Raw genomic sequence first — 69839 nt, 5'->3', positions numbered from 1 at the left:
CCTGCTGCCCTGCCCCTCACGCCCAGATCCCACTCTTAAAGATCTACGTGGAGTTGCAGGATAGAGGGGTGCAGAGAGGGACTGGGCTGCTCTGCAGGCCTGCGGAGCCCGCCACTCACCTCCAGGATCAGCTCCTCCATTTCAAACTGTCTTTGTGAGGCCTTGTCGTCCTCGGGGGGTTCGTGGTAGAGCAGTGCCAGCACCTCGTACTTCTTGAACACATTCTTGTAGTTCTTTGCGTTGACATTGACCACACGGTCCACACCATCATACTCGGGGAAGTCCAGCCCGTCTTGCCTCTGCACCCCTGACTCGAGTGTCCCTAGCACCAGCAGTAACAGCAGTGCCAGCCGCAGGCCGGGCACAGCTCTGGCCCCCATCCTGTCTGCAGCACTCATGGAGGTAGTGGGATCTGGGTCGGCTCTCCTGGTCCAGAAGAGGTTAGCTGGGGTAGGGAGGGGCCCCTGGGTCCCAAATCCTGAGTTAGGGGCTCACGGTGGGGGTGGGGTGGGGAAAGGCCCAGAGCAGTGGACGGAGGACACTGCTATAGGTCCTGGAGAAACTGCCGACAGAGCCAAGAGAAACAGGGTCAGGGGGAGGGCGAGGAGCAGGGGGCGGGGAGGGAACCGGAGCTGCCCTTGAGGTTGGCACCCCTCGGCCCCCACCTGGTCCCCGTCTAAATATGTCTCCAGGATTGGCAGGAGAGACGGATAACCTCCTGAGGCCAGGACGGCCCCGTGAGGGCCGGGATCCTCCTACTTCCAACACCTCTCACCCAGGCTCCCAGAGCCTCCTCCCCTGCCCCTCCCCCCCAACGTCCAGGGCTCCTCGGCCCCTGTCCCCACACCGGCCTAGGAGCTCATCGCCATATTAAGAAAGGAAAAAGCTGGAGCTAAAAATAAGACCAGATGAGTCGGAGGTAAATGAAGCTGGGGCTGGGGGAGGGGAGGCTTGGGGGTAATCAGGGGGAGTGGAGTGAGGGCAAGGGTACTCAGAGAGAGGGAAATGGGGCCCGCAGAGGCGGAGGTATTCTGGGTCAGAGGTTAAATTTGTCGTCCATTTGTAAAAAGGGGGGCAAATGTGGTATTGCCTCTAAGTCCTAAAACCTGGGACTCTCCTCTAGGTCAAGTCTGTTTCTTTGATCCCGTGGAGGAAGCCGGGTGGAGGGGGGGGGGAGTACAAATGCAATCCAGGCTGCAGGAAAGAGACCCCCTGCACTTCCCTTTAAAGAACCAAGACCAAGGATGAGGTCATTCTCTGAATAAAAGATGGAGCCGAGTCCAGGACTGGCGCCCTGGCTCAGCTCCAGCCAGTTTCCTTTGCTTCGCTCAACACTCCTGACTGGAGTATGCAGAGGAAGGACGGGGCGTGGGGCGTGAAGTGCTGGCCCTTGGAGTCCTTGGAGATGTGGATCTGGGGCTTCTCTGCCCACAGACACGAGAGGAGAAGGAGAAAGTCGTTCGGCTGCTGCCTCCTGCTTGTACTCTCTACTCTGATCCTACGGGACTGGTTTTCTAGGGCACAGTGGGAAGGAGGATTCCCCTGGCTGAATGATTCCAAGGAGAGCGAACTGTGACTATTCATTCCTACGTCTTTGACAAGACAAAAAGGATCAGGTATCAACGGTAGGGAAAAAAAATAACACTGGGAAACGTGAAGAGGTGGGGCCCTGTGCCCTGAACCAAGGATGCTGCTTAATTCTGTGCAAAGCAGAGCTGGTGCAGAGGGGCTCTAAATTCCCGGATCCCAGCTTGGGGGTGAGGGCGGAGTGGATGGGCTCAGCTCTGGGTACCTTCAAGGACCCTCTTCACGGCCCTCCAGGGCTCATGCACAGGTAAGCAGGGGCACGAGGGAGACCAGAGAGAGGCTAGATCAAAGCCCCCACGCCCACCCTGAGGTGTCTCCGATGTTGGAGGCACAGCGGGTGTTTTGCTCCATGAAGTTACGTTAGAGGAGTGACCTTTCCGCACTCCCACAGGGCAGACCTTACACGGCTAAGCAAGGAAGGCCAGGGAAAATCTCAAGAACGTGGCGGGAGTGGGTCCAAGAGAGACAGCTGTCGTTGGCACAGGAGAGGCCAGAGGTAGCTAGGCGGGGCATGGTGGAGCTGGAGAGACCTCAGAACCCATCTCAAGAGAGCGACCGACGTGCCCACAGCCCCGTGACCAGAGCAAAGACAGCAGGAGAGACAGGTGGACCCGCCCGGACGTATGTGACCTAGATGACGTCCAGCCCCAACTTCTCCTTCTGCTGCGCTCTGGAGGAGGGGGGACCACTGGGACAGAGACATTGGGACCTTAGACTCGTTCCATCCTGAATCTGACCTCTCGTACCCCCAGGGTGTGAGATGGGACGAAATGGTGACCCAGGCCTGCCCCATTCCCTCTCTGCTTCTGCAGCTACCAGGCTGTTTCATCCCATCCTCCTTCCTCTCCTTGGCCCTGGCTCTCCAGAGCCACCCGGATCCCTTCCAGCAGCTGCACCCCTCCCCTCCTCCCTGTCCTCCTCTCCCATACTTTGCTCTATACTTTCTATTCAAATCCTTCCCTCTAGGCCCCTGCCTTGAGGCTCAGCCACCGATATCAAATGACCCTAATTTGGGGCCTCTGTATTTTTAACCCACCAGACACCCAAAGCTCCTGCTACTGAAACTTGAGGAGCTGGCCCCTCCATGCTCCCCCACCCCACCTCACTCACACACAGCCTGGCCCCTCCGTCTTCTGGGCTCTGGTTCAGCCCTGTCAGCATCGGGGAAGGACCCCAGACTGATACAGCCCTGTCCCTAGGAGACCTTGTGTTGGAGGAGGGAGGGGAGCAGGTGGGAGTGAGACCTCTGAGGAGGGCCCGATGTAGGGGGAGAGGGGCTGGTGTACCTTACGACAGCCTTCCCTTTGCTAGTCCATGGCCTCTCATCCTCCAGACTCGTCCACGGCCCTTCCTCTATCACTATCCTGTTTTTCTTTTGCATTGGTATATTTTTGGCCCCGCCTTCATCATAAGACTAGCCTGAAAAGTGGTTGAGGGCACAAGCTCTGCAATCAGACAGACCTTGGTGTCCTCATCTATAAAACCGGGCGGGGTGGTAAGAATGTATTTGTTGTATGGACTAATGGATGGTGTGAGTAAGGCCTTTGTCTACCGCCAGACAGAATGTGCGGTCACTTAACACATGTGCTTTGTTTTTGGTGACAGTCTACGACTGCCACCAGCTTTTCTCAGCATTTCTGTCTCTCTGTATGCTGTTCGGCACAGCCAACCCTCTCCTCTAAAAGAAGCCTGAGAGTGAACCGATCCACAGGGTAAAGTGGACCAGCTCACAGAGCAAAAGCCAGCGAGTGGGTGAAGAGGAAGGAAGAGCTGCCGCCAAGGGTGGGCAGGAGAGAAAGGCTCGCGGGGACTCCTCACGTGCCTGAGACACAGCGAGTGCTGGGCCCAGGCTTGGAGGCCAGGCTTTGGGGAACGTCTCTCACCTGTGTGGAGCTGGGGCATGAGGGGGCAGGTGCTTTGCCTAGAGTAAAGGCTACAGGGATCCATTCAGCGTTGTTCCAGCCTCTATTTCAAGGTTAGGCCAGAGAAAACAGCTGAGGGCTGGGATGGGGTCGAGATGCCCTAATGACTGGGGCTACGGGAACACCAGTCCCTTCCTCAGAGGCAGGGCAGCGGCCCCACATTCACCACTCACCACGTGGCCCCTTCCAAGTCATTTAACCTCTCTGGAGCTCAGGTTCTTCATGATAAAATAAGGTCTAGCACGAAAAGTCTATGAGTCTGTGAGTTGATCTGAGGAACTGAGTGGGCACTGTGGTCCCTCTGTAACGTGTGGCTCCCCCGCTCCTCTCTCACCTCCTCTGTTTCTCTGATCCCAGGACTTGTCCTGTCCTTGCTCTCTGTCGGGTTGGAGAGTGACTTTGAGGGGGTAGCCCTCAAGGGGCAAGGACGCTTGATTCTGATCCCTTCCCAGCCTCGACTCCGGTCCCTGAAAGACCTCCCCTGCCTGGCTCCCATGAAGATCTAGGGAGAGAGCATCACAGTAACCCCCAATCTCCAAAAATCAGATGCGACACATCCAGGAGCTAAGGGCTGTTGCAAACATTTACTCTTTTGTGTGTGTGTGTGTGTGTGTTACGCGGGCGTCTCACTGTTGTGGCCTCTCCCGTTGTGGAGCACAGGCTCCAGACGCGCAGGCTCAGCGGCCATGGCTCACGGACCCAGCCGCTCCGCGGCATGTGGGATCTTCCCGGACCGGGGCACGAACCCGTGTCCCCTGCATCGGCAGGCGGACTCTCAACCACTGCGCCACCAGGGAAGCCCAACATTTACTCTCTTGACTGGCTACTGAGCCCCCTGCTGGACTCCAGTCAGATGCAGGCTGGGCTCCCCTCAAGCCACCTCGTCTCCTATCCATGGTGCCCTCAACCCAGCCCTAGGATCACCTGTCTCTCTCATCCAAAGTTCTTCCTCCTGGCATCTCCCTGCCCCAACTGATGTGCACTCTCAGTTTTCCCAAACTCATTACCGCAACCCTCCCCCACCTGGCGCTCAGGACACCCTGATGTCATGTGAAGATCTTCCTCTGTTGAGTTTAGTAGTAGGTCTCCTTCTCCAGCCAGCCTGTGGAAGAGAAGAGACCAGAGTGAACTGGGGAAGGCCTCAAGGGGAGACAAACAGAAGGGTGAGCCAGGACAAGGTGGGAGGCTTGACGGTGGAAGGCAGGGCCCTGAGGGTTGGAAGGAGCCGCGTGCTGGGGTCAAGGACTAGAGGGCAGGGTCCAGGCACAGCACAGGCTGGGCAGTGAGCTGGGGAGAAGGGCAGTGGGCCTGGAGGAACCAGGGGGAGTGGGGCAGCTGCTCAGGACGCTGGCAGACTCTCAGGCCAGGGTGCAGGGGAGCCTCACCGCCAGGGTGACGATAGATGATGAGTTTTCTGATTTCATCATAGACAAAGATGAGGACGCTGTAGGGAGTGGCACAGAGCCACCAGGTTATCCTGAAGAGAGCAAAAGCTGGTCAGCGGGGGCGGAGATAGAGGGGCCAGTGAAAGGCAGGTGCAGAGAACAGTGCCTGGGAATCGAGTATTTCATTTGTTGTGTGGGAGGTTGATCCCTACCTTTGAGGAGGTCAGAGCCTGGGGAGTGAGGGCGGAGGGGCCCAAGACGGCAGCATAAAAAGCCAGTGAGAACAGAAAGGGATAAATGCCATATTAGAGGTACATGCAGTGTTCACAGAGATTGTCTACCAGCTTTTGTGGAGTCGCTGAGGGAGACTTCCTTTGCTTTCTGGGTTCTCTAGACCTTGCAGACACAAACTCCAAGCAGGATGGGTCTGAGACTAGATGTGGGGTAGATCTTGCCAGGGAATATATACACTCTTCCATATTGCAAAGATGGTGAAATCTTTTTCTTCCTGAATCTCTTCTATAGACCAGGAAGATGGACTCTGGGGAGGGGTTGAATCAGGACCACATTTGTCCCTTGGATGATAGAGAGATGGCTTAGAGCAGCATTGTCCGACAGAAATATACTGTGAGGGCTTCCCTGGTGGCTCAGTGGTTAAGAATCCACCTGCCAATGCAGGGGACACGGGTTCGAGCCCTGGTCCGGGAGGGTCCCACATGCCGCGGAGCAACTAAGCCCGTGCGCCACAACTACTGAGCCTGCGCTCTAGAGCCCGCGTGCCACAACTACTGAGCCCACGTGCCACAACTGCTGAAGCCCGCGTGCCTAGAGCCTGTGCTCTGCAACAAGAGAAGCCACCGCAATGAGAAGCCCATGCACCGCAACGGAGAGTAGCCCCCGCTCACTGCAACTAGAGAATGCCCGCGCCCAGCAACGAAGACCCAACACAGCCAAAAATAAATAAATAAAATAAATACATTTCTAAAAAAAAAAAGAAATATACTGTGAGCCACATATGATAGTTAATATTTTCTATTAGCTACATGAAAATAAGTAAAAAGAAACAAGTGCAATTAATTTTAATGTTTTATTTAACCCCAAATATTATTGCTTCAACATGTAATCAATATAAACATAATTAATGAGTTATTTTACATTCTTCTATTTATCCCGAGTCCTCGAAATCCAGTGAGCATTTTACACTGACAGTGTATCTCAAGTCAGACACTAAATTTTCAGTGGTTAAAGGAAAATGTAGTCTAACCAAAACCATAAAGTTGTATTTAATTGAAAAATATTTGACATTGGCTTAGTTTTTAACATTCAGTTAACTAAAATGATAAATTCAGTGTCTCAGTCTCACTAGCCATATTTCAAGAGCTCAGTAGTTGCGTAAGGATGGTGGCTACCATATTGGACAGGGCAGGCCTAGGCCATGGCTCATTACACACACACACAGACACCCCTCAACCAATATAAACAGTTACACACATACAGTCATGCATTCATTCAACAACAATTATCATGTCTACTCTGTGTATGTGCTAGGTCCTGGGGAAATAAAAATGATGACGTGATGGTCTTTGATCTCAAGAAGCTCAAGCAATCAGGGAAAAGAGGTTGGATAAACACACAAATAATCACAGTATTAGGTGATGAGTTTTATGGTCAAGGTATGTACAAGAGTGTTTGGGAGCACAGTTAATGCTCAGCCATGTTTACTCTCATATGTTGACATTAATAGCGGCAACAACTGAGCTGCTATTAACAAAGTGCCCGCCGGGACCCAAATGCCAGGCTTCATGTATTATATGCATTTCTACCTGTAATTATCAGAACAGTCTGCCAGGTGTGTGTTATCGAGATTTTGCAGTTGAAGCTGAGGCTCAGAGAGGTTACCAGCTTGTCCAAGGTCATAGAATAATACACAGTACAGCCAAAATTCAAACCTGGAATTGTCAGTATCTAAGGGCAGTGCCAATGTCTTTTATTAAACATTAATTGAGCAGCTACAGAATACAAAGCATTGTGTAAAACACTCCAAGGGACAGAAAGGTGAGCAAAGTGTGTAAACACATAGAAAATCAGTTGGAAGACTACACACTAAATTATTAATAGAGGTTACCAATGCAGGGTTGGGGAGGAGTGGGAATGAAATGGGAGTTTTGCTTTCTTCTTTATAAAAATGTTAAATGGAAAAGTTTCACAAGCATATACTAATGTAAAAAACAAAGAAACAAAAACTTGGGACTTGAACCAAACAAGGTACCAGACAGTAAGAATTTCAGTATGCCCACCCACCTATATGCACATTAAAACGGATTTACAGAAGTACAGCAGAGTTAGCCATGCATAGATGAGGCTGTTTTATGATTACACCAGCTCCAAGCAGTGTGTAGCCTGGGACAGCTATACCACACATTATCATAGAAAAGGTACCACTCTGTTAAGCACTGGCAAATCTGCTAAGTTTGCATGTCTAGCGGGTTGCGATCACTTGGTACAGTCCCTAATTCCTCCCCAGATAGGATGCGCTGTGGGAGCACAGGCAGTTCTCTCTACATCACTGAGTGGAGCCTGCTCCCCTCTTGACTTCCCCGCTCAAACACGCCTCCTCGCATGTGCTCTCCCTGTGCCCAGAGACGCCCCGCCTTGCACCCCTCCCCTTACTCACTTGAGTGGGTACATTCGCAGGGCCACGTCCATGCCTGGAGTGTAGGACAGAAAAGCAGCCAGGAACGTCTCCTCCAGGATCCCAAATATTAGGATCTTGTTTCTGAGAGGAAATGTTTAAGGGTGTGTTGGAGGTCGGGAGGGAGAGTTAGGGGTGCAGTTCGGGGGAGTGTTGGGGCCGGTGGACGGTGCTCACATCATGCCCTGCGGGAAGACAGAGTTTCTGCAGGTCTTGCAGCTGAGGTCAGCCCACTGCACGACCACGGTGCTGGCAAAGAAGGCCGTGTGGCACGTGAACTCCAACACCTTGCGCTGTTCATAGGTCTGGGGGAGGGTGGGCAGAGGGGAGCCGTCAGTGTCAGGAGGGATTCAAATATGCCTCAAAGGCCTCTTCCTTTTCCTGCCTCCCCGGACCCCAAGGCTGACATAGGTCCCCTATTTAGATTCCTGCAGCCCTTCACGTGTATCTCTGTCTTAGCACTTTCCATGTTGTAATTGTGAGTTGTTTATATGTTTGTCTTCCCTGTCTGAGAGCCCCTCAAGGGCAAGCACCTTGTCTTACTTATCTCTGTGTCTCCTCTCCCCATGCTTCGTTCAGTGAGTGGCAGGTACTATGGCTCAATAAATATTTACTAAGAAGAAGGGTGGTGTAAGAGAAGAAGCTGGACTTCAAGAGGAAAACAGGGTCAGAGGAAAAAGGTAAGGAAGATGGGGCCAGAGGGGAATCTGCATGCAGAGGGGAACGGGATACCGGAAGAGTGGTACCGGATGGGGAGGCATTCACTCATCCATTTGTTCATTCTTTCATTCACATTTTACACAGAAGGAACTTAGAGTCCAGTGGGGAAGATAAATATGCTATGTCAGCACAGTAGGTAGGTTACAAGAGGGAGATCACAGAAGGCTATGGAAACACAGGAGAGGAGCATCTAAATTCGACTGGAGAAAAAGCCCATTTAAAAAGAAATAAAACAGCATGTTTATAAATAACTTGTAGGTCGAATAAAGAATTTGAAAATATGTAGGACTAAACAATAATGAGATACTACAGATAGAACCTCATGGGATGTGGTCAATGTTGTACTTGGAGGGAAATATAGAGCCCTAAACAATTAGAAAACAAAGGCTGGAAATCGATGAGCCAAGCATTGAAGTTAGAATGAGACCTGTCAGCACATTTCTGTGCATCAGATCATACCACCACTATCCCCTGCAGCCAGCTACCAAAACTGAGCCACTCCCATCATCACTTGAAAATTTTAGCTCCTGACTCACCATCACTCTAACTGCTGTGTCCTCGGATTTGGAGATTTAAATATCCATGTTGATGATCCTTCCCATACCATGGTCTCACAGTCTTAATCTTCTCCTCCAACTGTATCCTCTACTCCCCACCCGGCTGCTTACTTCCATGGTTAAACTCCAGACATTGTCTTTTCCAATAGCCACAATTTTTCTGTGATTTTAATTTCAAGCACCTCTTTTCTCTCTGATCACTGTCTTTATCTTTCCATCTCACCTACTCTAGTATCCCAATTCCAACACTTCTTGGACTTGGACTTAAAATCCATGGACCCAGTATGTTATATATTTGGCTATTATCTTTCTCCCCTCCCACGCTGTGCCCCTAACTAGAATATAAGCTCCATGAGAGCAGTAACTTGGCCATTTTTGTTCACTACTATATTCCAGGGACAAAATAGTACCTGGTGCATAGAAGATGCTCAACAAATACTTGCTGAATGAATGAATGAAAGAATGGTGATCAATGGAATTACTGCTAGAGGTATTTAGAAGATAAGGAGCTATCTAGCAGTATGTAGGGTACTCCCTGGGTGGGCAGCTCTATACTCGATTATCTGAAGATTACAGCAATGGAAGAGGCAGAGACCTTGCCTTTATGGAATTTATTCCGCAGGTCAATTGTTCTCAACCCGTTTTGCAATATCTCAAGACGTCACTGATGTAATTTGACGTTAATTCAAATTAATTATCTTTAACTTATTGTAAATAAACATGTGTCAAGCTTCATCTTGGTAGCAGGGAGATGGTATCAAGATATAAAACTAACAAGGGGCTTGATCTGAGGACTGAGGAGATGTTGACAAGGTACATAGCAATGAGGACTCTAGGCATCTTTGGACCCTGGAGCAGTGTTGGTAGCTGGGAACATCGACATCTGTTGGTCTCATGAGGCTCAGATAGTGGAAGCCTACTGTGTATGAGGGGCAATGTTCCAACAGGCCCGATTTTAACATACCTTTGAGAGACCTGCAGTTAGCTTGGTTTGGAGACATCATGGTGAAGTGGGAAAGTGCCGGCCAGGAATCAGTCCAGATTTCTAGTCCAACTGTTATAGGGATTCATTGTGGGACTTTAAGCAAGTCACTAAATCTTTCCAGTAGACCATAATGTCCTCTGTAGACTGTGTGAACTCTGTGGTCCTATGATTCTAGCAAAAATTGGTGTCACATCTCCCACTGTCTTAGAAATTGGGATGGGAGTGTTCACAGATGCAAACAGGCATACTCACTAAAATTCTTAAGCAAATATTGTTGGTTGGAGGGCTTCAGTTTGGACCTTATTCATTTTGGGTGTTAGGAATGACTAATACAGAGACGCATCCTCTAAGTTTAAAAAGTTTAGAAGAACAAGGAAGAGATATACAAAGAAAATACATTTTCAGATTTAAAATCATACCCTTTGACTACCCTTGGAAAAGGAGCATAACAGGAGGAAGTGGAAGCACTCATTTCTGGGACAATGATGATTAGAACCTGGAAAACCAGAAATCAGCCCCCAAAAGTTGATTGACAAAGTAGACTTCCAGGTCCGAGGAAGCCAAAAAGACCCAGGAAGATAAGGACAGACAACAGACAGTAGGAATTAATGGAAATGAAGTCATCGTAAACAAAGAGAAGAATATTTGCTGATGCGATTGGAGATTGAGGACAAATGTTAGAAAGCTCCTGTAGGACTGGAGATGAGGACCATCTCTGTCTGCCTGGTGCCTCCATTCTCCTACTCTGCAAAAACTTGCTACACTCGCTCTTTCTCATTACTTCTTCACTCTTACCGGTCACAATCTACTACCCTACCTTTTACTCACCCACTGTTGTCCGTAGCTGTCCTCCAGGTCATTGAGGTATCGATTTTCCCAGCTGATGCGGATGCCCAGCAGATCAGTAGGTTTAAAACCATTCTCAGCCAAGATCACAAAGTAGGTGAAGAATCCTGCCAGAGCCTGGATCATCCCTGTGAGTGATAGAGTCACAGGTCAGGGGAACCTGATTCAGAGAAGGAGCTCAGAAGGCAGATCATGGAAGGGGTGCTGCCTGGGGCTTGCTTCTAGCAGGGTTGATGTGTGTCTGAGGTGTATTGCTGAAGATTCATGTCATTAATGATCTGATCCCACCATCTCTGTAGGACTTGTCTCCAAACTCTGACATTTCTTTCTAAGCTGTAATCTAGAGTCATCTTTTTATCATATAAGCTTAAAACTGGAAAGGACCTTAGAGGGGATATGTTCCCTCTCCCAGCTGAGTGAGTGCTGGACTCCACCCTGTCCCTTCTCTCTGACACCAGGACACTCATCAAGTCCTCTCATCCCCTCGCATCTCTCCCATCTGCCCCTTGCCTCTCCCTTGGTCAAAACCTCCATCCCCTCATGCCTGGACCACGGCTATGGCTGACGTTAATGTCTGCCTACTGACCACAGATCTGTGCACGGTGTAGGTACTGGTGGACATTGATTCTTACAACAATTCTGAACTATCATTTACATTTCATAAGTAGGAAAACTGAAGTACGAAAAAGATTCAGTCATTGTCTAGGGTCATACAGGTCGTGAAATTGGGATTCAAACATAGGTATGGCTCCTAAATCTGTGCTTTTTTTCTATGTGTTTCCATCTCTAGATATTAGGATTGTCTCCTCTGTCCCCATCTCTTTCCTGTACCCCTATCGTATCTAGCAACTCAAGAACAAAGACCTCTAATGGCTCTCAAATGTCTTTCAAGGCTGGCCCCGCTATAAATGCTACCTGTGTCCACAGCCTCATTTTCCACTACTTCTTTATCAGGAATAAGCGCTCCACCGAACTGGTTTATTCACTCTTCAACAATCAGGTATCCTCTGGTCCCCCACACCGGACCATCCATTTACTAGTCTAAGCCCTACCTTCCAGCACCAAGTTTAAGTCCTGTTTCCTCCATAAGGCCTCTCCAACTGTCCTCAAGATTGGTGAGTCCTCTTGCTTTGTACTCCTGTAGTATGTCCTATCTATACTCATTTGGCACTTGGAGAACAACTTGCCATCATTTTATGTACTTTTGCTCCTTTTTGACTAGACTCTTAAGTCAAGGGCAGATCAGAGATCAATGTTCTTTTGTGTCCCAGGGCCCAGCACAGTTTGTTGTTAAGAAAATATCTCCCTGACTTCCAAGCCAAGATTGGTCCAGTGGCCACGCCGTTGCAGCCGCTCCCCGCTCCCTTCACCCCTCATTCCTCTGGCCGCACCAATCTGTCCGTAGGCCACACCAGTGAGACGGTCATTCACCAGCTTATCAGTCTTTGGATTCCGTGCAGCCCTCTTCATGATGTCACTTTAGGCCGACTTATAAGCCAAGGAGATAGCAGGGACCTGGAGGATGGAGGGTGGAAGTGACAGGGAACACACAGTTCAGAAGGAAACTCAGAAGTAACTCGAGCTCTGCCCCTCTCCCTGGACATAGATTTTTCTTACTCCTCAGTCTGTTTCACAGGAGTTCCACGAGCTGGATCCCAGCTTAGTCCTCACCATGTCAGTGCCCAGGTCAATGCAGAGGATGGTTATGGTGCCCAGAGGCCGGGGGATACCAAGGATGATGAACAGCAGGAAGGGGGTGATCTCGGGGATGTTGCTGGTCAGGGTGTAGGCGATGGATTTCTTCAGGTTGTCAAAGATTAGGCGGCCTGGGGAGGATGGTCAACCTTCTGTGAGAAGCACAGAGAGTTCACACCTCCCACAAATCAGCTCCTGGACAGAGAGACCACTACAAAGCAGTGTCACAGTCCACGAAAGGGTCCGAAGGTCTTAGGCCTTGGCAGCCCCAGTGTTGTTTCTAAATTGTGTGACTAGTAACTAGAGCCGTGATTTATTAACGAGCCATATCTGTATACTCTTTGTTCTTGGGTTCAACATGGCTACGATCATCTGATCTCTGAAAATTAAGCAGGGCGGGGCCTGTTAATACTTAGAGATGTGTGAGAATGCCGATATAAAAGCCATTAGAAGATGAAGGCTGATTCACAGTAACATGGATGGACCTAGAGGTTATCATACTAAGTGAAGTAAGTCAGACAGAGAAAGACAAATATCATATGATATTGCTTATATGTGGAATCTAAAATATGACACAAATAAACTTATTTACAAAACAGAAACAGACTCACAGACATAGAAAACAAATTTAGGGTTACCAAAGGGGAAAAGGGGGAGGCAGGGAAGAGATAAATTAGGAGTTTGGGATTAGCAGTTACAAACTACTGTATGTAAAATAGATAAACAACAAGGTCCTACTGTATAGCAAAGAAAACTATATTCAATATCTTGTAATATACTATAATGTGAAAAGAATATGAAAAAGAATATATATGTATATATATGTGCATATATATATACGTATGTATCTATCTATCTGTATCTGAATCACTTTGTTATACACCAGAAACCAACACAACATTGTAAATCAACTATACTTCAATTTAAATAAAAGTCCGGAGTGGAAAGAGCCTGGGCTTGGGTTCCAATTCCATTTTCTGCCATAACCAGCTTGTGATCCTGGGCACCCCTCACCTTCATTCCTCCTGCCTTGCAAGATGCCTTGAGTCCTTCCCTGACAACCTTTTCTAATATTGTCGTCCCTCCCTCCACTCCCTGCTTTACTTATTATTTTCCATTGCACTTGTCTTCTTTTATTATACTGTTCAGTTTACTTTATGTCTATCTGTCTCCACTGGAAATTAAATTACACGAGGGCAGGGATGTGTGCTTTGATTCCCAATTATAGTATCCCCAGCATCAAGAATAATGCCTGGTACCTAGTCGATACTCAGAAAGTTTATTGAATTGAGTGGGTATGAAATACTGAGGATCATACAAGGTCTAAATAAAATGTTAACTATTACTATTATGTGGATTGTCATAGATTTTAATAACATAGCTCCTGGAAGAAATCAGAAAGCAGGGAGCCTGGGAAGCAGAATTCTGGGGTTCTCCTGCACGCCAGTGGGTATTGTCTCTGGGAAAGAGGGGCTTAATTTAGCTCATGCAGTCAATGCATAGATCAGGTTCCCGCTGATCTTGATATGTCAACATCATTCAGACAACAGGTTGCTAGAAAGTCCTCCTGAGGTTGTGGAGTACAGAGTAGCCTCACAGTATAGCTACACCCTGAAACTTACTGCAGACGCACTTGAATCCCCGTGGGAGAAGAAAAACACTGCTATGCTGCATTAGGACCCAATCTCCCTAGAAAACCTGGACTTTCCTCCAATCTCATAAGGGCTCCAGAGAGTGATGTGCTAAGTACCAGCTGAATCTAATTTGCAAAATTTTGACTTACAGTGATTTCTCCCAGTCTGTACAGGAGGTTGGAGGATGGGCAAAGGGAATGAGAATGATGTATACCAACTCTCACCTGAGTCTGAGCAGGTGAAAGTTGGTACCTACCAACCTGGGCACCCTGCTTCCTCACCCTCCTCCATTCCTGTGACGATGGAGGCAAAGTTGTCGTCCAGCAGGATCATGTCAGCTGCCTGCTTAGACACATCAGAGCCAGCCAGCGATGCCCATGGCAATGCCGATGTCTGCCTTCTTCAGCGTGGGGGAGTCATTCACCCCGTCCCCTGTCACCGCCACCATGGCTCCCTGGGTGGAGCACAGAGGGAGTGAAATAATTATTGTGTCAGATTCAGGGCCCATCCCAAAGGGCAGTTTGATTCCATCATCCCTTGCTTCTTGATGTAATCATGCTTGGTTTAGGCCTCTTGGCCCTTCCTTCTCCTGCACCTCCTGAGATAGCAAAACTCACAGGGAGCCCCCAAATGGATGCCTGTCTCAGGGGTTCACGATGGGATGCTCTCTGGAGCCTCCTCTAGCCCAGCCCACACATTCCTATGCTTGGTTTGGGGCTGGGCTGTGCCACATGATTCCCTCCAGATTCTCCAAGCCTCCTTGGTCTCCCTTACCAGCCTCTGACATCCCTCTACAAGGATGAGCTTCTGCTGGGGGGAGGTCCGAGCAAACACGATCTCAGTGTGGTTTTGGAGGATCTCATCAAGCTGCTCTGAGTTCATATTTTTTAGTTCTGAGCCGTGCACCACGATGGCTTTGACATCCCTGAGGGAGAGGAATTTCAAAAGGCTAGTTCAGAGCGTTGAGAATTCCCCAGGTGTCCTGGTGCCCTCTTAGCCATCTTTGCTATAACCTCCTTGTTTCTCCTTTCAACCCCATCTCCTCACTTGTCCCCAGCCACGCACTGTCCCCAGATTGGCACATTGCATTCCTTCCCTCCTCTCCCACCTCCTCCTCCCTCTTCTCTACCTCCTTCTTTGTCCCACCTTCATCGGAAAACCCACTGACATAGTTGCTTGGTCATTTTCCTATTACGTTTTACTTTGCAGTAAGTAAACTCTGTACATCCTACCTATAGAAAGAACCTCTGAAAATGTTGGTGGGTGGGGCAGGCTAAGGATGGAGGGGAAAAATGGCAGATCTGAGTTCTTTCAGGGATCTCACCTGACATTGACCTGGCTGACAGGGACCTTGAGCCGGGCAGCAATGTCCTCTGCTGTCTCGGTGCCTTCTGAGATGATGCCCACACCCTTGGCAATGGCCTTGGCTGTAATGGGATGATCCCCTGTTACCATAGTCACCTGGGTTGGAAGGGGAAGGAAAAGGAGCAGAATCATGTTCAGGGAGGTCCTGGCTCCTTCACCTCTCTCACTAAGAACTAACAGATCACTGCTATCATTCCACAGGGGTTTAAGCAGCTCATTCCCAAGAACTTGTGCTGTCAATCAAAACTCTTGCTACGGCTGGTGGCTTCAACCCATGGGAGTGGGTCAGGGCCATCAGACCATAAAACATAGGACAATCTGAGCTCTAGTTTTCCCAAGAATAAATCAGGGATTTGGGTGTATTTAACTGTATTCAGAATTGCATTTAATTGCTCCAGAGGATAATCTGCTTCTTTAAGTTCAAAGACAGAAACACCTACCCGCAGAACAGTGGTAATAAAGGAACGTCTGGAATAATCCATCTGCCTAGCAAAATTTCATCTAGGCCCTCATTCATTTCGATCCTCAGTCTGCCTCTCTTCTTCCCACTGCCTCCTCGTGCCCCTGGATTCCACCCCTTTTCTGGATACCTGGGGCCAGCCCTAGTCCTGTCCCCTTCCTCCCCAAAGATCAGGTGCTTGTGCTCTGTGCTCTTCTAGCCTTCTGTTCTGTGAGTCCTCCTCACATCTCTGTGTGATGGCTTGTCTGTCTCTCTGCCCTGCTGGAGAGAGTGGGGCCGTGCCTATGATTCCCTGTTAAGTTTCCAGCCCTAGCATAATTCCTAGCGCATCGTAATCCATCAACAAGCAATTACAGGATGAAGGAAGGATCGCTTCCTGGGAAACACTGCCCACGGTTCCCAAGTGCCCTCCCAGCACATAATTCTCAGGCTCTGGTGGGAGGGAGAAGGGAGCTATCTGACTATGACTGAACTAAGAACAGAGGTCCTGGAAAGGTCAGTCTGTATACTTCCAGAGCGTGGAAATAAGCCTTGAAGGAGTTTTCCCATGAGCCCTCCTCATTCCACACTGGCACAGTGGGCTTGCTGGAAGGAATGCTAACTAATCTGGGATTACCAGAGACTCAGGAAAGGTGTGCTGTGAGCAGTTATGCACACCACAGTGCCCTGGCTTGGGTGTGGGGCACTGGGGCCTCACCAAGTTCGGCCTGGGGGGGGCACGAGGTAACTGGTGAGGATCTGAGAGGGAACTGCACAGAAGATTAGAAGATTCCAGAGGTGGTTCAGATTGAGCCCTCAGTGATGCCCTTCCAGGCTTACAGTGCCCTGAACGTTTCCTATTGGTTCATCAATAATGACCTGTAGGACATGTGTGGTAGCTAGCCCAGCTTGACCACTCAGATGGGCCGATCTGCAGTAGTTTCTGGAAGTATCACCTCCATGCCAGGCCGGAGAAATAAAAACAAAGTCAGTCACCCCAAGAGTGAGTTCCTAGGACACAATTTCACAGAACATTGAGATGCATACATACAATAGAAGCGCAGTTCTACAAAGAATGGCTCCCTTTGAAGTAAAGAGCATCTAGTGGTTTCTGGAATTTGTCAAGTACTAAAGGAATTTCATTTCCAACTTCTCGGTGCTGACTGTACCTCTGGTGTTCCCACGCAGTCTTGCCAGCTGCCTTCTTGTGCCCTTGGACTCTCTTCCCTCAGACCCATCTGAGAGAAACGGTCCAGTGTTGGTGACCATTCTGTAGGCCCTCACGGCTCAGCTGCAGTTCTTAGAGGGGGCTGCGTTCATAGCAGGGGCCAAGTGTCTTCGTACTACTAAGGGCCTCAGGTGGTGGCAAATAGGATGGCATCATTTTATTTTAGTTTTTTTGTTCTTTTTTTTTTTTTGGCCATGCCAGGCAGCATGTGGGCTGTTACTTCCCCAAACAGGGATCAAACCTGCACCCCTTGCACTGGAAGGGCAGTCTTAACCCCTGGACTGCCAGGGAAATCCCTTATTTTAGTTTTTTAAAATTAAGTTTATTCCAAAAGTCTGAACACGTGGCTCTGAAAAATACCAGTCCCACAGTCAATTGTAAAAACTTTGCTGCCATGCAGCCGTTAACCAGCCTCTTTCAGCAGCCTCATCATATCCATTAGCTTGGCATCAACACCATTTTGGAGTTGACCTTGGAAGGGTCTCCCCTATGGGACAACCCCCTGTATAACCATTACATTTTGTCTTCCTTGAAGGATGGCCTCATGTGTACGTCTTACATTTTCTTAGAGGGAAAAAGGGTGTGATTCAAAATTCCTCACCAAGTCTGCCAAATTTCTGTCAGCTTCAGATCCAGAAGAAGTAAGAAATTAAAATGTAAACCTGTGCCCAGAACAAGGGCTGGCCCAGAAAGCACCAGGCCTCCTGCTTCAGGTGTCAGCTCCAGGCCAGCCGGAATCCTATTCAGACTCTTACCTATCACAGCTCGCTCTGCCTCAGGCCGTGACCGTGTCCTGCTCTGGCAGGCCACCTGGCTCAAATCGCCTCTTTGTCTCCTGGTTGGGCCTCCCCCCCACAGCAGGCACAACTGTAACTCTCCTTCTGGCTAAAGAGATCCGTAAATTCCCAGGTGAGGTAAATTTTAGACCGTGTTATTATGTGCACAGAAATAACACAAAGCACAATAATAACCACAATGTTATTCCTCATGCTGGCAGCCCACCTCGAAGCTGAGAAAATGCAAATGAACCCCTTCTCCATTTATCTCCCACAGTATGTATGACGTGGTAACTTATAGAACCACGGAGGAGTGTTAAGATATGTGGCTGTCCTATGCAGACGCGTTACAATCATGCTGTCTCCTCACAGAACCGTACCACCCCAAACATCTTGTAGTAATTAGGGAATTCACTCAGAATAATTTCCTATATCCATCCCTTGGTTCCCACTGTAGTGACCAATCATTGTACTCAGTGCAGCCCAGGCTGCCCTGAGACAAACTGCCAACAGTCAAAGGTCAAGATGAAGCCTTCTCGAACAGATAGCATCCAGTTCTCCTTAAATACTTCTAGCCCCACTCCCTCCAACCTGCCCTCCCAGATACTCCCAGAATATCAAGTATGAGCAGGGAAGGTGACAATACCTAATCTAGGAAGATGTATAGGAGTCTTAGAATTTGAAATGTGGGATACAGAGCATCTCAGGATTAGAGGAATTTTACTGCTGCTATCCCGTGAAGTCCATAGAGGAATTCCCATCTCTGGGTTTGTTCTGCAGCTGCATTTTACTCAGACCACTTCAAGTGGTCCAAACCAGAAGTTTTGGTTTCTAGCTTTTACTCCTGGACGTACACCTGTTAGGGCAGCTGCTCACCCTGAGTCAGATCCGTTGAGGGCCCCCAGCTCTCGGTCTCTCATTCTCACTAGTGTCTGCTCCAGGCCCCCAGCCCTCTTGGCCTCACCCTTTTTACCACCCATCCAGCAGTACGTTTATATGACACCTTCTACCACTTTGTTACTCCTAGTGTGGCCTGCAGACCAGCAGCAATGGCATCAGCTGGGAGCGTGTTACAAATGCAGAATCTTGGGGTATCCTAGTCCTACTGAATTAGGATTTGCATTCCAACAAAACCCCCAGGCGATTCACATGCACATTAGTTTGAGAAGCGCTGTCCTAGGGTGATGCTTCTCAAATTTGTCTGCACATCAGAATCTCTAGGAAAGTTTTAAAAAATACAGATGCCTGGGTCCCACCCTGAACGTTGCTAATTGAATGGGTCTGGAGTATGGCCAAGGCATCCGATTTTTAAAGCTCCCCTGGTGATCCCATTTTATTTTTTAATTTTATTGAAGTATAGTTGATCTACGATGTTGTGTTCGTCCCCTGGTGATTCTAATGTTCGATGCAAGGCAGGATTCTAACGACAGAGGACACTTATTATTAAGTTCTCTCTTAAGACTGCAACTCATAAGCTCAGGAGGCAGAAATCAGTTCAGTTAAACGAAGAACCTACTCTGTCTGAAGTTTTCTACTGTTGATCCAGTTTATGATAAGTGAGGGGCATCTGGAATGCTCCAGGGTTTACCTTAATCCCGGCACTCCGACACTTGCCCACGGCATCAGGCACTGCAGCTCGGGGAGGGTCAATCATGGAGATGAGCCCCACAAAACAGAGGTTATCCATGGGAAAATTGATTTCATCGGTGTTAAACTTGAATCCCTTGGAGTAAGTGTTCGGCAGACTCAAGAAGCAGAACCCTAGAGAGAGACAGAAGAAAGGACCAGTAGTCATTCCACTGTCTATGTCTCTATCCTGCTCGCCCCAACCTCTTAGATTTTTCAGCCCACAACTAATGACTGTTTTTTTTTTTTTTTTGCGGTATGCGGGCCTCTCACTCTTGTGGCCTCTCCCGTTGCGGAGCACAGGCTCCGGACGCGCAGGCTCAGCGGCCATGGCTCACGGGCCCAGCCGCTCCGCGGCATGTGGGATCTTCCCAGAGCGGGGCACGAACCCGTGTCCCCTGCATCGGCAGGCGGACTCTCAACCACTGCGCCACCAGGGAAGCCCTAATGACTGTTTTGATGCCACTCTTCAAAGCCTTCTCCCACGGCCCCCTCACCTAGCACGCGTTCCCCCAGACCGCCCAGTTCCAAGTAGGCATTCTGGAAGGCTTCCTTTATTTCATCATCCGTTGGGTACTCCTGCCCTTTCAGAAGGTAAGTAGAGCAAAACTCCAAGATCCTCTCAGGCGCCCCCTTCATGATCGGTACGTGGGTCTGGGAGCCGTCCTCCCAAAGGTGGATGGACACCTAGGGAGAGGAGAGGAACAGGAGGAGAGAGCGAGGGTTGGGGCAAAAAAGCAAGGGTAAGGTTTTTGAGGGCAAAGCCGACAGGCAAGCTGCGTCACACCTCCATTTCCTTTGTCCCCTAAACCAGCGCAGCCCCCCTCCCTCCAGCCAAATCCGACCTTTGGTTGAGCCCCTCCTCCCTTGCAGGAACCCCCAGCCTGGTATTATCTGCACAGGAATCTGTTATCTTCTCAGCCAGACTGGACGTGAAGGGCAGCCCAGGCACTCTCCCCTCCCTGCTTCCTCTCTGCCTGGGTGGCTAGAAGCAGAAGTCACGGGGCCACAGAGACAGCAGAGTAGACAGGAAAGAAAACTTAGAGTCAAACACCTGTGCTCTAGGGCCAGCAGGAATGCTTCTTAGCTGTATGACCTCAGGTCAGTCCACTTAACCTCTCCAAACCTTGGCTCCTTTGATAAAATGTAAAAGGTTCTGCGTTGCCCACCTCATTGGGTTTTTATAAAAGAAAGATAATATTTGTAAAGAATATATTGAAAAACACTGACAGTTCTTTACCGTGGTTGTTTGAGCCTGAAGGACGGGATTAGGACGAATAGTAATAACAACATTTATTGAGCACTTATTATGTGCCAGCCACTGTTCCAAGTGCTTTACATGAGTTGTCATTTAATCCTCTCAGCTACTACCCTGTAGTAGTACTATCAATTTCTTTATTTTATAGATGACAAAACTAAGGTTAAGCTGTGTCCAGAATCACACAGCTAGAAAGTAGGGGCTGTCAAGGAAAGAACCCAAATTAACTCACTTTAGAACATGCTCTCTTAACCAACCTATGCTCTAAGTTCTTCGTTAACTCTGTCATCACACATTTAGTGGTGAAGTCTACTTAAAACTTATGATTGTTGCTTTGTTTTTATTAATACTGTCTTTTATTTTTTCCCAAAAAATAAAGTTACCTATTCACTTTGAGTTACCAAACTCTTTAGGCATTCTGACTTGTTTAGTTTGACACTGAATCGTGGTTGCTTCTTACGTTTTTATGTTCATTTTGGGGACTGATGAATAAACTGTTTTCCAAGTGTTGCCAGTAGAATTTGTATAATCACATCTTTCATAATTTTGTTTATATGTTGAATGTACTGTTATTTTGTGTTCGTGAATTTTTTTTTTTTTTTACCAATAAACAGAACACGTCTCAAAACCAAAAAGAAGAAAAAAAAGAATATATCGAAAACTGTGAAACACAATGCAAAAACTGTTAGCCATTCTAGCCCCATGTCTCCTGGAAACATGGCACGGCCCCTGAGAGGGGCTCGACGGTACGAGTTGGGGGTCCCTGTGGCTCAGCTGGGGAGGGGAGAGCGTAGTCAGGAAGGGAACCTGAGGAGACAACTTGAGGACAGAGAAATAAGATCAGTTTCATTTTTCATTTTCCTGTGATCTCTGATCTGGGAAAAGGAACTGTCTCTGGGTTTCCTCTTATGATCGACAGGAAATTCCTGCTACGTAGCCTGTTGGGTAACAAAATCAGCACACTGAGAGGAATTGAGCTTGTGGTACCGAGGGGACCAGACTGTACTGGCCCAAGGAGAAGCTGGGTGGGAAACCTGCGTGTAAAATGTGGTTAAAACGGCTTCTTTGGAAACTTTCCCAAAACTGTTATATTCAAAATATACTTAAGCAGTTAAGAGGGGAAACCTAAACTCATGTAAGGAGAAAGCTGTAAAAAAATTTTTAAAAATTTTTCTGAGTGCTTAAAACCTATTTGTTGACTATCAGAGATTATCAGAGACGGCAGCAAGACCTGCTTAAGCTAGTAATTTGAGCACAGAAGCATCACATCTTGATAGAAAATTACAGGTGAAAAAGATGGGAGAAATCTTGAAATATCAGAACAGAGAAACTTCTTCCTTTCATTTTGATCTCAGAGACGGAAAGAGACCAGGCCTTGCAAACGACCGCCAGGCTAAGATGTCCCTTGCGGGCCAGAGCCTCTGACTGTCCCAAGAACAAGCTGATTAAGGCAGGTTGTTCTTGGGTACGGAGCAAAAGGAGCCAGAGGGGTTTCCTTGGACCCCCCAAGCAAGCCCCGCCAGAGCTGGGTAGCCTGCAGGCTGGCCGAGCACACTTGGTGCAGAGAAGGATTTTGCTGTTTGAATTTGATATTCGGTAGCTCAGAAAAGGCACTAACGTTGTCATTTGGGGGAAAGGTTGCTATTTTGTTTCATGTCCCATCAAATGTCATGGGTATGTTTTACTTTTATTTTGAATCTTGTGGAAGGAGAGGTACCTAATTCTTTCCAATCGAAGGCTTTAATCGGGTCCTGCCAAGCACAGAATTCCTGTCTGGTGAGTGAGGTCACTAAACGTCAGGAAAAAGTGGAAATAAGTTTGCAGTTTGGGCTTAGGGGACCTATCTCATTACACGGATGAAAAGTCAGATGAGACAAAAAACTATGAATCTGTTTCTTTAACTTTTACTCGTTCAGCATTCAGGGTGAAAATATAGGTAATTTGGTTTAAAAAGATCTATATAGCTTTTGTTATGGCTTTTTTTTTTTTTTTTTTCGGTACGCGGGCCTCTCACTGCTGCGGCCTCTCCCGTTGCGGAGCACAGGCTCAGCGGCCATGGCTCACGGGCCCAGCCGCTCTGCGGCATGTGGGATCTTCCCGGACCAGGGCACAAACCCACGTTCCCTGCATCGGCAGGCGGACTCTCAACCACTGCGCCACCAGGGAAGCCCTGTTATGGCTTGTTTTTTAGTTACAAAAATTGTTTTTTCTTGTGACAAAAGCTTTTAAGATCTATTCTCTTAAGCAACTTTCAAATATAAAAGTATGGAACGCCTCTTGAATTTGCCTGTCATGACGGGGCAATGCTGATCTTCTCTGTATTGTTCTAGTCTTAGTGTATGTGCTGCTGGAGCGAGCACTATTACATGTTTTTTAAGACACAAAAGCAAAACTGACTTTTGGGAGTTGAATTTCTTCTCTGTTACCCACACCTGTTGTCTGACCTTTACGGTAGTACATAAATTTGGAGAATTCCACTCCCCTAAGTAAATCACGATTGCCCCATATGAGTCAAAGCTTAGCTGCTAGAGCCCCCATCATGGTGATGCCACCGTTCCCTCCTTTCCACACTTTCCTCAAAGCGTGCCAGGGTTCTCACGTGGGAGGGAAGTACTGGGTTTCTTGTCCCTCACACGCATTTTACTGTCAGGGCCACCACTGTCCCTCCCTCAGCATTTCTCCTTCCCTTCAGTCCTCCTTCCCTTGTCAGTCCTCCCTGGATCATGGACAAAACAGCCCTGGGAAAACAGCTTCGCAAACACTCTGAAAAGCCCTGACCGCCTACCTGATGGCAGCTGCGAGAACTGCAGGCACGGAATGAAAAGAAATATTTGATGACTAGTGAGATAAGATGCCTCAGGGAAGTGACTGGCAAATCCAACATATTCTGCAGCAGCAAATTCACAGTTGCCACAGAGACGCCTTTAACGTGACTTTCTCCAGCCAGCCTTTGCTGCCTATGGACATTTCAGCACTTTATGACCTGCTCTCTGCACAAGTGGCGTAGCCTCAAGTCTGCTTATGACCGAATGCCTCTTCCTTTATCATCTATGCCTGCATGTACCTGTTTGCCACTTTCCCTTAAGGTGACCCTTCCTCCTACCTGGGGTGCTGAGTATCGACCGTATCTGTTCTACAGCTCAGTCATAAAGGCAAAGGCAAAGCTCCCGTTTCCCCAGATGACAAGCCCATCCCCCACTGCTATCTTCCTACCTTTGTCGGTTCTGTACCTGGTACTTATTGGTAGAATTAAAGGGAATTTCTGCCACCTTGGGGCTTTTCTCTCTCATCTCCTTCACAGAGCTGTAAGACTGCTCGATGAACTTGAGGAGGGCTGACTCAGAAGCATCCCCTGCTGTTGCCCGCTGCCGGGATGGGGTGGGTATAATGAGCCCAAGAGGCAAGGCACCTGGGCTGGCCAGTGGTGTCAAGGAGAGGAACAGAATGGGGAGGGGTGCTGGGGGCATCACCGAGGGCCAGAAAAGAGATAATGAGGGGAGAGGGCAGGTTATACCCTGGACACTGAGGTACCCTTTACTCCCTTGGGCCTGACACCTTAGCTATGGGAAGGTACTCCGGATTAGCCTTAAAATCAGCCCGGTTGCAGAGGCCAGCGATTCGGGCCAGGATAAACCAGGTATCAGAGCCCTTGGCAAATGAATTCCCTAGGGAGAGAGAACAGAACTGTCAGCAGGGATAGGAGAGCTTAAAGCAGGAGTTTATTCACACCCCTTCTGCGCCCAGATGCTTCTCAGAGACAACATTTCATCTCCTCCACACCTCCCTGCTCTCCTCTCACTTTGCAGCTACCTTCTTGCTGTCTGGACTCACCACGCCCTGTCAGCTACTCATCACATTCCCCACATCCTTCCACTCTCTGACCGCCAACGCCACTAGTCACCAGTCTGTTCTTCGCTGGTGTCAGCCTCATAGATGGTCCTGTCGAACCACAGGTGGGCGACGGTCATGCGGTTCTGGGTGAGGGTGCCCGTCTTGTCGGAACAGGTGGTGGAAGTGGAGCCCAGTGTCTCCACCGCCTCCAGGTTCTTCACCAGGCAGTTCTTCCGAGCCATGCACTTGGCTGTCAGGGTCAGACACACCTAAGGCCGTGAACAGGGGAGAGGGGAAACGGAGAGGAGAGCTTGGCTGCTCACAGCGCTTTGTGTTTTTGGAAATCTGATCGTTTTCACTGCTCTTTTAATTTTTTATATTTATTTCCCTTTTGTTACCACCTAGTCTTTAGAAATCCCATCTGTGGCTATGGGAAAGGAAATTAGGAAAGTGATTTCGGTTTGTACTTTATGGCAGAGTTTCAAAAGAAGAGTGCTTTCTTTTACCGGGGTATCATAGAGAATGATCTATTCCTCCTGGAATATTCCTCTCCCCCTCGATCCTTTCATCTTTTCTATTCTGCAGCCTCTACTCCATTCAAGTTCAAGCTACACTTCTTTCTCAAGTCCAGTCTTTCCAGGGACCACGGTGAGAGCTAACCTTTGATTGTGGCATAAGATGCTGTGTGTGGAGGAGGGTTGTACCACTAGTTTAAAAAAGGAGTGGGGAGGAGAGAATGATGAAACTGAGAAGGACTGTTGCAGCGCTGAGAATGACTTGAGAAGTCACTTAAACCAAAAGGTTTTTGTTGACCATAAATCCAGTGAAAGTCAGGTGTGGGGCAAGGTTATTTTAAAAACGAATGAATTCTTAGGCTGCGGTTATGTACAGAATTCTAATCACGGAGTTGTTATTTATTTACACAATATCATGAGTACTGATGTTTTTGTGCTAGTCTAACCACACCCTGGGTATTATTCTCATTTCCATTTTAAGAAGGGTATTGATAAAGGAGAGCATACCCCAAACAGGTGATCAGCGAGACGAGGGGTCTGAAGATGTGTCACAGGAAAAAGGGCTAAGGGAAAAGGGATTATACGACCTCTCCCCTGGAGAGTTTGAGGGGACATAATGGCTATTGTCAAAGATCTAAAGGGTTGGGCTTCCCTGGTGGCGCAGTGGTTGAGAGTCCGCCTGCCGATGCAGGGGACACGGGTTCGTGCCCCGGTCCGGGAAGATCCCACATGCCGCGGAGCAGCTGGGCCCGTGAGCCATGGCCGCTGGGCCTGCACGTCCGGAGCCTGTGCTCCACAACGGGAGAGGCCACAACGGTGAGAGGCCCGTGTACCGCAAAAAAAAAAAAAAAAGATCCAAAGGGTAGGTTTGTAGAAGAGAGAAAATTGACTTATTTTGTATTTCTTCAGATGGGAAAACTGGGACCAAACAGGGAACCGTATGTCTGCTCAATATGATGAAATCTAACTAGAGCAATCCAACAATGAAATGAGGTCAGATAAAAAGGGGTGGGCTTCCCATGACTAGAAATCATCATCATCTCCTACAGATTTTATGAAGGGTATTTGGCATTGGTTGAAAGGTTGAATTTATACGGGCTTTGAAGTCCTTTCCAGTAAGATTCTATAATCCTAAATTAATCTTCTTCTATGAACTGATGAATAAATTGAGGCCCGGAGTGCAGTGAGTTGGCCAGATTCACCAGCCAGTACACCCAGGACTGGAACTCACTCCCGGTGATTGATAATCTATGCTTTCCGCATCGTAACTCACTTCTTTTCTCATTAAAGAGAGAAGGCACTGGAAAATAGGGGTGAAGGAAGTCAGTGGAATTTGGGAGCTCAATGATTTGACATCTGTATATGCATGAGAGTACTCTGCCCTGGAGAGGTTCAGCCCCGAAAGAGATACTAGTGATTTCATTTCCTTGGGGTTGTTTGTCTGCCCTGGGGCCACATTCCACCTTAGCTACTCACAGTAATGGTGGCCAGCAGCCCCTCAGGCACGTTGGCCACAATGATGCCAATAAGAAAAATAACAGCCTCCAGCCAGATGTAGCCCAAGATAAGTGAGAGCCCAAAGAAAGCGACACCGAGGAAGATGGCCACTGCTGTGATCAGATGGATGAAGTGTTTGATCTCCATAGCCATGGGGGTCTGGCCCACTGCCAGGTCAGAGGTCAGCGAGGCAATTCGGCCCATCACTGTGGAGTCTCCTGTGGCAGTCACGATGCCCCGGGCTGTCCCTGTGGATGAAGGGGGAAGTCTGAATTGGAAAGGCTGTTGGGCTTGGTTCCTACAAAGAGAAAACTGTCAACAGTCAAAAACAAGGTAGAAACTCAAGGTCCTCTGAGAAGTTATAATGTTCTACTGTCTTTACAGTTCGCTTATGCAAGTGAAGGTCTCCTCATCTGAAGAATCTCTGAAGAGGTTTCACAGTTCTCCAGAGATACCCAATTTTATTGCCTAATTGCCTTCACTGTCAAGAAGGTCTTTGTTACACTTAGTCTAAATCTCTTCCATTGCCTGTATGTTTCTTATTTTGTTCTCAGCAGCTGAAGAGCTTCTCCAGCCCCAGGAATAGTGGTTACCCTTCTGCTAGAATCCTGTGTTCCAATATCTCCCCATCCTCTAACCCAGGGCTACTCAATTTGCCGCCCCCATCCCCAGGAGACATTTGTCAAGGTCTGGAGGCACATTTGGTTGTCACGACTGAGGTTGCTACTGGCACCTAGTGGGCAGAGAGCAGGGATACTGCCAGGCATCGTGCAACTCACAGGACAGCCCTCCTCTCCCGCTACCACGAAGAACAGCGCGGAACAATTGTCAGCAGTGTCGAGGTTGAGAAACTCTGCTCTGACCGAGCCTCTTCCCTGTTTTGCTGGCTGGAGCCAGTCTGCCCCCTGCTGGGTGGCATAGGCCATAACATGGCCCCTGAATCAGACGGGGAACTTGACATACCCAGGATGTAGCTTGAAATGAGGGGCCCCATAAGGTTCTTTGCTCAAAATAATTCTTCCTGCTTCACCATGATGGCTGAAATTCCTACCATTAAAGTTACAGTCAGAATCACCCAGAAAAGCAACATATTATAGAAATAGCACTTATTTTCGAATCAGAAGGACTCAGGGCTAGAAGTTCAACTTCCAATGTACTAGCTGTTCACCCTAGAGTAAGTTACTTAACCTCTCTGAGACTCAGGTTCCCTCATCTTTAAAATGGGGTAAAAGCATCTACAAAGCTGTGAGAATTAAATGTTTTTAAAAGAGCCTAGAACAGGGTTGGGCACATGGCACTCAAATATTTGTTTCTTTTTTTCTCCATTTAGATGAATTTATGGTCTCCAGAAGGATGGCTAGAGAATCGCACATACGCCTTGCAGGGTAGCTCTAACCTGGCAGCTCCCACGAACACCATAGCATGGAGCGGCCAGTCCATTTTCAAGGTCACCTTCAGCATTATGAGTCTGAGAGCAGGTTCTGCTCCGACCGACAGCAGACGAGTGAGGTCACTGCTATGTGAAGAGTGGTTCTGGAACGCCTCACAGTATGAGGCACTCTGCAGGTGAGCAGGAAGATACTGAAATAATTGAGAGGTGCTGAGAGGGTTTATTTTGGCAGGGGGTAGGGGTGGCTAGGGTATGGTGTCACTTATAGTCATTTTGTGCCATGGTTTAATCTAGTTCTTCATTTTTCTTCCTTCTGCTATGGTTTTCCCCATGCTTGGAGAGACAGGATTTAATAACTAATCCCAATGTGTCTAGAGAGGGGGAAGGTTGATGTCAACCTTGGGGAAGGTTAAGAAGGCCAAGCCTCCCATATTCCAGGCTAGACTGACTTCTTCCTACGCCTTCTATACAATGCCAGAGAAATAGCTTACCATCTCCCCCCTACCCCCTATGAAGATGCATGAGAACCCAAAGAGAGATGTTTGTACCAGCAGCCCCGTCAAGGGCCACCGTGATGAAAGCAGAGAGGCAAGGGCCTAGGATAAATGTTAAAGTGATGCTACCTGTTTGCAGATTGCATAGGGATTCCTCAGTTTAACAGTCAAGAGCTCCTTCAACCTAACTCCACCCTCTTGGTCACATCTTGGGTCCCTCTAGCCTCCTATTAAAGCCTTCTCTATTCTAGTCAGATCCCTGTTTCTTAGATGGAATTCCATCATCCACTTTCCCTGTTATTTGAAGCATATAATTTGTTGATGAAAAGCCTACTTTGGAAGGACAAATCTGAGCAAATTTCTTCCTAAAATTTAATAATAAGAATCTCATGTTTTTGGAGGAAGCTTGCTAACTTGCATCTTTCTGTTCAATCAAGTTAAAAAATTTTTTTAATATATATTTTATTTTCTAGTTAGATTCTTCTTCAGTCTTAATGGTACTCTACTCCTTTAAGCTATTTCCAAATTAAATAATTTTATTACCAGAGGGGTCATTAGCAAGCTTTATTCCAGGGGAGGTTCTGTGGAAAGAGCATGGGCTTTGGAGACAGACCTTCATTAGAATCCTTGATCCTCCTCTTTTTTGTTGAGTTGTGCTCTCGGGTGCTGCATTTAATTTCTTTGAACCTTGGGCTTTCATGTGTAAAATAGGAATAATATCTGTTGTATAGTCTTGTTAGAATCAGATTTCTGTGGCATTTGACACGTGCTAAGCATTCAATTAAAGAATAGCTATTTCTTAGACACCCAAACATTTATTCTTAAGCATAAATGATGGTTTTCATGTGTGTTCCAGAGAGTTTTGCAGGCCTTCTTAAGCAGAAAGGATGAAGGAGAGGTTGACATAATGATATTGAGCCCATTGGTACCACTTTGGCCAGAGCTGTCTCCCAGTTCAAGGATGCCCTAGATGCTAAGAACAAAGCCAAAGGTGTGAGTGGCACCTCTGGTAACTCAGATTTCCAATGTCAGTACCCTCTCTTGGGATAGTGAGAAGTTAGGGCTTACTTCAGGAGAAGAGTGACTTAGCAGAGCTGAATAATTTTCCTCCCTTCTGTGCTATTTTCAGCTCATAGAGCATAGTCCATTCACTAGATAGAGTAAAAATAGCTACAATTACAGGGCACTTAGAGTGTGTTAGGTCTTGTGCTAGGCATTTTATTGTGTATTATCTCCTTTAACCCACATAAAAATCTATGGAGTAGTGACTTTTAGTATCATCAGTGCACAGATGTGGAAATGATGGCTTTGACCTTTCATCAAAGTTTGTATAGCTCATGAGGGATGAAGAACGTAGACTATTTACTGGCTGTTACCTTCCCTACTGCCCTTAGAAGATAGAGAGGTCTGGAAATCTTTGTTTCAATCTTTGCTTTTGAATGTAGGCTACTTATGATGCGATATTCACCTTCCACACAGTTGGTGGAGAGGAAGCAGATATTTTGGGTCTCCAGAGGGTTCTCATTGGTGAAATCAGAGGAGTGGGATTGGGGCTCTGACTCTCCTGTCAAGGATGAGTTGTCCACCTGGGATGGGAGAGAGGACAGGTCATGGAAAAAAAACACCAACATCATCATTATTGACATGCAGAGAGAAGCATAAACTTACACACCACTGTAACCTCAAATCTGCACTTGTGACTTCTCAAGGTTCTGAACAATAAGATCATATTTTTTTGAACTGAGTCCAGGTCACTGCAGTGCTCTAAGATCATACTTGGCCCCCTTCCATAGCGTTTCACATCCCCTCACCTTACATCCTTGTGAAGAGATAAGCCAGATGTCAGCAGGGATCCGGTCTCCCCGCTTCACTTCTACCAGGTCTCCTACCACCATGTCTTATATAGGGATCTGAATCTTCTCTCCACCTCGGATTACCAGAGCTTGCTGTGGGAAGATAGCGTAGGGTCATTTCCAAAGCTTTTTGCTCCCCTCATCCATTTCCTGCTCTCTTTCCCTCTGATTCCCTTTTCTTACACTGTCACTCACCACATCATTCTCGAAGGTCTCTTGGGTAGATTGCAAATTCTTACCATCGCTGTCTGCAGGGCCCTTTGATGCTCCTCTCACTAAACTGTGAGGTCTATCTTCCCATTCCTACACTTAGGCTTGGCTGTATGGCTTGCTTTGGCCCATAGGACATTAGCAAATGTAGTGCAAGCAGGCACATAGAAAGTGCTTGCACACTGGGGCTTGCCCTCTGCCACCATATTGAATGTGCTCAAGCTACCCTCCTGGAGGGAGAAAGATGATAAGGAGAGAGGCCCCAGCTGTCCATGACATCTCAGCTGAGGCCCCAGACACCTGAATGAAGCCTTCCAAGGCCACCCAGCACCAGTCAAGGTCAGCCCAGATCAGAAGAGCAGCCCAGCCACAGAATTGTGAGAAATACTATGTTCATTGTTTTGAGCCACTGTGTTTTGGGGTGGCTTGTTTAGCAGCAAAAACTGATAGTCTCCAAACTCCTACTTCATTCTACCGAAACGTTTCCCACTGAACTCTTACCCAAGGAAGGAATTAAGTTATGCTGACACCAAAGGCAGAAGAAGCTCCTGGGCTATAATGCTAGAACGTGATCGTGTCATTGGGAAAATATGCAGCCTGTTCCTTTCCAAGTTTTCAAGCCCTGTGCCTAGGAACCCCCTTCTACTGTCATATTATTTCCAGGTTCTTTAGAAAAGTTTTATTTGAAAATAATATAAACTTTCAAAAGAGTTGCAAGAATAAAAATTGTACCAAGAACACCCATATAACCTGTACCCAGATTCATCTGTGAGCATTTTACCCCATTTGCTTTGTCATTTGTTCCCTGTCTCTATATATGTGTGTATGTAAATACTTTTTTTCCTGAACTATTTGAGGGCAAGTTACATACATCATGATCTTTTATTGTACATACTTCAATGTGCATTTCCCAAGAATTAGGATATTAAATAACCATAATACAGTTATCAAATTCAGGAAATTTCACATTGCCACAATACTTTCACCTGCTGTCTGCATTCCAGTTTTGTCAATGGACCCAATATACCCTTTACAGCATTATTTTCTGCTCCAGCACAGGATCTGGTCTAGGGTCAGGTATTACATTTAGCTGTCATGTCTCTTTAGCCTCCTTTAATCTGGATCACTTCCATCGCTGTTCTTTGTCTTTAAGGCCATCGACATTTGAAGAATCCACCCTCCCTTTGCCCCACCCCCCCCTTTTTGGAATAGAACCCCCAAAGATTTGGGGTTTCAGATTATGCTCATTGGATTCAGCTCATGCATTCCAGACCAGACCACTTCATGGATGTTATTGTGTTTTTCTCAGGGTACTTTTTTTAAAGTCTTTTTTTTTTTTTTTTGTGGTACGCGGGCCTCTCACTGTTGTGGCCTCTCCCGTTGTGGAGCACAGTCTCTGGACGCGCAGGCTCAGCGGCCATGGCTCACGGGCCCAGCCTCTCCGCGGCATGTGGGATCTTCCCGGACCGGGGCACAAACCCATGTCCCCTGCATCGGCAGGCGGACTCTCAACCACTGCGCCACCAGGGAAGCCCAAATTTTTTTAAAGTCTTTTTTTTTTTTTTGTGGTATTTTCTCAGGGTACTTTTAAGGCCTGATAGAATAAAACCTAAGTGAATGTCACCCTCATTACCAGCCTCATTCAGTTCACTCACGGTAGGAAATAATTCTTCAGGGGACATACAAATCATGCATTTGGCTGCATTCTACGCATCCTCCCACTATATCCTTCCACATGAATCCTACCTGAGGTACCATGATCTTAAAAGACTCCATGATCTTGGAGCTCTTGGCCTCCTGATAATAGGAGAAGCAGCCGGTGATGATGTCCACAACTGTTAGTACAATGCTGAGGTACAGCTGGGGGTTGGGAAACAAAGGGCTCATCAGTAGGTCCTTTTCTTCCTCTTCATCCTCAGGAAGTCAGCTTGCAAGGGTAACAGCCATTTTTCCAGGTGGAAGAAACCATGGGACTCGGTGGGAGAGCACAGGGGCTGAGCACAGGCCCGGTTCTCTGGGCTTCCTTGTGAAGGAACCCAGAGCTACAGTGAGGGGCCAGCAAAATCCCAGGCCCGAGAAAGCCTATATCTTCCTCTCCAGGAAGGCTATTCATGGGGTAGAGTGAGGCTATTGAGGGAGATGGAGAGGAAGGATAGGAAGAGATTAAAATTCTATGAAAGAGAATGGATAGCAAAGTGCTTTGATGACCAGTTGGGAAGATAATCACAGGACAGCAGGTTTCTGGGGGGAACGTTGTATCTCAGGGAGCTGAATCAGGAGCTATCTAGATAAGAGGGAAACCAGGAAGGACCAAAGCTTCCTTAGAAAATCCTGGGAGTATAGGGATTTGGGCCAGAGGACTTCAGGAGTGCTAGGTGCTGAGCAGAAGAGTATCGAGGGCTAAGCAGACACTGGGCTTGGCAGTAGTAGTTGAACAGACTCACATTATCTTTGGTAGGGTCCTCATGGAAGTATAACTGGATGCCATAGGCCACGAAGCGGAGACCGGCACCAGTCCACAGTAGGAGGGAAAAGCCACCAAACGGTTGTTTTCAGAATTTAACCCATTCTGGAGCGGTAGGGGGTGGGCTAAGTGTATTGGGTCCATCTCGAGCCAGAGTTTCCTGTGCCTCTTCAGGGCTATGGCCCTGTGTGGAAAAGAAATAGGAATGGACGGAGAACCATGAAACCGGACCAGTCTCCCATGGTTACCAGATGGCCATCCCAAGCCCCTCCAGTGAAGAAATTCTAGAGTTAGGGGAACTTACATTTTGAGGGCTTTTATTTAAGTTTATTTGTGGTCGTTGTATTAGTGGTTATAGCAGCAGCAGCAGTAATAGTGATAATAGCAGAAATAAATGATTTTGTTGTTGAACCAGCAGTTCTCAAAGTGTGGTCTGGGGACCCATGGGGTCCTGAGACCCTTTCAGGCGGGGTCCACAAGGTCAAACAATTTTCAGAATAATACTAAATTGTTTGTCTTTTTCACGTTCATTCTCTTAAGTATACTGTAGAATTTTCCTAAGGCTACAGGGCACATGATAGCACAATAGCGTTAATGCTGAAAATATATGAGAATCTAGCTGTCTTCTATTAAAAAGCTAGACATGAAAGAGATTTGCAAAAATGTAAAATGCCACTAATTTTTTTTGTTTTGAAAAACAGAGTTATTTGTCATAAAAATATTATCTGTACTAATATATAATGGTTGTTTATAAATGAGTTAGGAAATACTTTTTAATTTTCTCAATTTTAATTTCTAATACGATAAATCTAAGTAGATGTAATCCACATAAGCAAAAGCTCTTTGGGGTCCTTGATGGGTCCCGAGGACAAAGGTTTGAGAGGTGCTGCCCTAACCCATCCTCATTCTCTCATCGAATCCTGAACTCTCTTTGCGTAGTTACCATTTCACCTTTTTCTGAGTGTGTGTCCTTGGCTGGGCGCAGGTTAAGGGTAAGAACATTGACCTTGAACCTAGGGGCTAGATTTCTAGCCCTGCTTTTGTCCTGGCAGCCTCAAGGTCGGGAATGGAGACCCTCTGCCTCCCTCAGGGAGTTCCTTCACTCACCTTGGTTAGGTCCACAGAATATTTGGTGCTCAGCTCGTCCAAGGTTAATTTGTGATCATCCTGAGGGGGCAGTAGAGTCATTGAGGGACAGGGGGTGATGCATGATTTCTAGGGGAAACATTTCAGGGAAGAGAGGTGGCACTGGTTGAGGGACAGGGGGTGATGCATCATTTCTAGGGGAAACATTTTGGGGAAGGGAGGTGGCACTGGCCTGTGTGATCAGTTTTCAAGGTGAGACATTAGAAGCCTGAGGGTTGAGAGGGGTTTTTGGAGGGCAATTTGTCAGCACCCATTTCGGGTGTTCTTACCATGACCACTTCCTTCTTCAGGTCCTCCATCTCTCTCTTTTTTGTCCTCTTCATCTTTCTTTTACTCATTTTAGGACCCTTAGGTCTTGGGCTTGGATTCTGCTCATGAGGTGTCACGGTCCCTTTTCTCCCTCCAAGCCCCATGGCTTTCCCTGGATATGGCTGCCCCAGATCAACTGGTGGGAAGAAAGCAAAGAGAGTGAGGGGTGTGAGGAAATCAGGAGGAAGGAGGGGGAGAGGGGTGAGAGGAAGAATGGCTGAGCCGGGGGAGGACTGAAGGAGAGAGAGAGGGAGGGTGGTCGGGGGGCAGCGGTGAAGCCCTAGATGGAGGAGGAGGAGGTGTCAGGAAGGAGGGCACAGGAGGGATGAGGGGAGCCTGGGGCCTGAGGTACAGGAAGGAGAGGGATGAAGAGAGGGAGTCGAAGAAATGAAGTGTGGAGAGTACTATGTGCCTAAGTGATGAAGATGCTGCAGGACCCTGAGCAGGTGGGAAGTGCAGTGGGCTTCAGGGCACGCTGGGAGCTCCCCCCAGCACCGAGGCAACAACCAGGCCTGTTGTCACAAAGACCTCAGGAAAGTTCTAACTGAGAATCCACAAGTCTCAGTCTCTGGGTTTAAGAATGATTGGAGAAGTTTCTGCCACAGAGAGAACTGCAGTCTGATGGCAAGGCTAGAACAAAGTCCCAGTCTGGTCCTGCTGACCTCCGAGACTCAGAGGTACCCTGGATAGCTGACTCAAAAAATAAAGCAGGCAGTCTGTGTGTGTGTGTGTGTGTGTGTGTGTGTGTGTGTGTGTGTGTGTGTGTTTTTGCTGAGGTGCCCTGCCCACAGACATTGACTTTGAGCTTTTGGTTGTAGGAGATCAGAGAGCAGAATAGGTCAGATCTTGGACTTTTGAATCTGTCCTGGGTTTGGGTCCTGACTCCGCTGCTTACTGGCTGTGTGGCTTTGGGCAAGTTACCTAACCTCTCTGTGCCTCTCTTTCTTCATTGGTAAAGGGGGCTACCATCTGCATTGTAAGGTGGCAAAGTAAGGATTAAAGCAGGGTGCTCGGTGTAAAACACGACGTGTGACTTATATAGTATGTGCTCAATATACAGCTTGAATTAAATATTATAAGTCTTACCTGCAGCTTAATGTGCAGCTCTTCTCAGTGAGACTAAAAATACGCTTTTCATGTAATAACCCTGAATTTCCTCACTTTAGTACGACATATTTCTCTCTTCCATTCACCTTCTTTGACATCTCAGTAAGTGGTTTGACTGTATTAACTTTATATGTTTTAAGTGTAAATTATACTCTCCCCCCTTCTGAAAAAGGATCTGAAGCAGCTGTATATTTCTATAATGTACACATTGTTTTTTCAGTTATGCATGTCAACATACATTTTCCCTTTCTATTTTTGGGTATTTATTTAATTGCATTTTGGCTTGGCATGCTTTTAAAAAATATGACTGGATCAGAAAACATCCATCCTGGTGCTGATGTAACCTTCCTTCAGTATTCAGAAATAGAAATTTTCCCTTCCCAGCTGGGACAAATAATAGTCTGTTTCTTTAATAGATTGGATAAGATTTTTCTTCTCTATTAAAAGTGTACCAAATAAAAACAGAAAGTCCCACTTTCTCTCCCCCCAGACTCAGATTCCCCACCACTGATGTTACTGCTGTTGGCAATGTGCTGGGTGTCCTTCCAGTCTTTTTTCTACATTTATACCAATAGTATCTATAAGGAGGTAGAGTCTTACCTTTTATAGCATCATTCAGCTCCCCTTTCATTTATGTAAAGATTTGCTTTTTAATGGCCACAAGGCATGCCATATTCTGTATTGACGGTGGTCTATTCAATTATTCTCACTACGGATGGATTTACAGGATATTTTCCTTTTCTTTTTTTTAACCACTGAAAGCACTGCTGCAGTGGCATCCTTATATATAGTACTTTCGGCCCTTGAGCTTCAATTTATGTAGAATCGATTCCTGTTGCTGAATCATAAGATACTCTTATTTAAAACCTTAAAATGTTCTACCAGATTGCTCTTCAAAAGAGCTCTTCTTACCCATATCCCAGCAACAAGATGCAAAAATGTCCACTCCCCACACCTTTGATTATATTGGATGACCTTGACCGTTTTCATTTTTCATATTATAATTGGTGAAATTTGGTATCTTACAGTTTTAATTTGCATTTCTTTATTGTCTATGTAGCATCTTTTTCTTATATTTATTGGCTTTCTGGACTTCATTTTCCTTTTTCTGAATTGTTGTTCTTACCATTTGCCCAATTTTCCATTGTTTTCTTTTCCTTATTGATGTGTTTGAAGGGGTTCCAATGCCTTTTCATATACATTACAAATATTTTCTCCCAGCCTTTGTATTTAATGTAGATCATAAAATCCCTAAGAGCAAGGTTAGAATTAAAGTTAAAATTGTTAAGTTAATCTATGCATCATCTATGTGACAACAGCATTTAGCCCAGCCTTGAACATAGGAGATCCCTCAAGGCAACTTTATTGACATAAAATCAAGTGAAATTAGTTTTGGAAACCCCGTTCTGTTCCACAGTTCTTAGCTCAAAAGTCTACCTCTTCAGAGAGGCCTTCTCTAATTGCTAAATCCAAAATAGCCACTCTCACACGCAGCCCTCAATCCATCACTTGTGGGCTTCACTGCACTTTTTGCCCTCTGAAATTATCCTGCCCATTTATCTGTTGACTTCTTGTCTGTTTCTCCACGACAGTGGGGACCTTTTCAGGCTTATTCATGGCTTTACACCCAGCCCTTAGAATAGCACAGAGTGGTTCATCCACAAATAGTTCCTAAAAATAAGTTGAACGATGAATTTTCAGGTATTATCTTAATGTTATAAGGTTTGATACCCATCATTTTGGTCTGCTATGTTTTAAAACCTATTAGGGTAAATATGCTAGCATCACAGTTATCTACTCATTTGCTTCATAATCACTCATTAAAAACTCTGATATTCTTGCCTGATCACACTTGCTGCAGAATGTCACAACCAACATGTCATGTTTTATAAAAATACAATGAGGCTTTTAATTGATACTGGATTGGCTCTTTATAGCAACTTATTTTTATCTTTACTACATTCTGTCTTCCCAAACAGCAGTCAAGTTTAGCACTCCATGTATTTTTTTTTTTTTTTTTGCGGCACGCGGGCCTTTCACTGTTGTGGCCTCTCCCGTTGCGGAGCACAGGCTCCGGACGCGCAGGCTCAGTGGCCATGGCTCACGGGCCCAGCCGCTCTGCGGCATGTGGGATCTTCCCGGACCAGAGCACAAACCCGTGTCCCCTGCATCGGCAGGCGGACTCTCAACCACTGCGCCACCAGGGAAGCCCTCCATATATATACATATTTTTTAGTACTCTCATTGTACTTTTTTTTTCTAATATTTTAATTTTATTTATTTATTTAGCTGCTCCGGGTCTTAGTTGCAGCATTCGGGATCTTTCTTAGTTGTGGCATGCGGGATCTTTAGTTGCGGCACGTGGGATCTTCGTTGCCTCGTGCGGGATCTACCTTGCAGCACATGGGATCTTTAATTGTGGCCTGCGGGATCTAGTTTCCTGACCAGGGATCGAACCCGTGCCCCCTGCATGGGGACTGCAGAGTCTTAACCACTGGACAACCAGGGAAGTCCCTCATTGTGCTTTTAATCTTCTTTAATAAGTACCATATGTCACACACACTAAATCTTGAGTATATTTCGTTCTGGTTCTGTTGTAAAGAAAAGCTCTTTGTACTGTATTTTCTAATATTTAGGGATAAATTTGATTTTTAAAAAATCGATATCTTGTACCCTGTAACTTTGAACTCATTACTTCTAGGACTTTTTTTTGTTGTTGCTGCTGTTGCTTTGTTTTGGTTGACTTCCATGGGTTTTTTTAGGTATTTAATCATGTCCTGTACCAAAAAAAAATGTTTTTATTTCTTCCACTTTGTTTCTTTATTTAGACCATATAAATACAAACTTCTTATCCAAGATTTCAAATGTTGCTGCTATTGCTTTTGTTATAGTTGTTGTTATTATTGTTTTCTAGACTTATGCATCCCTTCCTTGCTTCTCTGAACATGGTTACAGTTTCCTATATGCTTTTTCCTCCAACATTTTAATCAGAAATAAATGTTAAATTTTACTGCTAACCTTCTAACAACTTTTGAAATGATTATTTAATCATTTTTCTAGTGAATATTCGTGGTTAGTTTTCTGTATAATACACCGTCCTTGAATTTCACTATTTGGTAATAAAGTTATATATATATATTATATATATATATGTTAACAAATGTATATATAAGTATATATATAAGTTATATATATATTATATATATATAATAATTTGTTATATATAACAAATCACAAATATATAACAAATGTATATATAAGTATATATATAAGTTATATATATATTATATATATATATGTTAACAAATGTATATATAAGCAAATATATATATTTGTTTTTATTTTATTAAATTCTATCAAAACTGTATTTGTCTCATTAAATAGGTTGGGCCATACAAAATTTTCTTCTACATTGTAGTACAGTTGAAATAATATAAGAATGTTCTTTGAGGTATTTGGAAAAAATTTTCCACTGAATTCACTGGAGCTGAGGATGTCTTTGAAAGACTCATTTTATTTTAAATGTCTTCCTTGAATATTGATCTAATCATTTTTTCTATTTCATCCTGCATTCTTAGCATTATGAATATTTAGCTTGTCGCCTGTCTCTGATGAATCATCATATTTCCTATTCTGTAGGTAAAAAGGAAATGGCATGGAAAGCATGTCTGCCTGGGTCAGAGGTGGGCCTTACCCTCTAACATTATATCCCATAGTAAGATTCTCTCACCTTTTCAGTAAGATCCTCTAAGATGGTTGACTCTTAATCCCCTACTGCATCCTTAAGGTCATGCCCTCTCCCTTTGGTTCTAATCACTTGGGTGTGCCTACCCCCTCTGGTCAAATGTTCATTGCCCACAGATTCCTGGTTCTCCTTGCAGCCTCCCCAGTTCACTAAACCATTGTGCTAATCAGGCTCACTCCGTGCCCACAGGTCTACTGTTCCCACAGTTGCCGCTAAGTATGGCATGGTGGTGAAGAGGGCTGCCCTGTAGCCAGACTGGCCTTGGGTTTGAAACCTGATTATGATGCTTACCACCTTTGAAGCTGAATGCATACTTTTGCCTTTCCAAGCCCTAGTTTTCTCATCTGTAAATTAAAGCTAACAATAGTCTCCCTCTTACTGGATTAAGAGGATTCTTTCAGTCATCCAACCAACATTTATTAATTGCCCAATACACGTCAGGCATCGTTTTAGGTGGCAAATAAAGGTGGTGAAGAGAAAAAAATCCCTGTGTACGTGGAACTTATTCTGGAGAAGGAGTCAGGCAAATGAAGTATAAGCAAAATACTATATGTATATATTTGTATACATATGAATTATATATATATTAAATTAAAATAAAATATATTAAAATTATATTCAATAAATATAAAATATAATAAAAATTTAATAAAACATATTAAAATATATTAAAATTTAAAAATATATATTTTAATATATTATCTATATCTACTTATCTATCTAAATTTGAGGAAGTTAGTGTTTATGACTAGAAACAAAGAGAATGGTGAAAGAGATGCCAGAAGTGCTATTTTATTTGGTGAGGTCTGTGAGGGCCTTGCTGAGGAGGTAATGTTTAAGGAGTGATCTGTGTAAAGCGAGGAAGCCAGGCATGTGAGTCACTAGGGAAACTAGGTCCCTCCCGATAGAGGGACCGTCAAGAATAAAGGTCCTGAGGTGGGATTAAATGAGACTATACAACTAAAGGTCTGATGTAGTTATGGCACAGAGTGAGCTGCAGTTAATTCTCCTAAAACTCCTATTACAATCACCATCACCACCACTGCTAGACTTGTAATAAAGGGGCCAAGAACTGACTCCTGACGGGTATTCCAAGATCCTGGCACAGGGCTGTAAGTTTGGTGTCTTCCTTTCTCCAGTTATTACGGAGAAACGCACACCACCCGGCCACCCCTCCACGCCCAGCATAGAAGCATTCCTCCTTACTGCCCATCACACCCTGTCCGTGAAGGTTTTAGATGTCCGCTACTTAGATGAATTTCAAGGATTGCATCTACTTTTCCCTCCATCCCCTGCTAAAGACAGCACCCAGAACAGTATAGACTGTTAATTGGTGTTGGCCATCGGGGCCCCCTCAGCCCACCATCTCCTTCCCCTACCTGCTCATATCGAGAGTGGCCTGATTTGGGTCTGGGACAGAGAAAAGCAGAAGTGGCCCTGAGGGTTGGGGCCCATAGATTCATGGGCTCTTCCCTGTGCTAGAAAAACCTTTGTGGTTTTTGGGGTGTGTTCACCTGCGAGGAAGGAAGGCCCCACTGTATTTTCATGTAGGTTGTTTTGCAACCTAATTTCTTCCCCTCTCTCTTGCTCCACTGACATCGTCTGTTCCCAGATTGTTTCCCTCCTGTCCTTATCTCCTGCCCTCTCTTTATTGCTTCCTCTGCAAGCCAAATCTTGCCACAGCACACGTTTCAATACCACAGTTTGGGAGGGAGGCAAGTATTAAGGACAGAAATCTGAATTATGGAAGAAGGGATTTCTTCTTTCATAAAGAAATGCAACTTTATTATTTTCAAGTACATACGTAGTGCCTCAAACTAACGTCTTACAAAAGGTCACCAAGTAAAGGTCTTGTAGAACGTTTCTTAACAAATACATAAGAACTGATGACAATTGGCCCATGCATTCACTATTTCTAAATGGATATTCCTAAAGTGCCCCAAAAGTATTGTTTTAGGAGACTACATATGCCACCCTAGCAATATTGTCTATGCTCTTAATTTACTAAGCAAATGCCATTTTATTGATTGTGCAAAGATAAACTTTTGTCCATGGTCAATAAATCTCAAATTAATCAGGCCCAAATTAATACGGTTTCCCATTGAGTTTTCCAAGCCCAAGGCAATGACTCATTATTTCAAGGTACCTCTGATAAAGTAAAGTTCCAGTGTAATGAAGTAATAGCCCTTGGGACGTTGTCTACGGGCCTGAGGTTTGTCTCTTTTGCTTCCTTCCTTTCTGCCTTAGGTCTTCCATTTTCCTTAGGTGTCTCTCACACTTGCTTGGTTCATCTAGGATTCTCTCTACAGGACATTCCCTAAGCCCTCTAAGCCAGGCTTAGAGAATGGGCAGAGCTGCCTGCAGAGCAAAGTGGAGGTGGGGAGGGGGTTAGGGAGGGAAAAGCATCTTCCTGTAGGAACCTGAAACCAACTCCTCATCTCAGAGGAAATTGGGCACAATGATCATCAGCGTGAAGGGCGAGGGGCGTTGGTCTGGGAGGAGCAGCCCTGCTGTCTAAGGTCAAAGGCAGGTCTCCTAACGCCCTCTCTTGCTGTCCAGAGGTCCTAACCACACCCATGACCTAAGCTGATTCTGCATGTCCCTGGAAGAGAGGATGTTTCTGGAAACTTCTCAACCCCAATTCCAGCTTATGGCCAGGGACCTCCTTTTCCAGGGCTGGCTTGGCAGTGCCTGGGAGTGACGCAGGTTCATCCAGATGGGCATGAAGGGGAAGTAGGGAGGGGCAGGGAATGAGCTGGCAGCTCCCCCTCTCAGCACCACATGGAACTTCCGAGGACTTAGCATTCTAAAGGGCGAGGTGTTACCAAGCACACACGGTGGAGAGAACCGGAGCATCTGTGACACCTAGGTCTCGGGGACCAACAGACCACAAACCAAGGGTCAGTGGGGAACACCATGGGCACACGGGTGTGGAATCTCAGTGAAGCCCCTCAGATTGCCTCCTGGTCCTGCCTCTGCTGCTACTCTGGTGACACTGGAATTGGTTCTACTGGTGGGGTGCTCTAAAGCAGGGGTCCCCAACACCCGGGCCTCCGACCGATACAGGTCCGCAGCCTGTTAGGAACTGGGCCACGTAGCAGGAGGTGAGTGGTTGTGAGCGAGCAAAGCTTCATCCGCAGCCCCCCATCGCCCCCCATCGCTGGCATTACCTCCTGAACCATTCCCCTGCACCACCCCTCCCCATTTGTGGAAAAATCGTCTTCCACGGAGCCAGCCCCTGGTGCCAAAAAGGTTGGGGACCGCTGCTCTGAAGGGCAGGTCACAGAGCTGGAGCCCAGAGGTCTATGTCAGACATCCTGAACTGACATTCTCTCTCCTTTCCTGTCCCCCGGCTCCTCCATAACCCCCTCTCCCACCTGTCCGCCCAGCTCTCCTCTGGCGCTTCCTAAATGGCTTTGACTGGGAGACAGGCCAGCTTCTCCAACCGGCTGGCTTCCCTTTCTGGCCTCAGGCCCTAGCACTCACCAGGAGGCACCATTTGTGATTTCCAGGTCTGAGGGGGAAGCAGGGGACAGAGTTGGGCAGGAAGCAAATGAGGGGTGAAGGTGGGGAGTGGGGTGAGGTTGGAGAGATAAAGGGACACTGGTGATCTGAGACAGTTCCCCTCCTGGTCTAGACAGACCCTTGCCTTTCGGTGTTGATGTGTTCTAGTGGGAGGTGGGGGTGAAGGAACAGGGACCGGGGAGGGTTGGGGTACCCCTCAGGTCCTCAGGTGAGATAGACAGCAAGTGGAGTGCAGCAGAGCAGGACCTGGGGAGGGACCCCTGACACGTAGTGTCTGGGCTGATTGCTCCTAGACAGGCCTCTGGGGCAATCACCCCAAGCTGAATTACCCACTCCCTGCAACTCGGCCTGCTGAGTTGCCTCATTCTCTCGCCCCAAGTCTCCTCCCCAAATGCCACCCCACTGTTTCCCACGCCTCCCCAACGCCATCCCTGCGACACCTTCAGGGCCCCACCCCCACCCCCCGTCTTTCCCATGCTTGGCTCTTCTTTCCAACGGGCTCAGTAGTACGTCTCCTTCTCCACCCAGCCTGTTAGAGAGATTAGGCACGGGGATTGCAGGGTGAGCTTAGAGGAGACAAGAGATAAATGCCCTAGGGGCTCGGTGGTTGAGGCCAGGCAGAAGGGAAGCCTGGGGAAGGGGAGTGGGGGAGGGGACTCCATGAGGCCATGGACTAGGGGAAAGGAGAGACTTGCATTTAGTACAGGGGACGGTGGGCCCGGAGTGCTTTGGCTGGGGGTGAAAATACAAATGACAACAGGGGCTGTTCAGGTAACAAGTGAGTCTCTAAAGGGCAGCCGTCCATTGTTGCTGTCCGGAAACGGGGCCTTGGGAGCGACAGCGCCTGTGATTTTTCAGGGGAAGCCAGAAAATTGGATTTTATGTGAAAGCCCCTAAGTTTTAGATATTAGGCCAATTGAAAAACAAAAAACAAAAAACACCCGCGCAAGAAAGGGCAGCCAAACCCAACAATATCCACGGACCCTATTCGGCTTGGGGGCCACCCATTGTCAACCTCCAGTAAGTGATCGAAAATGCTTGTTGGGAAAAAAAAATACATGGTTGATGCCTGGGAATTAGGAGGGCTGGGTTGTAGCGCCACTTCTGCTGCTTCTGGCTTCATGACCCTGAATGAATAAATTCACCTCTGCCCCTCTCTTTGTCTGTAAGATGTGGAGGTGGGACTAGATGACCTCGGAGGGCCCTTCTAGTTCTGACGTTCTGTGATTTCAGGTGGAAGGCGGAGGGCCTCAGGGACCAGTTGTGTGTTGGGTGGGACGGGAATCTGGGAGGAAGAGTTTCCGCAGAGTCAGGGCTTCTAGGACCCCAGACCCGAGGATCCGAGGGCACTGAGGAAAAGGGGCGAGGATCCGTAGTAGGAATGGAGTTCGGGTTTGGAGCCCTGCAGGGGTAGGGTAGCCACAGTGGGGAGCTGCACTTTGCTGGGTTTGGGGCGCAGCACTGAGGTGCTTACCACCTGGATATCGCCGCAGGATCAGCTTTCGGACCTCATCGTAGATGAAGATGAGGAGACTGTAGGGGAAGGCGCAGAACCACCAGGTGACCCTGAGGAAACAGAGGAGAGTGTCAAGGGCATCAGAGGTTGCTTCAAAGGGACCAGAACTTGGATCCTAGCAGGGGGCCCGTCTAAAGAGACACTCACTTGAGCGGGTACATGCGCAGGGCCACACCCATGCCCGGGCAGTAGGACAGAAAGGCCGCCAGCGCTGTCTCCTCCAGGAGCCCAAAAATCAGAATCTTGTTCCTGGAAAGGCAATGAAAAGAGGGTAGGTAGCATTGGAGGGGAGGGCAAGGAGGGGCAGAGATCCAGGGTGACCCCTGGTGGTGGAAGGGAAAGAGGAGGGAAGAAACGCTGGGGAAAGGCTATACATGACGTCTTCCCATGCCTTCTTCAAATGCTTCTTCTCATGTTAAATGTAACCAAAGAAAGATTGTCTTTAATTTTTCTGCTTACTGATTTTACCTCCGATTATTGTCTATAACACATACTTTCATTCATCAAATACATGTTTCCTGTGTGTTGGGTGATACGCTCTGTGCTGGAGATGCTGTGGTCAATGCAAGCTTCCTTCTGGAGACCCGGGAACCTGCCCTCACGCGGCTTATGTTCTTGTTACTGCTCCAGGCACGTGGCCTTTGAAAGTGTCGTCTCCCCAGCAAGATGCTTGTTCCTGAACTTCAGGACCCAATGATGTCTTCTACCCTCTCAGTGTCTCCTACAGCCCCAGGTAGTTGTTGGTCACAGATATTCAATAAAGAAGGGAATGTTTGTAAAGTACTCAGAAAGGGAAAGCTCACTGGATAAAAAGTGCTGAATATATATTCACCACATCAGAGCTGAAGAGTAGGAGAGAATAAGGCTCTGAGGACAGTGTCTGGAGTCGGACAGGTGGGGTCTAGTCCCAGCCGGGCCACTTACTAGCTTCTGGTTGTAAGCAATGTTGCTTAACTTCTCTGAGTCTCGTGCTCCTTCTGTGGAGGAGATAGTACCTTTATATCCTACGACTGCTGGGAAGATTATGGGAGGTAATGCGTGGAGAGCTCTTGAACGTGGAACGTTCTTAGCTGTATTTTATAATCTCATGCACTGCACCTCTTCATGGCTTAAGCCAGTGGTTCCCAAACTTTTCACTCACTAAGGATCCCTCTTATTTTTCTTCTAAAAAGGCCACATTTTAATTGATTTTTTTCTCTCCAGCTGCATGTGTTCATAAGTAATGGATATAGGGAATTCCCTGGCAGTCCAGTGGTTGGGGCCCTGCGCTTCCACCGCAGGGGGCACGGGTTGGATCCCTGGTTGGGAACTAAGATCCCGCATGCTCCACAGCGAGGCCCCCAAAAAAGTAATGAATATATTTTCCCAATTAGAAAATTAATTAGCAATACACACGGCTTCCAAAGAGAATTGCGCATTAGCATGTGATCGCTATAGTTCATACTTAGGCTTCTGCCTGACAATGACACTTTGGTAAGCTTGGGACTCTTCTTAGAGGAAGTGCTTAATTTCCATAAAGCTGTTTGAATAATGCATAGAGCATCTCTGAGGACCCCTGAGGGTCCAGACAGCCCAGGGTGGGGCATAAGTTGCTAAGGCTGCCTCGGGCCAGGTTACTTGTTGGTATTAGTACTCCTTCCCCGTCCCAGTCTGAATTTTGTTTAGTTTCTTTTCCACTTGCCTCTCAGATGGGCAGGATTTAGCCAGTCTGGTCATGTCCCCTGCTTGCTCTCTCACCCATGCCCTGCACAGTCGGTCACCCAGTGTCTTGGACCCTCTGCTCCTTGTTCTCTGCTCACTGCCTTGTCCCCGTTAGTGTTTTTAGCTCAGTGGAATCTCCTTCCTTCATCTAACAGATTTTCCCTTTCCTCTCCCTAGGATCTCAAACGCTATTAACTTCACTGGAGTTTTGGTATATATATATATATTTTTCTCAAACTAAGAAATTGTGACAAAACTCACGTGGGGACTTGTGCCCATTGTTTGCAGTAGAAGAAAAGAAAGATAATGGGAGTGATACCTTCGGCACCGACCACCATCCAGGCTGAGCTGCAGAGGAATCACTGGTACCCCCCAGGTGCCAGGCTCTGTGACAGGTGAGCCACCCAGGGTAGTAGTCACGAGCTTGGGCTTCAGAAAGAGCGCTGGCTGAGCTATTTCCAGCTGGGTGACCCCAGGCACACCATTTAACTTTTTGTGGGGGTCTCTTATCCATAGAATGAAAATAATACCTCCCTCACAGAGCTACTGTGAGGTTTGACGATGTCTGTGAATCACTTAGCACAGTGACTGGCAAGTGTAACTCACACTATAAGAACTTGACCCTGAGCAGCTCACAGCTCCCACAAGGACAACATCACCACCGCAAGGCAAGTGCTGTGAACTAGAGCTACCTGCCGAGTGGAGGGGAGCACAGGGGACCCTGTATTTAGGGCTGGGCCAAGGGGTGGGGGTGAGTATAGAGTATAAGGTAGAGGAAGGAAGGGAGGAAGGAAGAAGGGAGGGAGGGGAGAGGTAAGGGGAAAAGATGAAAAGGAAAGATGATGGAAGGAGACCATAATGAAGGAGATCTGGGGAGCAAATTAAAACTCATCGGAAAGAGTCATAACCCTCCTTCCTCTTCGCTCATCTGTTTCCAAAAAGGCTACGGATTTACAGCCGGGCAACCACAGTCAGAGGCCCCAGCCGATGGGGGTGGGTGAGCGTGCCCTGAATGCGCTCTGCCTGGTGGGCGGGGCCGGTGGGCGGCGCTCACTTCATGCCCTGCTGGAAGACCGAGTTGCGGCGGGTCTTGCAGATGATGAGGTCAGCCCACTGCACGACCACGATGCTGGCAAAGAAGGCCGTGTGGCACGTGAACTCCACCACCTTCCGTTGCTCATAGGTCTGGGGGAGGGCGGGCAGAGAGAGGTGAGGGTGTGAGAGGAAAGGGTAGGAACAGGGTGCAGCGTGGTCCAGGGCAGATGTTAAACCCTGGGCACCTACTCCACCCTTAGCCCCCAATCCCATTGGCCACGACTGACCACTCCCGCCAGACGTTCAGCTCTCATATGTGTGCATCTGCACTTACACAGCCCCACTTACCCACTCCTGTCCGTAGCTGTCCTCCAGGTCGTTCATGGACCGGTCGTCCCAGTCGAGGCGGATTCCCAGCAGCCGTGAAGGCAGGAAACCATTCTCTGCCAGGATCACGAAGTAGGTGAAGAAGCCACCCAGCGCCTGGATCATCCCTGTGGGTGGTGGGCAAAGGACAAAGGGCAGGGCCTGGGTCATAGAAGGTAACAGGATGGGACCAGCCCCTACGGGCCAGAGAAGGACGGACATCCCTGACCCTCGGGGAGTTGGCCCCTGTCCTGGAATTTTGCAGGGGGATCATCCCTCCAAAGGCTGGGAAAAGCGTCTTCTTGGGGTTCCCTCCTGAGCCCCGGGCCCGGCCGCACCGATCTGTCCATAGGCCATGCTGATCAGCCTCTCGTTCACCAGCTTGTCTGTCTGCGGGTTTCTCGGCTGCCGCTTCATGATGTCACTCTCAGCTGCCTCATAGGCCAAGGAGATGGCAGGGACCTGTGCAAGGGGGCAGTTGGGGAGAGGACGGCATTTGAAGGGAGAGGGTGGGAGCAAAGGATGATCAACAGTGAAGAATCTTTAACACAATTCAAACACTTATAAAGACCCAAGACCCTGGACTTCCCTGGTTGCGCAGTGGTTAAGAATCCGCCTGCCAATGCAGGGGACCCCGGTTCGATCCTTGGTCCGGGAAGATCCCACATGCCGTGGAGCAACTAAGCCCGTGTGCCACAGTTACTGAGCCTGCGCTCTGGAACCCACAAGCCACAACTACTGAAGCCCGTGTGCCTAGAGCCTGTGCTCCGCAACAAGAGAAGCCACTGCAATGAGAAGCCCGTGCACCGCAATGAAGAGTAGCCCCCGCTCGCCGCAACTAGAGAAAGCCCGTGCGCAGCAACGAAGACCCAACGCAGTCAAAAAAAAAAAGAGACCCAAGACTCTATCATCTTCCAGGCTTTGTGCTCGTCTTCTCTGCAACCCTCACAGCCTGCTCAGCTGTCCCCGATGCACCTTTCCTTCCACCTGTGGCCCACCCCTACCCACTGCACCTCCACGACTGCCTTGCCTGTCCCCTCCTCCAACCCATGGCCTCACCATGTCAGTGCCCAAGTCAATGCAGAGGATGGTCACAGTGCCCAGAGGCAGGGGGATGTTGGCGATGATGAACAGCAGGAAGGGGGTGATCTCGGGGATGTTGCTGGTCAGGGTGTAGGCGATGGATTTCTTCAGGTTGTCAAAGATCAGGCGGCCTGTGGGGAGGTTCTGAGGGCATCAGGGAGATCAGAGGGACCCTCCCCACCCCTAGCCCCTGAAGCATGGGCCGCTCGTCTACCCAACAAAGGGAGATTTTGTGTTAGAGGGAAGCTAAAGCAGGCGGTGGATGCCTGAGATCCTGAGTTGAGTCTGTCATTGGGGTAAAAGGCAGGGAAGCAGATGTGCCGGCTCAGACATCCTGGATGGCATCCCAGCCCGTGGAGCCCCTCACCCTCCTCCACACCCGTGACGATGGAGGCAAAGTTGTCGTCCAGCAGGATCATGTCGGCTGCCTGCTTAGACACGTCAGAGCCAGCGATGCCCATGGCGATGCCGATGTCCGCCTTCTTCAGCGCGGGAGAGTCGTTCACCCCGTCCCCTGTCACCGCCACAATGGCTCCCTGGGGAGAAGGTACAGCCAGGCTGGGGGTGCAGCCCCTGCACATGCCTGGCCCTGGCCCCGACCTTGACCCTTACCCCCTTGCTCACCTGCCTCTGACAGCCCTCCACGATGATGAGCTTCTGCTGAGGAGACGTCCGGGCAAAGACAATCTCCGTGTGGTTCTTGAGGATCTCGTCCAGCTGCTCTGACGTCATGTCCTTCAGGTCAGAGCCGTGCACCACACACGCCTTGGCCTCTCTGGAGCCAGAGGCAGAGCTGGTTGATTCCCTGGTACCCCACCACCCCTCCTCGCCACTGCCGGGTCTTCCCCAGCAGCTTCATTCTTCCTCTCCCTGACACTCAGTGACCTGTCTTTCCCATTTCTCTCTTTGAGGGGGTGGTGCTCAGTCCTCACCCCGCGGCAGCCTCACAGTCGTCAGTACAGGGTGCTGGGCCGGGCGCTACTTCCTTTCTACGTATCTCGCTCTATAGAAACCAGCAGCGTGTATACTGCCCTAATTTTGAAGTTGAGAGAATGGAGGCTCGGGAAGGTAAAGTGACAGGTCCGAGGTTACACAACTGATCAGTGGCACAGTCTGGCCACAGGCTCGGGACCAGGGAACGGCAGTTAGGACCAGATACCCTTAGGGGCCGCTCAAGTGTCCAGTGGGAGAGGCTGAGTTGATGGCGGAGGGGTCCTACGGAGCCTCACCTGGGGTTGACTTGGCTGACGGGAATGTTGAGCCGGGCTGCAATGTCCTCCACCGTCTCGTTGCCCTCTGATATGATACCCACACCTTTGGCAATGGCCTTGGCTGTGATAGGGTGGTCCCCGGTCACCATGATCACCTGGCAGCAAGGAGAAAAGAGAAAAGGAAAGCAGCATTTTTTTTTTCTCTTTTTATTCCTTTCCCAAAGTCAGAAGAGCTAGACCACTAGATGGTGGGACTGGAAGATCCCAGCCAAAATAATGGAACTCTGTGTGTGTGTGTGTGTGTGTGTGTGTGTGAGAGAGAGAGAGAGAGAGAGAGAGAGAGAGAGAGTGGGTGAGGGGAAGAGACAACAACAAGCTGTGTTCAGGAGATCAAAGATAGTTTGCCTAACTGGAGGAAAGCCTTTCTGACAGAGTAACAAGTTAATGAGGGTCCCTTGGAAGAGCAGCCTCAGGATTGTTTAGGAGTTTGAATTTCATGGGGTATGAGGTTGTCACAGCTGGAAGGACCCCTAACATCTCCTTCATTTTACCAATGAGGAAACAAAGGCTTAGCAAGGGGCCCATGATTTGCTCCAGGTCCCAGGGAACCAGAACGGACATGGTTTTCCTAGTGCCCAGTGTGATGTCTGCCGACATCCTAATCAGACAGGGCAGGGACGGGAGGGAGACATTCCCTCCCATCCCTCCCTGCTGCCTTCCACCACCTGTCCTCTGCCTCTGGCATCCCTTCACAATGTGGGAAGAAGGTGATTCCTGACTGAACCGTGATATTCATTGCTGCTGTTGCAGAATGGATGGAGCTGGATGGGGAAGGTGGTTAGCATCTGAGAGGCTGGTAAAGAGGATGTTGCAAGCATCAGGAGGTCAGAGCTGGCTTAGGAGACCATTTGCATGTGGGGGTTTGTGGGGCAAATCCCACACATACTGAGAAGGAAGCCTCTTCATGCCCCGCTGCCTTCTCTTCCACCCCCAAAAGCCACATGGGTCTCCCAGCTGAAAGACAAAAGCATCTTTGCAGTCCTCATCCTACTCAACCCTCTGAGGGGTTTGGCACTGTCTGCCACCTCCTCCTTGAAGCCCTGTCCTCCCTTGGCCCCCATGGACTCCTTCATTCCCAGCTGCCCTCCATCCCTCTTCAGGTGGTCTTTCCCACCTGAGTGAGGAAGCAGCTTTGGTGTCGCCTAGGAGACCTAAGGTGAAACACTGACCTTCCCCAAGTGCCTTCAGTAAATCTCAGCAGAACGGAGATGATGAGTCTTTCCTTCAGGGTCGTCTTGAGGAGATAGTGGTCTTAGGTGGACACTCACTGAGGGTTACCTGTCACCACCTTCCCCCTCATCGCTGGTTCCTCCTCCACTTGCCCTTCCTGTTGGTGTGGCCCGGGGTTTCCTTCCCCTCCCCTCTCTTCACTCCTGCTCTTGTCTTCAGCAGCAGAATCAAGCATACTAGCGTGTCTTTAATCTGTACTCACATGGGAACGAGACTGAACTCTCCTGTCCTGGCCTGCTTTCTTGAGCTCTCAGCCATATTCCTGCTTTCCCTGAAACATCTCCCCCTGAGCATCTTACAGACCTTCCGATCTCAGGGCGAAGGGAGCTCCTTATCTCCACTCCCCACCCCCACGGAGCCTTCTCCTCTGCTCCCCACCTGAGATACCATCCATTCGCTTCATTCAGTCCCTTTATCTCCTGGGTCTTCTCGCCTCCCCATTTGAGTTTGGTCACCAAGTTCTCAAAACAGCTCTCAAAAGTAACTACTCCACTCCTTTTGTCACTTCCCTCATTTGGGTCATCATCTTGGTATTGCAGTAGCCCCTTATGCTGTCTCCCCAACCCCAGTTCTTCTCCAAATCCAGCCCCTCCTCCATCCAGGGAGCCTCCTAAGGGCTAGCTCTGCCCTGTGACACCTGCGGCTCTCAGGATAAAGCCCAAGTCTGGCATTTAAGCAAAATCCTTCCAACTGGCCCTGGCCCTGATTGCAGTCTCCATCTCCGGTGCTCCTCGGCCACCTCCCACTGCCACGCGCACATGCCCCGTGCAGTCCAGCCACCGCTGGGTACACACTGTTCCCTGCTCTTGACACGCCTTCCGCTCCCTCCCCGCCTTACAAAATGCTCTTCACCCTTCGGGGCCCAGATCAAATATCATGCCCTTTGTAAAACATTGTCCAGTTCTCCGAGGTGGACTTAACAGCTCCCTGCTGCTCTGAGTTCCCTGGACATGCTTTCCCCAGGCCTCGGTGACTGTTCTGATCATGGTAACAGGCTGCCTGGCGAGAAGGGGAGCACGGGCTTTCCGGATGAGCTGGCCAAGCTTCCTATAGCCAGTCTCCCTCTTACCAGCAGTTTTATTTTGGGAAAGCTACTTACCCACTCTGAGTCTCAGCTTGTTTTATTTTTAAATGGGGATCATGATGCCTACCTTAGAGACAGAGTGGTTGCAGGGTTCAGAAATCACATATATGTGCATATATACATATAAGCCCTCTAGTGTGATGGTTAAAAAATAGCGGAGAGCTTCCCTGGTGGCGCAGTGGTTGGGAGTTCGTCCCCCGATGCAGGGGACGCGGGGTCGTGCCCCGGTCCGGGAAGATCCCACATGCCGCGGAGCGGCTGGGCCCGTGAGCCATGGCCGCTGAGCCTGCGCGTCCGGAGCCTGCGCTCCGCAACGGGAGAGGCCACGTTCAAATCCTGGCTCTACCTCCTACTAGCTCTGTGGCCTTGGGCATGTCACTTTGCGTCTCAGTTTTTGTCTCTGTAACTAAGGGAAAATACTAGTGCCTACTTGCAGGGTCGTTGTGAAAATCAAATGAGATCATACAGGTTTGGTGCTTAGAATAGTGCCTGATGTGTATAAAGCCTCACAAAACAATGGGCTCTTTTTATTATTAGAATATCTGGCTCTTAGCGGGTGCTCGAAGACCCTATCTGTTAAAATTGTTCTGTGATTAACTTAAAGGCGTTTGTTTCCCCTGAGGGATCATGAGCTCCGGAGGCCAGGCACTGTATCTTATTTGTCTTTTGTATCCCCAGTGCCTGGTGCAGTCCCTGGCCCTCAGTAGACAGGTTGAGGTGAACTGATTTGGAAGGTGAGAAGTTGCAAAAGGAGGAACAAGCGACGGCATCAGAATTGGTTACTGGACAGGTTAAGAGTGGTAAAGGGCTGTATCTTGGAGACAGGAAAGTAACCAAGATGGAAGGGATTTTTGTTTGTTCGTTGGACTCCAGCACCTTGAACGGTGCTCAGTAAACAATAAATATTTGTTGAAGGAAGCACAAATGTCGTACAGAGAAGGGAGTGGTCATTGAGAAGCAATTGCAGTCAGAGAAGAGAACGTGGGAGAGGTATGCTTGGTGGAATGAGGACTGGAGCTAGTCTACGGGGTTATGGGGTGGAGGTGAGTGGCCGCAGGCGAGAGCCTACTAATCTCATCCTAAACGGCTAGAGAGAGTGGGCGCTAGCTGGGAAGGGGAAGACAACCAGATCTCCAAGATAAAGGTGATTGATAGGCTTGAAACCAGAATGGAAGGAGCCGTGCCCCAGAGAGAGAGGATTGGGTGTGGGAGACTGGTCACTTTGAGCAAAAGGGACAAGGGTGAGAGCTCCAAAGCAGGGACCGACCTTTCCTTGCAGATGGACGGCTTCTCCTCTCAGTCAGCAGGAAGGAGGCCAACAGTGGCCCAGCCTCTGCGGCCCCTGGAATTTTGGTGTTTGGGAGGAGGGACGAAGTGAGGCTAGTACCTTGATGCCTGCACTCCGGCACTTGCCCACAGCGTCCGGCACGGCAGCCCGTGGAGGGTCAATCATGGACATGAGCCCCACGAAGCAGAGCTTCTCCGTGGGAAAGTTCAGCTCATCTGTGTCGAATTTGAAGCCCCGAGGAAACTTTCCAGAAGGCAGATTCAGTTGACAGAAGCCTGAAGGGGACAGAAGGGAGGAGTGAGAGCAGCAAGGTGGCTGCCGGGTTGCCCGCAGAGCCCCTCATCCCAGGGAAGCCTTTCTCAGCCCTGCTCCCTGCTTCTGGCCCCTCACCTAGCACTCGCTCCCCAAGTCCTCCCAGCTCCAGGTAGGCATTCTGGAAGGCATCTTGCATCTCCTTGTCTAGAGGGACCTCCTTGCCCTGCACCAAGATGGAGGAGCACCGGTCCAGGATGCGCTCAGGGGCCCCCTTCATCACTAGCACGTAGCTCTGGGGGCTGTCTTCTCTCTCGTGGATGGACAGCTGGAGAGAGGAAAGGCAGTTACAGAGGGGCCACACTTGTCTTGAAGCTCCAGTGCCCAGCACAGGGCCTGGGACAGAGCAGAGGCTGGTAAGGAAAACTCCCTTAATAAAATACCCCCTGATCCATCAACCATTGTCAACATAGGGAGAGTCTCCGTGTGTGGATGGGTGTTTGGACCTCATAGTCCTAACCCTGTAACCTGAGAGTCACCTTCCCATAGGACATTCATTCACTCAGCAAATATTTACTCCAATCAGTTAGGACAGGCATTGTGTTAGGGACGAGGTGGCTTTGTCATCAGCACGCCCCATCACCACACTGGCCTTAGGGGGGCTTTACCCCTGTGGCCTTTACAGGACATAGCTGAGACTGCATTCTTGGCATTTAACAGATGTCCACAGGCTGAGGGATACCCTAAGGAAATTTCCAATGTATGGTTCAACTGAATGGGATGGAAGGGTTGAGGGACTGAAGCCAGAGGATGTGGAGCCCTGGGAAGAAGAGTTGAAAAAGTGACAGGTTGTAGTAAAGGAATGAAGGTTTGGGAGCTGGGTGTGGGGTTGGTCGTTGCAACCAGACATCTGGTCACCCACGTTGCCCCGGGGGATGATGCAGGGGTGAGAGGGTGCTCAGATGCTCTCTTTCCTGCTGTTGATTCACCTTTGACTCTGTGTGCCCCTCACTTCCATCTCTCCCTCTTCCCTTGACCTGGCACCCAAACCAGACCTGGTACTTATTGGTTGAGTTGAAAGGGATCTCCGCCACCTTGGGGTTTCTATCCCTCATCTTCCTCACGGAGCCGCAGGATAGCTCGATGCACTTGAGCAGAGCTGACTCTGAGGCATCACCAGCTGTGTCCCGCTGCCAACAAGGAGAATTCAGTGTCACAGTGGAGGACCAAGGAGGGAGGGCACTGACGTCCCCGAGGCAGCCACAGGGTGCAAGAGGGGAAGCTGGGCGTCAGCAGAGTGGGCGGGCTGTGGCGATCCCCCGACCCCCTACCTTAGATACAGAGATGTTCTCCTGCCCTGCCTTGAAGACAGCACGGTTGCAGAGACCAGCAATCCGGGACAGGGCGGTCCACGTGGGGGATCGTTTGTCGAAAGTGGCCCCTGGGAGGAAAGGAGAGAGAAGCAGGAGCTTGGCTCTCCTTTAGACCTCTTATCTCACCCCACCCGCCCCGCCACTCCAGTGCCCTGAACATCCTCCAGTCCCCTCCACCCACTCTGGGTAGAGCACTCAATCACCAGACTGATCTTCTGTGGTGTCGGCCTCATGGATCTGGTTGTCAAACCACATGTGGGCAACAGTCATGCGGTTCTGGGTGAGGGTGCCTGTCTTGTCGGAGCAGATGGTGGAGGTGGAGCCCAGCGTCTCCACCGCCTCCAGGTTCTTCACCAGGCAGTTCTTCCGAGCCATGCGCTTGGCTGTCAGGGTCAGACACACCTGGTGGAGAGACAGGGCAATAAAAAGGGCTCAGCCTGAAGCTGGAGATACCCATGTCCTTACCCCAGACCATGGCTCTGTCCCTCCTCCCTTGATCCTACTCCACGAACACTGAGACCTAGGTGTAAGTCATGAATGTGTTCCATTTTAGACGCGTTGAGCTGAGATCATGAGTGTATATTTAGGTGAAATGTCCAGTAGGGAGTTGAAGATATTTGGCCAGAGCTCCAGAGTGGGCCAGAGTAGAACAGGGTGGGGTGTAGGTATGTGTGAGTCATCAACACCAAACAGGCACCAGAAACTGGGAGGAGATGAGCTTACTCAGGGGCATCAGGAGGAAAGAAGAGCACTGAGGACTGAGGATCGGTGGAGGTGGGGACGAGGAGACAGTGCAGGGGACTGGGGAGAGGAGAACCAGGGTAGTGATGAGTCACAGTCATCAACGAAGGAGAGAATGCTAGGAGGGTGGACAGCAGTATCCATTTCAGCAGCAGAGTTAAAGATGGGAGCTGAGGAAAGGTCACTGGATTTGCTAATTAGTCACTGGTGACAGCGACCTTGGAGAGAGCCTTGATGGGAGGGTTAGCCAGGGTGAGCTCCAGAGGGCAGTGGGGAGATGACCAGTACAAGGGTTGTGAGAAAAGGCGACCAGGACGAGTTCTGGGAGAGAAACTGAGAGTGAAGGCACAGCCCAACCTAAAACCTTTCAGACTCAAACCTGAGCAATGTATTAAATGATCTTTTTCAGACTCACATTCTAAGCCATGTTTTAAAGGAGAATCGAATATGTGATTTCAGGGGCTGGAAGTAAAAGAACTGCAGAGAAGCCATAGCCTCTCTTGCTTCTGAGGCAGGGTAGCAAAGCCCTCCCCTGGAGGCCCCTTGGCCTGACCCACTCACAGTGACAGTGGCCAGCAGCCCCTCAGGCACGTTGGCCACGATGATGCCGATGAGGAAGATGACTGCCTCCAGCCAGCTGTAGCCCAGGATGAGGGACAGCACGAAGAAGGATACCCCCAGGAACACAGCCACCCCCGTGATCAGCTGGATGAAATGCTCAATCTCCATGGCTATGGGTGTCCGCCCGACCTCCAGGCCTGAGGCCAGAGTGGCTATGCGGCCCATCACGGTCCGGTCACCTGTGGCAATCACGATGCCCCTGGCAGTGCCTACAACACAGGAAGGGACACGAGGTTGGGTGCCTTGGGGTCGCAGGAACTGAAGTCTCATCCTACTTCCTGGGAGAGGAAAACCATCACAGAGTAGAGAAGCCAAAGACTGTGGGTGACTGTCATTACATTGTACCTCCCTTGGCTTCCTCTCCCAGCATAGATGGCCAATCCCAGACTCCATACAACAGCCAATTATCTTCTGTTATACCTGGGCCTGGGGAGAAACCTTGCAAATAAACTCAAGGTTCAAACTGAGGAGATTCAGTAAATGAAATAAAAGCATTGCCTGTGGTATTTCAGTAAAATCAATCTCATACTTGTTATCGTCCAAAAATATATTACAAACACAAAGTAAAGCACTTATGGATTTTCCCTGTAGTCTTAAGTTTTTCTTTCTCAACACTAGGCACGAATCTCTACAGAAGAAGCTAGGCAACCTCTAGCCCTTGTGTAGACATTCCAGGGGTCTTCAGGGGAGGAAGTGTGCTGGAGTGGAAAGAGCGTGCATCGGAGCCAGCCAGGCCTGGATTTGCATCCATCTTTGAATTCCTACCTAGGGATTGTTTTAATAATGAAATGAGACAGTGTGGTCATACACCTAGAGCAGGGCCTGGCACACAGTAGGCACTCAACAAATGTTAGTTCCCTTCATTTCCTCTCCTCTCTTCAAAGCCAGTTCAGAGTAAGCCATGGACATGTTTTACTAGGCAATTTTATCAATTGTGGGAAATGTAGAGCAAATTTCAGAATCTCAGTACATTAAGAATTTAGGAAACAATGTGTGGTGATTTTCACTATGATCCTAACTTGCTGAAGGAGGGGGAAAGCCCAGAGAAACAATACACACTGAAGAGAAATGAGAAACGGGAAAGGAAAGGTATGTGTGAGGAGCGGGGTGCAAGGCCTCCTCTGACCCATTTTCTGAGGCCCATGGTCTAGTCAGGTTCTTCCTCCCACCAGCTCTGGCCCCGGCCTCCCTCTCCGAGTCAGCCCGACTCTGCTCACTGGCACAACCAAAGAGGGCAGGGCTTTCGGTGGTGCTTGGACTCTGGCCACTCAGTGGCGGCAGCTCTGGGAGCTCCTCCTGGCCTTTGGTCATCTCTAGAACCCAGAGCAGTGGTGGGGCACACCGGGCAGCCTGTGCATGACCAACAGTTTCTTTTGGTGAAGCACAGGCCAGGATGCAGCCTGAAGGAAGGCCTGAATGTTCACCTGGACTGAAAGCTTTCCTGTCCCTTCCCCAGCCCGGGCCCTGGTCAAAGCAAGGGTCAGAGAATGAAGCAACTAGTCCCAGAACCAGGAGAGATGGAAGCCATCAGTCAAACCAGAGACTTCTAGGAATCAAGGATGGTTTGGGGCGTGTGCGTGTGTGTGTGCATGCACGTGTGTGCATATGTGTATGTGTGTACGGGTCTTGGCCCATATCTGAAGGCTTGGGAATCTGCGCCGTCCTGGGGTGGACAGAACAGAGATCTTTCTGTGGGGAGGTGACTTTTCCCTGGAGTCATGCCGCCCCAGCCAATTCCCTGCTCTCTGGAGGGGGCTACTTCTGTAATACTCAGGGCTCTCTGCCCCTTCAATTCCCTCCTCCATAGCCGGGCTTTTGACAAGTAAGTACAGCCATAGCCCCCAGTCCTGCCTGGAGGCTCAGGATGCAGTCTCCTCCCTCAGCCGATGCTGGGACCCGGGGCTCCCCACCAGGCTAGCCTCTCACCTTCCACGCAGTTGGTAGAGAAGAAACAGATATTGCGGGTCTCCAGGGGGTTCTCGTGGGTGAACTCGGGGGAGCGGGTCTGGGGCTCCGACTCGCCTGTTAGGGATGAGTTATCCACCTGAGGAGGAAGGCAGTGTGGAGTCATCAGATGGGCAGACGCCTTCAGGCACGCACAGCTGTGTCCTGACTCCGGCCACACTCAGTCTCCGTGACACCCAAGACAGAATTACACTCGCCCTCATCACATATTTATAGCATTACTCAGCTATTGTCCCTGCTCTGGTTCGGAATCTGGGCTCTCACTGACTTCTTCCGTGACCTTGGGCAAGTTATTGAACCAACATTGCCTCCCTTTACTCATCTATGAAATGGAGAATGGAAGTAGAATCTCTGCATTGCACAACTACAGGGGGTGTTATTCACACCGTAGCCAATGAAGATGGCACCGTCTAGGGTTGTGCGTGGCATGACTTATGTGGCCACGTGCAACCACCCGGCACGATTATACCGTTCTTGCAGAGTTAAGTTAGGTAGCCTATGTGAATGCATAAAGCATGGGACACATAATAATACTCAATACATGATCGCTATAAAGTGGATATCAAAGAAACACCGGGGTGCAGAGCATTCACGACACAGATACAAGGATGCACACGTGTCATATGTGAAGCAAGGTGTGGCCGGGCAGTGTGGGGCAGGTGTTGACATCTGGACCTGGGCCTCCCAAACTTCAAACGGGCCCCTCTCAGCTTTACCCAGCTTGCTTTGTGGACTCAGCCGGTGGCTCTGGCCTGGCCCCCTCACCTTACAGCCATGAGAAGAGATGATCCGGAGGTCGGCAGGCACTCGGTCTCCACCCTTCACCTCCACCAGGTCTCCCACCACCACCTCCTCCGCATTGATCTGCATCTTCTCTCCTTCCCGTACCACGAGGGCTTGCTGTGGGGAGGCCCCGGGGATCTCAGGAGATGCTCATCTTTACCCCTACCTTCCTCTTTTGCTGGTGTCCCACCTCACCACCAACCCCACCAAGGAGGACAGACCTTGCACCCTTAGCAACAAAATAGGTCCTGGAGTGAAGAGCTGGGGGGTCTTTTTTGCCCAAGCCTCCATCTCAGAGCCCAAGGAGTTGAAGAGAGGAGTCTTCCAGAAACCTTATGCCCCAGCCTGGAGCCCAGCTCCGCCATCTACCTGAGGCACCATGTTCTTGAAGGAATCCATGATCTTGGAGCTCTTGGCCTCCTGGTAGTAGGAGAAGCAGCCAGTGACGATGACCACAGCTGCCAGCACCACGCCCAGATACAGCTGGTAAGGAGAAAGGTTTTGAGGGACCTGCCCTTTTCCCAACCCGAGAGGGGCAGCTGCCACTCAGGATGAGCATTCAGTGCCCCCCTTTGTCTGAATCTGGGAGTGAGAACGGTGGAAGAAAGTCCTTCTCTCCAACCTCTCCTTCAACCTTCTAACCCCAGCCTCGTAAGACTGGAGGGGGTGGGGAAAATCATAGGGAGTTCCCAGGACTAGGACCTCTCTAGGGGGTGAAGACCCAGGGATGGAGACAAGCCCACTCAAGTGTGAAGGAACAGGGAGGGGGGCTGTCTCAATCGTGAATGATTGTGTATGTTTGTGTTGGAGGAGGAGTGTCTGTAGATATGTATAGAAGTCTCACCCCCTTTCAGCCTAAAGAGCAGAGGGGCTGTCAGACTGTACAGGAAGGTCTTGCTCCCTGACCCGCACCCACTGTACTGGAGATTCAGGGCAGAATCATGGGCTGGTCCAGGGGTCAGGCGTGCTGGCTCACATTGTCATTGGACGGTTCATCCTCCATGGCAGCCTGGATGCCGTAGGCCAGGAAGCAGAGGATGGCCCCAATCCACAGCAGGATGGAGAAGCCCCCGAAAAGCTGGCGACAGAACTTGACCCACTCAGGGGTGGTCGGGGGTGGGGTGAGGGCATTGGGTCCATCCCGAGCCAGAATGTCCTGGGCCCGCTGGTTGGTGAGGCCCTGAGGGAGGCAAGGAGAGGTGTGGGAGCTGAGCTCGCATCTGGAACCAGCCGGGCCCCTCATCACTTCCCACCAGCTCCCTGGCAGCAGAATAATGTCCAGGTGGAGAGAAAAATCCCACCTGGTCGGAAGGGGTAGGGGACCATCAGGAGAGGCCACACGGAGGAGGTGGCATTTGCAATGGGTGTTGGAGGACTTGAAGGCTGAGTAGGATTTTGGCTGTGGTCCCCCCACCTCTGGTCAGCCTTGAGTTGAGACACATTTTGGTTAGGGCCACAATAATCTCCTCTGGAGGCAGCCTTGATAAGACTCCCTGGAAAGACATCTCAATCGATTTCCACCCCCCACCCCAACTCTCTGCCTTCAGATTCCCCCCCTTCACCAAGGATTCAAGAAGAGTCCTACATTACTGATCGTGAATGTCACACAGCTTTGGTCACCATCCATCTCTTTCCCCAGAAAGCTTTGCCTGACCCTGTTGCCCTAGCCCCAGGCTGGCTCACATGCCCCGTCTCTGGGTCCCATTGTATCCCAGGCATGATTCTAGAGCTGTACTCACTATATGGCTTTAGAATTCTGTTTGCCTTCCTTTCCGCTGCTGGACTTGGAGCCCCTTGAATGCAGAGGCCACTTCTCATTTCTCTTTCTATCTGTCCCCTCATTTATTTAATAAATGTGTATTGAGCACCTACTACATGCCAGGCAATGTGGTCAGTGCTGGGGATCCAGAGATACCCAAGACCCACGAGTTCCTGCCTTGCACAGCTTATGATCTCGTGAGGTAACACACTATAAATAGACATTACTGCCACATAGTGAAAAGTGTTACTTAAAAAAATAAAGGAAGGTAAAGGAAGGGGGTGTAGAATTTTCAAAAAGGCAGTCAAGGAAGGCCTACAGGAGGAGGTATACACCCATTACATTTCTGATGAACGATTTTTTTACTTTTCACAATGATGGGCTTGGCAATGTGACTGTGCCACTAACTATTGATATGAACGTGGGAAGCTACTCTCTCTCCGAGTCTCCTTGTCTTAATGAACAGGTCTCCACACCTGGCTTGTTGTAAGGATCAGAGGAAAGTACGTAAAGCATCTATCCCAGCGCTACGTGCATAGCAGCGCCCAACGCATTACTCTGCTAATAGTCATGGGTTCCCCCACTATTGCATGTATGTCAGTTCCACGAGAGAAGGTGTGTCACTGAAGCTGCTTGGGATACAGCCCTGCCCAGAGGCCCTCCAGGGCCTGGGTTTTAAGGAGTTCTGGCTTCCAGGCACCCAGGAAAGGAGCTGTAGACCGGGAAGCAGGGGATCTGTGTTCTAGCTTTGGCCCTGCCACCAACTAGTCCCTTGTCTCTGGGCCTCGGTTTCCTTAACTGTAGAGACGGTGGGCTTGAGTTTTAAGGCCCCTTCTACCCTGAGGCTGCGTGGTTCTCTCACCTCTTTGGTGCCCTCCCTAGAAGCCCCTTCACTGACCTTGGACAGATCCACTTGGTACTTGCGGCCCAGCTCGTCCAAGGACAGCTTGTGGTCGTCCTGGAGAAGGGAAAGCAAGTTTGCTTTGGGGAAGGAGGCAGACTGCGTGTGTCTAGAATGCATCTGTGGGCACTGAGAGCACAGCAGTGAGGCAAGGAGCATGGGGGGGGCGGGGTTGGGCACGAGCTTTTCCCTGAGGGGCAGCTGTCCCAGCGTGGGAGCCCTTCTCCATGTCCTGGCTGGGGGCTCACCATGGCCACCTCCTTCTTCAGCTCATCCAGCTCCTTCTCTTTCTGTTTTTTCTTGCCGCCCCCATTTTCCGCAGTGGTGGCTGCAGGTGAGTACTCGCGGCCGGCCTGCAAGAGGAAGGGAGAGCCCAGGGAGTCAGGGAGGACGGAGGCCGGAGCCTCTATTCCCACTGGATAGCCGGGGACCTCAGGCATTGGGAGTGGGGGGGCCAGTGGATTCAAAGTCAGTGGTCACCCCAGGGGAGGAAAGGGGGTTGCAGGTTGGCGGGGACCCCAGGCCCTCAGTTTGAAAATGATCAGCAGAGCCCCAGGGCTCTACATTTGAACTTCGGGAAAGGCTGAGGGGCTCAGGACTCAGGACCCCACTCTTAGCTTTTGAGTAGTCGGGCTCATGCTAAGATTTTGTTTGTTGAAAGAACCCTGCTCTTAAAGCAAAGTAAACAAAAACCTTAAAAACCACCATCCTACACTATTTAGAATTGTAGAAGGGAATGGACAGGGCTGGGGATTCGTTGAGGGAGCAGCGCCCTGTAGGGATGTCTTTGTTCCAACACCGTGGCTGCTTTACTCAGAGAGGAGTAGAGACAGTTAGGAATGGGGGTGCAGTTAAGAGTCTTGGGGGAGTCAGGGGTCAGGGCAGGGAAGTGTCTGGAGGAGGAGGGGAACCACAGGGTCTGGTGGTGGAGTGTGGAAATGGGATGAGCAGGGCTCACGGGCTGAGAAATCAGTAGTCGGAGGACAAGTGCGTCCAGGAAATGGGCGCGCAGAGTGCCCTGGGAACCCTCTCCATCCTGCCGCCACCTCCCACCAGAATGCAGGATTTGGGGTTGGGGTGAGTCATGGCCTCTTGCTGGCAAAGGTTTCTGGGGGAGTACCCCCAAGCCCCCCTCGCCTCCAGCCTGGAATGTGAAGTGACTCCCCAACCCCTTTGGCCATGACACTTTTGGGACTAGGCTGCCGCTGCTTGGGCAGGATAAAAGGTGCTGGGAAGATCATGTGTCTGCAAGTCCTGTCAGCCAAGAAATAAAAGTTGACCTCAGAGCTGAAAAAAAAAATTGCCACCGGGCAAGAGGCAATTCACAGGACTTGAAGCCCCAGAGCACAATGGGGTGAGGAGGGAACTGGGCCCTGTTTGTCTAAAAATATAAGAAATAGTCTCTGAGCGTAGAGAATGGACTTGAGGACACGGGGAGGGGGAAGGGTAAGCCGAGACGAAGTAAGAGAGTGGCATGGACATATATACACTAGCAAACGTAAAATAGATAGCTAGTGGGAAGCAGCTGCATAGCACAGGGAGATCAGCTCAGTGCTCTGTGACCACCTAGAAGGGTGGGATAGGGAGGGTGGGAGGGAGACGCAAGAGGGAGGAGAAATGGGGATATATGTATATGTATAGCTGATTCACTTTGTTATAAAGCAGAAACTAACACCATTGTAAAGCAATTATACTCCAATAAAGATGATAAAAAAAAAAGTGAAATTGTCTCTGAGGATAAATCTAAAACTGAAAATGCATGGAACTCTTAGGTCCAGGCATTCCTGGGTCCTTTAGTGAAGTCAGGTGAGCATTTTAACCGGAGCCTCGTGAGGCAACATCTCCCCCTCCTCTTACTGGCCTGTGGTCTCCTCGCCGCCACCAGGCTTCCAGGGTCTCACAGGGGCCTTCTGGGGGAGAAGGTGGGGAATTTATCCTTCCAAGGGGTCTTGGGTGATAGGATAGGAAGTGGCTGGGGAGGCCTGGGGATGGCGTGACAAGTGCCTTCTCGCCCCCTCTACCTCCCCAGGCTCCTCTCCTCCCACCTCCCTCGGGATGTTGTGTCCTTGTCACAGAGGCACTGCTCAGTTCCTGTCCTGTGCCTCCACTTTTCCACTGGACCCTAAGGGCCATGCCAGGGTTTCACAAATGAGCTTTTCTATACTATGATGAAATTCTTTTTTTTTTTTTTACTGTAAAGAGGGAACACCTGGGTGGAATCTACAGTCAAGGTGCTTGCCCCCCCTCCTTTTTTTTTTTTTGCAGGATAATTCATTTTTTAAAAACAGACTTTTTCTTTCAGAGCAGTTTTAAGTTCACAGCAAAAGTGAGCAAACATTACAGGCTCCCATATACCTTCTACCCGCCCCTGCACGGCCTCCCCACCACCAACATCTGGCACCAGAGTGGTACATGTGTTACAATGGCTGAACCTACGTTGACGCATCGTTATCACTCAAAGTCCATAGTTTACATCAGGGTTCATTCTTGGTGTTGCATGTTCTGTGGATTTGGATGAATGCATAGTAACATATACCCATTATTATAGTGTACGGAGTAGTTTCACTGCCCTAAAACTCCACTGTGCTTGGGGACGATACATTTTTTTTCCATCAAACAGGAGCCATCCAAGGAATGTGGCAGCTGCCCTGATCGCAAGAGATCACGAATCTAGCACCTGGAGATACAGAAGTCTGGCCAGTGAAATCAGGAACTGGGGTGGGGGAGGTGCAGAGAGAGGCGGACACCGCTGTCACCCAGACGCTAATGATCTAGAAGGAGATGAGCTCTTTGCAGGCTGTGCTGCTCAGAAGTGCTCTTCTCAGCAAAGGTGATCAGTAAATCTTGTGTTTGTTTCCACGTGAAGCATCTACGGATCAAGGCTCTCTTTGGCTTCCTGAACACTGATCTTCCTGGGGAGACTGAAGCAGCCCAACAGGAGTAGGGAAGGGCTGTGAGTAGTGTTACCTCTCGCTTCCCCAGGTGACTCAGGGGGGCTCATTTAATTGAATGGATTGAAACGTCCTGGATTCACAAATCTAATGCTTTGGATTCTGTCCTTGGTGAGACAGCACTGAGAAATGGATGAAAAGCAGCGAAGAGACAAGAGGCCAGAGACCGGGGTGGATAAGCTTCAATGTGACCCTCTGGGCATTCACAGAGGAGGGGGCTGTGCCTGGGGGCTAAGGAGCAGAGCCCAGAGAATTTCTGTACATACAGGCATGAAGTTCATGAAAATTAGAATCAAAGGCATGGTTTAAAACATTTCCCAGCCCACATATGTACGTCTGGCATGTACAGATGGTGGCTAAGCAAAGAAGCTCTCTGCAGCAGCCCCTTTCCCTAAGTGCCCATCCTGCTTTCCTGCCGGCAGGCACAGAGCTGGGGACACACGGCCCCGTCCCCCCTCCTGTCCTGGCAGGGATCTCAGGCTCTGCAGCCAGGAGCCTGCAGAGATTCGGGGCCAGCGGGCTGCCCAGGCAAGAAAGAAAGAGAGGAAGCAGGACCACTCCCCTCCCCTCCTCCCTCCCCCATCCACAAGTCCACAAGTCCCCCTCTCTGGGCCTTGAGTGCTGAAGGAGAACAGAGAGTTCTTTCTGAGAAAGCCCAGGGCTGGGACAGAGTCGGGGCAGCTGGAAATCAGCCAACTTTCCCCCCCACCGCTGCCCTTCGGTGGCAGCTGGAGCAGGCCGGGCTCCCTCCCACCGGGGTTGTCCCTTCCCCCAACTCCCATGCTGCCCTTCACAGTCACAGGGTGGTGAGGTGACAGTGAGCCCTTGCTCTGCAGGGAAAAGGAGGATTTGGATGGGGGCGTGCCTTCCCTCTTCAGGGGTCTCCTGGCTGGGTGAACTCCAAGCTCCCCCCTTAAGTCCCCCCACTCTCCCCAGCCTCAGTCTGGATAGAACAAGACCTGCTCTCTGACTCGCTACTGGGAGTGGATGGGAAGGGAATTCAGGGATGCTGGGGGAGAAGCACAGACCCCTGAAGAAGTCAAGGTCAAATCACTTCTCAAGCAGGACCTCTTGAGCTGGGTCCACCCTGTGCTAAAGTGAAGGAGGGGAGAGGTTCGAGGTCCTGCGCCTCAGGTGGGGACTCCCGTTCCCTGGGGGAACAAAAGATGTCAAGGTGCAGCTGAAGGTCCCCAGACAGTATCTTCCCATGGTTGTGAGCTCTTCCTCTGTGAAGCCCACACGTCAGACACAGCTCTTCACAGACCTCACGCGCCCTCACACTGTGACATCTATGCTCACTCATGCTTGAAGGTCTGCACGTTTGCAAATTTGTCTCCTGAGACACAGACACAGGTGCTCACCCATGAATGTCTGTATCAACTGCAGCCTATGGAGAACACATGAAAACACACACACACACACACTCACACTCACACACACACACACACTCACACACACACACACTCACACACACACACACACACACTCACACACACACACACACACACATGCACACACCAGTTCTATTTATAGCTCCCACCCTAGCTCAGGAACCCTGGTGTCCAAGCTCCGAGTTTTCTCAGCTGCTAAACTCAGTGTGATACCATGTCCTTGCCTGACCCCCCTAGGCCCAAAGAGCCCTACAGCTCCCCACAGGCACCTTCTTTCCTCAGCACTCTCCCGTTGCTCCCCAGGCCCTTTCCCTCCCTGCTCTCTTCTGCCAGCATTCCACAAAAGGAAAGCCGCCAGGGCGCAGGATGTAAAGGGATTGGGTCACTTTTCTCCATATGGAAATTTCATTTCCAAGCATTCAGAGCCCTGGCCCTGTCCCCCACCCCCCTTCTCTGGTAGTTGTTAATCTTCCCCTTGGCATACCCAGTGCTGCAGAATGCCACAGGCTGGGGTGGACTGAGGGGGGTGCCTGCGGCTCTCACCAGCCTCTGGGAAAGTCCTCAAAGCACATGGCTTGCAGCCAGAGGACAATGCTGCCCGGGACATCCGGGGGCGCTGGACGGGGGGGCTGGGGCACATCACTCTTCCTCCACACCCTCCGCCCAGCTGTCCCTGGAGCTCAGGGCCCCTGGAGCTGGTGTCCGGAACTGCTTGGTGACTCTGCAGTGGATGGGCCCTGCCCCTCTCTCCAACCTCAGATTGGACCCCCATCCTCTCAGGCTGGGACTCCCAGAGGAATGGATACTTTCAGAGGGTGGCGAAGGTGGGGAGGATTAACAAACAGTACCAAACGTCCCTTCAGCTGGGAGGCTGGGAGATGCGGTGAGAGAGGAGGAACGGTGGAGATGTGGCTGGAGGAGCAGGGACGGAGACGAGGGAGGGGGTGGAGGAGGGAGGGTCGGAGGGGATGCGAGTGGTGGGCTGCGGGGCTCGTGCTGGGGGTGCTGGTGGAGAGGACAGCGCTTGGGCGGCTGAGCTCTATGGGTCTGTGCCCTGTGGGTCTGTGCCGTGGGGCTGTGCACACAGTCGTAGCCGGGACACTGTCAGTTCCAAGTTCAAACCAGTCCACTGCTCCTCCCTCCGTATCCCATCTCCACCTCATCCTTTCCCTCAAGCCTCCCTCACCGTCCAGAGCGCCCTACTGCTCCCCCCAGAGAGGCCCCTGTTCTTTGGGGATACTCACCCCACGGCCCATCTTGGGGCAGAGTGGCTGAGGGATCTAGATGGGGGAGGTCACCGGGAGGATCCCAAGCTCACACCACCAGCCTGGGGTGGCCAGAGACCCCAGCAGACAGACAGTGAGCACCAGGGTAGCTTTAAATAGGTCCCTCTCCCCCTCCCCCCCTTCCCCTTCTCGGGAAAGAAACGTTTGTTGAAACAGGATCTCTGAGGACTCCTCCCCTCCCGCCCCTTAAGCAACAGGCCTGTGGAAGGTCCGTTTGTCCCTGCTGAGTGCCCCCCCTGGGCTCCCCTCACCCTCCAAGCCCTGGCCTGGGGCCACCACTGCTGAGAGCAGGGAGAGGCTGTGCCGGGCTGGGAACATGCCCCTTAGGGACAGGCCGAGGGGGAGCAGTCCCCTCAGCAGCCCAGAGGCCAGATGCCATGAGATCTGACCCTTCTTCTTGTTTTCCTGATGGGGAAACTGAGGCTCAGGGAGATTGAACTATTTGACCTGATAAAACAGAGTCAGAATCTGGGTCTCCTGAGTCTACATCCAATCTCCCAGAGAAAGAAGCAGAGACTGTTCCTTCCAACTGTAGAGGTGGTGGGGACACTGAAGCCAGGAAAAGGTAGTGTTGGAACCCAGGCCAGCCCTTGTGTATGAAGGGGGCCCCGGTGAGAGTCAAAGGCAGCTCAAGAAGCAGCATGTAGTCTGCTTGGAGATGGAGGGGAGAGGGTCTCCCAAGCCCTCCGGATGTAGCCTTTCCAAAGTCTGAGAATCAAGACTCCTGGGGCCTGGGAGGTGGCTGGCAGCGGAGGGACAGGCTGGGCACAGAGGAGACAGCCCAGCAGGCTTCCCAGATAATATCTCTGGGTTTCGTTCACCTTTCTTACAGGCAGGACACGCCACTCCCTTAGTTGAGGAGCTCTAGGCTGAAATTATGCCTGGGGTTTGTGGGTGCGTGGGGAGAAGCCCAAAAAGAGGCAAATTCAGAGCTTCTAAGAGATACATGGAGATCAATACCAAGTACCAGACCTGTGAACTAGAAAGGAGGGCTACAAGCTTCCTTCTTCTGGTGGGGAAGGGAAGGCAAGTCTGCAGCCGGCAGGATGGAGGGTAGGAGACAAGGGACCGCTCTTCAGGGAAGCACGGGAGAAACTGAGGCAGTGCCTGGGGAGAGAGGTGGGCCCTCACCTCTGGCAGGAAGGGGGTCTGGAACCTGACACCAGCCGGAAACAGTGGTAGAGGAGATGGCCAGGAAAGGACCCTCTGGTCTAGAGGTGGTGTTGCTGCTTGTTTGTTAAAAGAGCCAAAGAATCGGGACAAAGGGAGGAAGCAGGGAAACAGAAGGGGCAGAGAGTGAAGAAAAAATCCAGTGCCTGCTTTCTCGTGGGAGCAGTCAGCAGACAGCGTTCTCCTGGTGGAGGGAAGCCAGCCGATAGGGGGCAGGTCTGAGCCCTGGCTGGGAAGCTTGAAAGGAAGTTAGGAGGAGAGGAGGGTGGGCTTGGGGCCCTTGGGCCAGAGGCCTGAGGTTTCTGCTGGCTGGGCTGGTCCCTCTCTGACCCCAGAGGGAACTCCCCACAGAGGGATATCAACCTCTCCTCAGCAAGTCCACTCTCAGGGCACAAGGCTCTGAACTCCCCAAATAACTGGCCCCCTGCGGGCCTGCAGTTGGGATTTTCCATTACAGGGATCCGGTAGGTCACACCCTGCATCTGTCCTCCGTCTCCTCCTGGGTTGCAGCAGGAAGGGTGGGTGGAATGGGGTAGACACCTTCTCCACATGGGCCCCTCGACTGACCTTGAATTTGGACCTGGGGAGAACAGGTAGTGGGAGGAAACAACGAGGAGAAAATAGATCCCAGTTCAAGCCCAGGTGTGCAGAGGGGAGAGCGAGAGAAGTAGCTGAAGATGTAACGAGAAGGCTGGTGGTTAGACGTCAGGAGAGACCGCCTGAAGAAGAGTGACCCACGTGTGGGGGGCTCCACACAGAGGGCAGCCTTGCCCTGGGGTAGGGGTGGATGACTTGGGATTTAGGAAGCACCTGTTCCTCGGGTCCTAAGTTGAAGTATCTGGGTTATCTTCTGCCTTGCCCTCTGCAGGACACAAGGTGAGGTAGAACATGGCCCCCGGAACTTGAGGGTCTGTAGACTTCTGGCACCGGGCTCTCCTAGTTTTCACTCCCCACCCTCACCCCCCGGCACCTCCCACTACTGCCCAGTCTTTCCAAGGCCCTGGCTCTGGTCCCCCTAGCCAGGCCCAACACTGGAAGGGGCTGTGCCCTTCCTCTGCCCACACAGCCTAGTGGGCGGTCCCCGCCTCGCCCTGCATTTGGGCTAGTGTGCAGCTCCGAGGGCACTGGTGCAGGCACATCTGGGGCTCGGACAAAGGAGAGGGTGGACAGGACACCTAGGGCCCATTCCTCACCCGTGTCGTGCATCCTTGACCACCCTCCCTGCCGGGGACATTGTGGAGGCTCTGGGAGTCTACCTCCTCCTCCACGGT

General features: G+C 49.6%; 3 protein-coding genes and 1 pseudogene across 4 annotated transcripts in view; all 4 read right to left on the bottom strand.

Annotated features, from left to right (window-relative positions):
• CASQ1 (calsequestrin 1) overlaps positions 1-398 on the bottom strand; it is a 9698-nt gene extending 9300 nt beyond the window's left edge. Inside the window, exon 1 of the mRNA XM_060008750.1 lies at positions 120-398. Coding sequence (XP_059864733.1) covers positions 120-398 — 279 coding nt within the window. The remainder of the gene's footprint in view (positions 1-119) is intronic.
• Positions 399-4582: 4184 nt separating this feature from the next.
• On the bottom strand, positions 4583-34528 carry LOC132438374 (sodium/potassium-transporting ATPase subunit alpha-4-like). The gene is given in 23 exon segments (XM_060032527.1): positions 4583-4611; positions 4895-4986; positions 7569-7670; positions 7764-7891; positions 10677-10822; positions 12086-12209; positions 12366-12520; positions 14305-14392; positions 14394-14477; positions 14798-14948; positions 15348-15484; positions 19420-19592; positions 19955-20144; positions 23946-24080; positions 24271-24380; positions 24617-24815; positions 26538-26806; positions 29911-30028; positions 30254-30388; positions 32252-32365; positions 32950-33153; positions 34077-34136; positions 34385-34528. Coding segments are annotated over 23 exon segments (3087 nt in total).
• Positions 22975-23075, bottom strand: LOC132416224 (U6 spliceosomal RNA; annotated as a pseudogene).
• Positions 34529-41031: 6503 nt separating the features above from the next.
• Positions 41032-67452, bottom strand: LOC132438364 (sodium/potassium-transporting ATPase subunit alpha-2). Of its 2 annotated transcripts, XM_060032514.1 has the most exons (23): positions 67357-67452; positions 62019-62123; positions 61768-61827; positions 60087-60290; positions 59480-59593; positions 59093-59227; positions 58289-58406; positions 56303-56571; positions 55204-55402; positions 54959-55068; positions 54683-54817; positions 53766-53955; positions 53475-53650; positions 49732-49868; positions 49127-49277; positions 48870-49038; positions 48479-48633; positions 47758-47881; positions 47402-47547; positions 47073-47203; positions 44465-44566; positions 44276-44367; positions 41032-43330 (listed from the first exon to the last, which is right to left on the bottom strand). In XM_060032514.1, exons 1-23 carry the CDS (start codon positions 67366-67368, stop codon positions 43302-43304), a joined length of 3063 nt encoding a protein of 1020 aa, XP_059888497.1. In that variant the 5' UTR covers positions 67369-67452; the 3' UTR covers positions 41032-43301. The 2 variants fall into 2 exon arrangements, with proteins under 2 accessions (XP_059888497.1, XP_059888487.1); XM_060032504.1 differs by lacking the exon at positions 67357-67452 and having other exon boundaries at positions 62019-62588.
• Between the last annotated feature and the right edge of the window lie 2387 nt (positions 67453-69839).

This window comes from Delphinus delphis, chromosome 1, assembly GCF_949987515.2.
Source record: "Delphinus delphis chromosome 1, mDelDel1.2, whole genome shotgun sequence".
NCBI lineage: Eukaryota > Metazoa > Chordata > Mammalia > Artiodactyla > Delphinidae > Delphinus > Delphinus delphis.
This window is presented reverse-complemented; position numbering and strand designations above follow the sequence as displayed.

What these genes read in the sequence shown, in the direction of transcription:
- LOC132438364 (XM_060032504.1), bottom strand. Translation starts at nt 62,210, where the DNA reads ATGCCTGAGGTCCCCGGCTATCCAGTGGGAATAGAGGCTCCGGCCTCC. An exon ending in GGCTGCTGGCCACTGTCACT is followed by an intron (nt 55,403 to 56,302) that starts GTGAGTGGGTCA and finishes TCTCTCCACCAG; the next exon opens with GTGTGTCTGACCCTGACAGC. An exon ending in GTCTTCCAGCAGGGCATGAA is followed by an intron (nt 44,567 to 47,072) that starts GTGAGCGCCGCC and finishes TTGCCTTTCCAG; the next exon opens with GAACAAGATTCTGATTTTTG.